The sequence below is a fragment of the Apodemus sylvaticus genome, chromosome 5 (assembly GCF_947179515.1).
Source record: "Apodemus sylvaticus chromosome 5, mApoSyl1.1, whole genome shotgun sequence".
In the NCBI taxonomy this organism is placed as follows: Eukaryota; Metazoa; Chordata; class Mammalia; order Rodentia; family Muridae; genus Apodemus; species Apodemus sylvaticus.
In genome coordinates this window covers 144,412,394-144,484,482 of record NC_067476.1, presented here as the reverse complement: position 1 = coordinate 144,484,482, position 72,089 = coordinate 144,412,394, and positions in this window count along the sequence as shown.

Below are 72,089 nucleotides of genomic sequence, written 5' to 3'. Positions count from 1 at the left end.
CTGCTGAGCCAGTATCAGCAGCATTCTAATAACTCTGAATCCTCTACCAGCCCAGGCAGGAGGTGACAATGTTTGGCCCCTTTCACAGAGATGCAAAGACCCCGTGACCTAATAAATTCACACACTAAGCCCAGCAATAGGCGGGACTGCAGCACCAGAGCACAGAGTAGAGGGGGGCTCTCAGGACAGGGGCTGAAAGACTCCAAAATCCTACACCACTGAGAGCCATCAGCCATTGCTATGAGAAGCCCAGCGTAGGTGGTCGTTGGGAATTCCCTAGGACTCTGTGTGCCTAACACTGGGTGATTCTAAAGTTCTAACAGCTAAAGTCCTGGGAGTTCCCAGGTCAGAGAGCATCTGTGACAACAGAATGCTATGCTAGCCTGGGCACACTTGGCATTCTTCAACATTATAATCTCTGAGAGGCTTATTTGATCATTGATTTGGATTCAGATCTTCTTAGGTGGCTCCTATGTATGGTATATAAGTACTCTATGAGGTTACAATGAAGAAGATCGGCAGATACCACCCAGAAAAGTTCTCCTAGACATGGTCGACTGGAACCTACAGTGAATCCAAGGTGGGAGCTATCTGTCATGGACCCTTGTTTCTGCCTCCAAATAAGGGAAGGAGGAAAACATAGTTGGCAATTTAGGACCACATGTTTGTATGCAATCCTGACCCGAAATGCCTCAAAGATTCCTTTAACATGAAAGAGACTGCTCTTCAGGCCAAAGAGGTTCCCATAGATTCAGGGAAACCTGGAAGTTTGGTGGGATCCCTCCAGATGACTCAGGTACAAGGCCCACTGAAAACTCACCTACCCTCATCAGCAGAAGTGGCTGCTGGCCCCACGGCCTCTGAAAGTCAGCTAGAAAATCACATCAGCCTGAGAATACTGTTGGAGAGAGAGAGTGCTTCCTCCTGAACGAGTAAGATGGTGTAGAAGTGAAGTGCATCAGCTAAGGAGAAGTCACTTCCCCGGGCTGCTGAACCGTGAAAGATGATCAGCATAGAAAGTCAGGCCATCCTGGTCTGAATGATTGTGAAGCCACACACTGCCTGCTCAATTCCCTAAGCCACAGTTTCCCCCACTGTAAAATGGAAGTAATATTAATACCCTCCTTCCAGCACGGTTGTTAGAGAGAGTGAAGTCTGTAATTGATACAAAGTACACAATGGCTCCATCATGCTACCTGTGACTATGATAATTAAGCTTTTAATATGTAAAGACTTTCCTAAAAACAAGAATTTTGACACCTGCATGCCACCTTCCTTCAAGACTAAAGGAAAAAACTCATGATGTCTTCAAGCCTCAGGACCCTGGGTACAGAGGCCCTGTGATGGCTTTCTTAACTCAGAGAGTGGGACTGCAAGGCAGGTGACAATCTATGACACGGTCCCTGGTTTTGCTGCCCCCCTTCCTGCTACTAATGCACTTCAGAATCAAAACCAACCTCTGGTGATCAGCCCCTGGCTTCACCCAGGCCTGCAAAGACTCCAGCAATCAGGACTTCGCCTGCTGGAAGCCCAAGACCCCCCTCCCACCCTGACAGCGCATTTTAAAGATACAGAACCGATCAATAGGAAGCATTGAGAGAGCCGCTACTGGTGGCTGAGAGAGAATAGATACGGGGAAATCATAAGGATGATAAATCCAGGCTCAGCTCCTCTCTGACTAATGTAGGCACTAAAACACGCCATGAATAACCTGCTTTGAAACGTGTCACGCTTCTGAGGGACCAATCAATCTCTGGTTCTCGGTGGACCACATTAAAATAAATTTGTCACCGTGAGGTTATGAAATATTGATGGTGTTTTTGAGTCTGGGTGTTAGGGGGTGGAAAGGTGTATCAGATGAGGGAGGCAGGGAGTGGGAGCTGCTTTAATGAATTATCTCCAGACTGGGAAGAGAAACAGAAACATACGCACAGGCTGGAGGAGGAGGAGACGCGCAGGGGAAAGATGTTGACATGGAGAGAAAAAGCTTCCAAAATGAGGAAGTCTGGTGTGGTGAGGTTGGTTCTGAGTTCCAAAGAACACTGAAGGATGGGTCTGATGGGATGGAACCATGCAAGGACAGAGGTCCTGATGAAACAAATTTGGGAAATTGCATCTTCAATCCATATCTTCAAGACATATGTGCACGGGAATAGGTTAAAGGCTCTGAAAAGTTCTGCAGTAAAACAGTTCATTTGACTTTGTTCTGGTTCATTTTCCCCAATGCTACTTCACATGGAGAAAAGGAAACATGCTACTCAACTCTAGAATTCCATGGGAAACGGTTTTGGAAACAAAAATCCATATCCTTGCAACAGAGTGTAGTGCGTCCACAGACCATCAACGCCACTATCAGCCCAAATCGACAGGCCAGATGCCACACCATCCCAGGGGATTCATGGACAGTCAAGTATGAAAAGTACTAATTTAGGTGATTCTCAACAAACAACAACAAAAAAGGCCTGTATGGGACCAGATGAACTATGCCCGGCAATTAGGGTTTCTGTCTGGAATCCTGCCATGGCCTACACGACAAGCAACTGAGAACTCGCTTTGTCCAGTAGCAAGGCCACTTGCCTGCTGCATATTTACACGCAAAACAGAAAGTCAGGAGATATTTTCTTTTTGCCTTTTTTAAGGTCATATATATTAATGACTAGGAGAAAAATGTTTAAAACTCAGATGCCTAGTGGCTCTCTCCAGGCAAGGAGAATTGGGTTACTCTCTGGTATTTTTGCATCTGAAAAACCAAGATTTAGATAAGCCTCCATCAAGACCAGGAGAGCTGAATTGGTGTCCTAGGTCAGTGGAGGCTCCCTATCAGGCTCAGGTTTGCCATGTGTGTCCTCCAAAGATGGCTCTTCTACAAGTAGAAATCCAGGTGGATACGCAGACAGCTGACTAAGCCAAGCTATTGCTACAAGTCCAGAGAGACGATGCCCAGCTCCATTACTGACTCAGCTGTGTGACCTTGGCACATGACTTCACCTCTCTGAGGTCCCTGGTCCTGGTTGTGTTGTTTGTCCTTTTTACCCAGCACCCAGCACATACCTGGGCCATGCGAAAGCTGGAAACACACTTGAGATCTGAGTGAAGAGAAGAAGCACGGGGCCTGGCTCTCGGAATTGCTGTAAGAATCCATGTGATTAGATGAAGAAGATATAAGGCTCACAGTGGCACTTGTGCGCCTTTTCATGTGGGAATACGAATAAATGTCTGTTCCGTCCAGAAAGGATGCCGATGACACGCAAACATTTCCACGCATGCCTAGTTTGGTGAGCCAGTGTGTTTACTGGGATGTTTTACAGAAGTATGAGCAAGGGGTTGCTCTCAGCTGCCAGGGCTGAACCTTACCAGGAAGACCACCCAAAAATGCATGACAAAGACCACCAAAGCACACATAACAAAGACCACCCAAGAACACATGACAAAGATCGCCCAAGCATACTTGACATCTGATAAAACCTGTGTTCCCTGAGTCACATGACTTTCAGGTAGCTCAGTCAAGTCTGGGACTCCCCTCACCCCAGCAACCACTACTGCTTATATACCCCTGGGAATCTGAAACCCTGGGCTTTCTGAGCTGTAGATGTTTACTTCCTGAGCCTTTTGTTATCTACTTCCCAAATCTCAATTCCAAGGAAATAACTCTGCTACACAGAGTGAGAGCCTGGGTCTTAGAGCATGGATTGTATGTGAGGCTATGAATCTTACTAGTGTATGGGTTATATGTGAGTGTCTGGATCTTAGAGCACAGGTCATATGTGAGGTCCTGGGTCATATTAGTGCTTGGGTTACATGTGAGCTATCTCAACACTGTAACAAATACCTGAAAGAACTATTTATAAAAGCAAAGGTTTCTTTGAGCTTATACAGAATTAGAAATGTTAGTGTATGACCAACCAGCCCCAGTACTGTTGTGTAACAGGGAGGCAAAGCGTGAGGCGGGTCAGCTTGGCAAAGCACAGCTGCTCACCCTATGGTAACCAGAAAGCAAAGAGAAGATGAGGAGCAGGCCAGGGACCACCCAGACGTGCTTCAAAGCATAATCACAGCATTGATTTCTTCCTCTCCAACTTTTCTTCCAATAATTAATCCATCAATGAATTAAGTGATCGATTACATCAGCATCCTCATTATCTAATCACTTCCCTCAAAGCCTTATTTCTTAATATTGCACTAGGACCTCCAATGCCAACCTTTTAGGGAAACCCTTTCAATTCAACCTTAAACTGGGGGAGGAACTGTAATTCACAGAGAGATGATTTCATTTTCTAAAACACTGTTAAGAAACTAACAACCACTGACTGCCTGATAATGACCCTCTTTCTCCTCACGGGCCACACTGCTAGGACAGGACAGGGACTCCATCCCATTGCTGGACTTTACCATTTCCCCCTGGTTTTCTAAATACTCACAGCTTCAGTCCAACCTCTCTCAAATCACTCAGTTCATGGTCTTGGCTTCAGTGTTTGCCTCCACAGAATGGAGAAAATTCAGCCTTCCTAACACAATTGACAAAATTGAATGAAATAATGTGTGTTGTTGACTATTGACTTGGGTCATGGGATGATGTCTCAAAAGAAGCAGGTACTTCAGAGGCAGTCACACAAGTGGGCACCAATACCAAACGGAGTCTTTGTGCCCATTTGTTAAAGGAACAAAGGACCGAACTACAGGATCCAAATGTATATGTCATATTTCAAAGGGGTGAGAAAAGGGACCAGAGCTGGTGACTATCCAACATTTTCAGGTGACTGAAAAAGCTCGGGCTTTTCACATACATCATTTCATGTCATTCCTGTGAGAAACTTTAACAATCCCTAGTTTTATAGCTGAAGGCACAGAGGCACAAAGAGGTATAAATTTGCTACAAGTTCCACAGTTAACAAGTAGAATAGCTGAGATTCAAAGACAGATCTTCAAAACACCAGAATCTAAGCACTGGGTCATGAAGACACACCAATGATTTCTGACATCTGATGTGTGCAGAACTTGAGTCAGAACCAAAAAGACTCCAATAGCACAAAATCACAAGGGCAGCCAAGAGTTCCAAGGATGCTCTAAATTCTACCAGCCACCCTATTCTAGTTTCATTTCTGTCACTTGGACAGAATAGCCTGTCCAAAAGCAACTTAGGAGAGAAAGGTAGTAGTTTATCATAGTGGAGAACTCAAAGGGGCAGGGCCTCAAAGCAGAGAGTCAAGAACAGAGAGAAATAAATGCTTGCAGACTCTCCTCTCTCTTACATTCCCGGGGCCCCTGCATAGGGAAGGTGCTGCCCACAGCGGACTGTGTCTTCCATGCAGATTAGCAATCACGGCAATCCCCCACGGACATGCCCATAGACCAAACTGATCTCACAGTTCCTCATTGGACCACCCTCGCCAGGCGGTTTGTGCCTAATTAACAGTTAAAGCTAACCATCACACACCCTATGGACTGATAGCCAGTTCTCCCAAATGTCAGCAAAATGGGGAGAAGCAGTGGAGAAGGCAGAAGCTTTGGGTCCTCAGCATCTTTGGTCATTGTTGGACTTGAGGTAAGTGAGTAAATCTCCCTATGTCTCCATTTCATTATATGGCTAACTGTCAAATGGAAAGAATTAAACCTTTCATGTCCCTGCTCTGTAACCAATGCTAGTTCCTCAAGATAACAGCAGCACAATCTTGGCCTGCTGAATTCATCATCTAATGGATGAAGAATACTATTATGAAAATATACACAGTGGGAAAATCCAACTCAGTACTGAGGTAAAAAGGAGTCAGAAAAGGTTGCATCTGAAAGGATTCTTGAGGGATGAATAGGAGAGTTCTACAGAGAGGCAAGGCACTTCCTGGGAAGAGGATGTGAAATGCAATGTCCGGGAAGGGCAAAGGGCCTGTGCACACAGTTTACTACTAGGCAGACCCTGCTTATCTTAAAACTCTCTTCACTTCCCAGGGGAAAACTATGTGGTCTGTGACCTTAGGCTCTGTGACCTGCCTGCCTCTCCCTACAACAGGCCTAAACAAGCCAGCCCTCTGAAATCAAGAGCAGTCATGTGACTTATCCTGGCCCGTGAACTATAAGCAGGAAGAGTGAGTGTCACTTCTGAGTAGGGCTTACAAGAGCTAAGGCACCATTTCTCTTGTCTTTTCTTTCCTCTAGGATGGGCCAACATTGTTGGTCCCTTGGTCACATGTTTAGCTCCTTTATCAGTCTAGATCCCAAGATGCACTCCAAGTAGAGAAAGCTGTACTCAGCATGAAATACATATTCAGTATGAAGTAAGGAGCAATGATCTGTTATTTCAAGTCACTGAGATTTGGGGAATGTTTGTTACCACAGTAAAACTCAGACTGAGTGGAGTGATAAATCGGTTTAGTGGCCTGGAATGGGAGGAAGACAATTGTTGGTATCCTGGAATGTAACAAACTAACAAAGAAAGTTCAAAGAATCCAAAAACCATCAAGTGATTTCTTTGTCATTTGAGTAGTCTAAGTGATGCAGGTTAATTTGTAGAGCTATCTGAAGGATGCTGCAAGCATCTCACAATTCATAGAACACATGCACGCCAACCAAGAGTTATCCCTGTCAGTAGTGCTGAGGCTGAGAATCCTGGTGTCTGGGGTAGAGGGAGTGGACTGTCTGTCATACTTAACAACCAGAACCTGCACCATCTACCCGTACTATTATTGTATTTACAAAACGTTTGCTCACACATTCTTACATTTCATCTTTATGGTCCTCCCTGAGGGCTAGCTATTACAGCACCACCTCATCAACAGGGTAATGCAGAGACTCAGGCACAAAGCCCACCTGCGGGCATCTTTAGAAATGGAGGGTCAGGATTCTAGCCCAGCCCTGCTGCCTTCTCCTGCTCTGTGTTTCATTAAGCCAGGGCTTTTAACTGTGCTGCTTCCCCTTGGAGGCCGATCAATACACAGTCACTCATTGGAGGGTAACGTCTAGAAGACGGATTCAGTTTCTTTCTAAATCTTTCTAATCCCCTTGAACATGCGCTCAGCCAAACAGGCACACTCTGGTTGGTGCATTTGTTTTGATAAGCTAGCTTTGTTTTAATTATTAATGATAATACCAAGCACAGACTAGTCAATCGCCCTGCTATGTCTTGTCAACATAGCTGTGCCTGGGAGACGTCTCTCTCAACCACTGGTTCCCTAGCTCTTCAATGGGAAGGAAAACAGCATAGGAGAAGACAGGGTGAGGATTTGTCCATTGCCTGATTGCTGAGCCAGGCCACCAGACCAGAGGCTGCCCTTCCTGTGGCATTCTAGTGATCAAGAGTTTCCTTCTTTGGGACAAACAGCAAAGAACAGCAGAGGGAAGATGAAGGCCATCCAGGGTACCAGGGCAGCCACTCAGTTCTTCAGCAACAGAAACCCGACAGGTCCCTACCCTGTTCCCAGGGTTCACGTACACAAAGCACAAACCAAGAGATCCTCTATGTCAGTCAAGTACGTCCAGCCTAGACTCTGGCCAACTTTCCAAATCCATCCCAAACTTCTAACTACTAATCCTGAGAATTAAGCACAGCCCAAAGGCTCTGCAGAGGTAGTCTGAAGGATAACAGTGATGGGCAGGAGTTGATAAGCACCCTTCCATGGGTGTTTAAATATTCCTTCATCCATACACTATCCGTGCTGTGTCACACTGGGTGTCCCAGTTACTGTCACATTTGGAGGTTTGTCTTGGGCATTTGTGCAACTATCAGAAATTAAAGGAGCAAGAAGTACAGGAATTATGTGTAGCCCCAGGAATGTGTAAATGCACACTTTAGATTTGCGTGTGTGTGTGTGTGTGTGTGTGTGTGTGTGTGTGTGTGTGTGTGTGTGTGGTGTGTGTGTTTGAGTGTGACTACATGCATTGCATGCAGAGGCTAAAAGCTGATGTCCAGTGTCTTCCTTGATGGCGCGTCACCTTACATGTTCTCTCTCTGAACATGAAGAGGGCAAATTCAGCTTGTCTAGCAAGCCAGCCTGCCACAGGGGGAAAAATCAAAACATGCAAATTATGAATTTGTGTATAATCTATTAAATTTTCAGAGATTAAGGAAATCTCAGCCCTTGTGCTGGTCGAAGGAGAGTGGTGCTCTTAGACCACAGGTGGAAGCGTGAAGTAGGACCAATTCCTGAAGTGATCTGTATTAGAGACACTGAAAATTGCTCCTGTCCACTTAGGTATTCCATTCTCAGGAAATAATTGGAACTGTGAACAAATATTTATTTAGAAAAATGTTCATCACACTATTACTTCTGATGGCAAATAAAGGGAGCAACCTGTTTATAAAATAACCAGGAAATGTGACTCACCCATACCATGGCACTACTAGGCAGTTATACAAGGGTATGCTCAAAGACACAGAGGGCAGGAAGTAACAGACAATATGGTCTCGGTGTGTAAAAAAAATACATGAATCTTGTACATGCATAGGAGAAGCACTGACATTTTGTTCCCCAAAATGTTAGCTCTGCCTCTCTTCAGAAAGCAGGACATAAAATTAACAAACATTCCAAATGTGCCACCCTGATCCTGTAGCAGAACAGAAAGACTGATACTTGGATGGGTTTGGCAAATGCCCATGAAGCTTCACAATGCAGTGATTAATAATAATAATAATAATAATAATTAATAATAATACTATCAGTTCTAGTGAGATTGTGACATGTTGATTTTCACACATTTAAGAGTATATATATATATATATATATATATATATATATGAGTCAGCAGTATAGCTCATGGAAATATAGCTTTTTGTGCAAGCAGGAAAACCCTAGTTTGACTCTTAGGGCCACATAAAGATGCAAGGAGAGTTACCCCACAAAGTTGCGATCTGGCCTTGACCTTCACACATACGCTGTGGTACACTGACACCCACTCACATGCATCATACACACAAGGAGGAGGAGGACCGGGGATTACAAAAGGATGAATGAAGGCACCTTTTAGTTAGTACAGAAAATGCTACAGAGCTACATGCAAATGACCTTAAAAGACACTGCAGATAATTTCTAAAAAAAAAAATCAGTTATGACCAAAACTGATTCAATAGACAGAAAATCTGAATGCATTAATCCCAGTAGCTGTTCCCTTCAGTGCAGCAAGAGATTAAAGTAGGTATTATTTATAAATGTTTCCATTATAAATTTGAATAAGTAATACAAGATTTTGAAAAATCAAAAGCATTGCATCTTGTTACAGAAGATATAAAAATCTACTTGTATATAAATCTATGGCTTTCTTAGAGACTATAAATACAATAGCATCTATAAAATTAAATGAAGAATGTCAAGCTCATAATAGAAAAACAATTGAAAATCATATTCAGCACTCAACAGGTCTCCTGAGTAAGTGCTGCCAGTTACAGGCAGTTATATACACAGTACTGGAGTTACACTCTGCTCCCCTAACTATGCCCTCCACTACCTGGCTATTTAGGGACTTTGTCCTCTGGGCATATTGAAGGTTTTGTCTATAGGCTACATTTGGCTAAACCCCAAATGTCTGCGTCTTCTTTGCAGAATCCCATATTAACATCACTTCAACACAGAAAGCCAATCACTGCTCTCCGACGAGATTATGTGTATCCAAGCAACAGCTGTCAAGGACTCAGATGTGAGTCCCCCAGGTTCTCAATTTTTGAAAAACCCAATCATCTATTTTAACAAGAGAATGTTAAGATGATACCAAAACACTGTTGTGCCCACTCTTGCGTGGGTCAAAAATTGTCTTTTGCCATTTTATCGGGCAAGCTAGAAACAAGGGAATATGCGTTTTTACCCAGTACAGTATGTGAATGCTTCTTGACCAAGATGACGGAGATAATACTGATGGTGTCGGCGGCCATGTAGAAATGACTGAGGAGGAGAGATGGGCTTAGGAATGGGAATAGGTAGAGTGAGGGGAGATGAGGAATGGAGACAGTGGGTGTGGACTCGGGGTGAGCGAGGAAATGAAAGATGGGAGACAGGTGGGTGTAGAATAGCGGTAAGGATGGAAGTAGGGGTGGGTGACTGCGGATGTGACCGTGAGAATGAGGTGAAGGGTAAGAACAAGAATGAGAAATACGTGGCACTGAGGGTTAGGGTGGCAGTGAGGGTTAGGGTGGCAGGGAGGGTTAGGGTGGCAGGAGAATGATGGGAAGCTAAGGGGCACACCCCTCCCACTTAGGTCAATGGTATGTGCCCTCAGGAAGCTACGAAGGAAGGAAAGCGGCTGCCAGGCCCTCTGTTCTGGGGTTGGTTGTGGCTAAAGGGTATTTTAAGTCCCAGGCGTTCCGCCCTAATCTATGAGGCACAAATTCTCAAGTCAAGAGACTCCTCTCACCCCTCGTGACCCAAGAGCGCTTGCTATTTGAACTTTCTGATAGAATTTCTGATCCAATTCTAGTTTTTGTAAGTAGGTCAGCCGTGTGACTTGCTTTTCCCGTGGCCTCCGTTACACCCACCAGCAGTGACAAATATGTGAACGAACACCAGGCTAGGTCACTTTCAGAGGCATGGAGCCAGAGAAAAGCCCTCTGCATTTGTAGACACACTGGTCACAGGAGAAAGGCCAGAGAAGGACCTTCACCTGGCATAAAATAGAGGTCAGCCCTAGCCAGGAGGCACACACCTGTGATCCCAGCACCAGGAAACAGAGGCCAGAAGACAGAGTTGGAGGATAACCTGGGCTACATCAAATAACTGTTGAATTTTTCCCCCCAAATCACTGCCCACTGAATATTGTACATATTTTCTAATTAAATTCATTCAACCACCCCTTTTCATGAAAACCACCAATATTTGCATTTTACAGATGGGAAAGTTGATGCTCACACCTCTCATGTTCATCTAGAAACCCAAAAAGGCATGGATAGATTAATTTGTGTGCCCATCTATCCCTAGAATCTAGCCTATGGCAGTCACACAATAGGCACCCAATGATGCTGACAAGGTCAGGTTCACGATCCTGGCTCAAATCTGACACACCCCTATGCTACTTTTCTGGGGCACTGACAATTTTAGATTTCCTTGAACTTTCAAAGGAAAGTTTACCAAATGAAAACTTTTTTTTCCCTTTCTGTTCCCCTGTTGAAGCATCCAGGGCTGCTCTGAGGGGAACGGCACACAGGGAAGATGAAATTGAAATGTACGAGCATCTCTAGACACGACGGAGGTCCCCACAAATATTCCCCGTGGGTCTCATTACACATTTGAGCAAACATTACCTTCACTCACAGCTAAATTTCCTGTTTGCTTGGCTGATCAATTCCTCATCAAATTTTAATGCGGGGTTCAAACCGTCTGTGGTGTTTTAATTAGGCCTACGATTGTGAAGTGTCTGAGGCAGGGCTGAGCATCATCCAAGTCCCCTCTTCCCATCCTGTGTTGCCAGAAAGCGGGGGAAGGCAATCAGCATGGGGCTGGGCCTTTGCCAAGTACACGCAGCCTGTGTTCCTGGGTGGACCGTGCTCTCTAGCGGTGGAAAACCACAGAGGAGTGGGCTGTGCAGCCTGGTAGCTCCCAAATCTTCTCACACCCCCAGACCCCCTTCCTTGCCTGTTTCCTCTCTCTTCCTTTCCCATAAAGCAGAGGATTCTAGTTGAGACAGTCCATGGGCAGGTACAACTGCCAGTCAGTGCTACACTGGTGGGTGAAGGAAAGAACGAACTAAGGAGTGGGGCTGCTCCAGGGTATCTTCCCATGGAGAATGCAGATGTCCACACCATCAGCCATGATGGGTGGTGTGGAGGAAACACATGTGGCCTTAGCTTCAGGGACCATAGGAAAGGACCTGTGTCACAATCCTTAGGCATTCCGGCAACATCCAGAATGCCAGGTACCAATGTGGTTCTTTGCAGAGCCCAAGAGTAAGCCAGGTAATTGAGACACAAGGTTATAGAGGGAGACTGGTCAAAATGGGTTAATTAGTGAATCCTGAAGTCCAGTCCCCTCTCCCACCACTTCCTCATACTGACCCCCCATCTTAGCGCAGAACCCAAGAATGTCTCCCAGGCCCCATTCCTGCCCTTTATAAAACAGAAGGGCATAAACCAGAAACCCTGTCCTGGGGAGACCTCTCCTCATCTGCCAAGGCTCGCCACCAGTGGGGCTCATTTGCATTTGAGAGTATCCAGTACACATTGTCCATCTTCAAGGATCTGAGAAGTCCTACAAAGAAGGAGCCTGGAGCACACACACACAAGCCTCCATTCGCCAAGCTCATATGTACCTAGGACAATAACTAACACCTCCTGTCACTACGATGTCTTCCACATTCACACCCTCCACCAAAAGACCTGTGACTGCTCAGGATGATGCCGACTTTTCAAAGGGCAATACCAGGTAATGCCCATAGCATAGGCAGCAGTGCACAGAGACTGTGCAGTCCTGATAGAGAAGACAAGAGGAGGACTAAGCTGGTTTCTCTGTCTTGTCCAAGCTGCCTTTACTCTGAGCCTTTACACGGGCTCTCTGTACAATCTGCACGCAGCTCTAGGACAATAGTATGCTTGGACTAGGGTTCGCTTACCCAGCCTATCTGAGGCTAGCTCTTCAAGTGAGCCCTACTGGCCTTCCCAAATGGTAAGGATAGAACCAGCATAGGAACCAGGTTCCCTGAGCTGCTCAGCATCTTGGGGTGTCTGCAGGGCCTTTCCTTCTGAACCACTGGGCCTGCAGAGGTCCCCCTGGTGATGAAACATCTGAACCAGGCAGATCCACAGACCACACTGCCACCTTCAAAGGGTTAAGGTTGCAAACAGACTTATTGACTGGGGCCTCTTGTCGGGTCCAGGGAAGCGTGACTGATTGGAAGCCTGTGCAGAGGAGGAGCCCGCTTTGTGGGCCCAGAATAAATAAGGGCCTGTCAATAGCTCCGATCCCTGGCATCGACAAAGTCTGCAGTCTCAATAGGCAATTAACACTTTACAGGGGCCATTACCCAGGGCCTCCCCGCATTTTACCACACATTTTCTGCCATCAGCTCCGGTACAGAAGCTTCTGAATAAAAACATAAAAATGAGCTAAAACAGGCCAGCACTTTGCCTGACTGCAGCCTCAGGGCCCCACGCAGGAAAAAAAAAAAGGCCATATTTCCTCTTTCTTTCTAGAATGCACTTTCTTCTCTGCTTCCTCAGCTCTGCAGATGTGCACCCGCACTTACATCCACACTGCATCGGGCACTAGGGGTGGGGGCACCAGAGCACTGTTAGAGGGGGGCATCTCTTAGCAGAACACACACAGTAGGGTTTTTAGGAAGTACAGTGGTAAGCAATTCTTCCCAGCTTTCTGAGTTCGAGGAAACAGCTTTCTGCTATGGCCCATGAAAGATTTAGGGAAGGCTCCCAGTGCCTCAGTTTACCTATGTCGAGGCCAAGGACTCACCAGGGTCCATTCTTTGGTTCATAATACAATTGCCTAAAGAAGTCTCTCTCTCCACTTAGAAACCCAGAGTGCCTTATTTGGCTCTGAGCACCTCATAGCACTGTCCCCTACTGAGGCCACACAGGTGTAACAAGGCCATAGCCTCACGTTCACATTCCTCTCCCAGCACTAGAACACTCTGTTCTTGCCCTTGTGTCTGTATTTAGATTATTATACCTTTGGGGGGAGCTTATTTAGTCACTGACCCCAAAATTCTGCCCATCTTTCCAAAAGTTAGCTCCTTCAGATGGCGTCCCGTCTTGCACCAGGGTTCAGCGGAAGCTGTATTGACTCAACAATCTTGGTGCTTCTTATTCTGTGGCTATGAAATCGAATCCAGGTGATATCCATGATCCAGGGCTAGCTCTATGAGTATAGAGACAAGGTAACAGTGAGGGAGCATTCCCGCGCAGATGCCTTTGGCAGTTCAGGTACACAGGATGCCTAGGTAAGTCAGAAATCAAATTCTTCCTTGAGTGCAGTAAAGGACTCCTCTCCTGATGTGGACCAGAGCACAACACAGCTCTCTGCCTTGGGTAAGGCTCTTGGTAGAAAGAAATACCAATCAGCCTGGGGCAAGGTGTTACCAAGGACCATCCTTTGAGAGGGAACCCCCCCTCAGGAATGCATAAGTGTCATGATAGGGAGAAGCAGTAGGTTAATTTACCATGGACTCACCTCTTCCTGAGGTATTCCTCTGAGCCCAGCCATCCTGACACAGCTTTCTAGACAGTGTCAGAAAGTGATACAGAAAGTGTCAGAAAGTGTCACAGAACAGCTATCATGTCCTGGGAACATTGTATGGGTATCTGGATTCCCAGAAACCAGCAACTCCCAACTGGTGCGCTCACCTCAAATCAGCATATTGTCATCGAAGTGCTTATGCAAGGCTCTTCCCACTCAGTGCGGAATGTGACTCTGACATCCATGGCTTATGAAGGACTCTCCCTAGTCAACATGTGGAAACGCTAAGGAGCAATCATGAGAAACACAGGCTTGGAAGCCAATCCAACTGTGTTCAGATGCCGATTCTCTGCTTTATTACATGTAACACCCTGGGTCCGATCCCTTCCTTCATTTCAGCCTCGATCTTCTCATCTGCAAACTACAGGCATGATATCTATTCCATAGAATACCCAAAAGTATCAAGTAAAACAGTGCATAAACAGTTACACACTGCTGGCATTTAACAGTCTCTCAATAAACATTATGACTCTTCCCGCCGCTCTTTCAAATATTCTATTGTTTTCACTGTCCTTTTATGTGCCTGTGGAGAAAATAAAATTGTTATAAATTACTGAGGAAGCATAAGAAAGTAAGGATTCTATGCTGTGTGGAAAGGTGTGGTTTCAATCCATATATCAATCTTTTGGGAAGACTTTTGAGACAGGGAGTGGGGTTGAGGGGTAAAACACAAACTGCAGAACAGACTATGGAGAGCAAGCTCACAATCGCGAGGAACTGGACTCTATCCCAGACCTGCCCTTGTATTTACAAACACAGTCTTTTCAGAGTATGGAGCACACCCGTAACAATACCCCAGAACCTGCTGCAGAGACTGCATCTAGTAACTGTGGTGAGGACGTTGGTAGGACAGATGAGGGCAGTGGAGAGACACTCACATTTACCCTGGGTTCTTAGTAAAGAGTATGCCTTCAATATTTACACCAGTCACAAGTTTTATAAATGTAAACATCTATTATTCTTTGTTCTCTATAAAGACAGTACCCCCAACATTGTCGGCCTCTGCAAATTCTTCAGCTCTACCATAGACCTACTGTGCAAGCAGCTTTAGGGCTGAGGCTAGCTCCCTGGAGGGGATGCTCCCTGGGATTCCGATGATGCCCCAAAGTCTCGGAAGCATCATCGATATTGATCTGGGTCTGCTAAGGAGCCTCTCCTTGCTAAGGAGAAAAGTCTGTGCATATGTTAAACATCTTAAATCCTAGCCTGTCTGGCTGTGTCATCAGCTGCTGCTGGACTTTGTTCGCCTTCTATGTCTGGGGAGAACATGAATCCCAAGGAAGCTCGCCCAGAACCATGGTATGGGTGAGTAACAGGGCTGAGGGTCCACAGTCTGCAGAGCTCTGGTCCATGATGATCATCTTGTGCCTTCACTTTAACTTTGATTTTCCTCAACAAAGATGGTCATTTCTATGACCACCGGACTGTGGACTGTGATCATTATGCTCTTGAATGTCGTGCTGCTTCAGAAGGACCACAGCAGGCCAAACAGGTTTATTGAGAGGGGAAAGGGCAAAGGTGGTGGTGGAAAGAGAAGAGGAAGAAGGAGGCAGGGTGGGCCGGTGCTCCCCTTATATATATGGATGATGACATGGTTACAGGTAAAAGTGAGCCCAATGGATTCTAGGAATATGGTGGCCATTGCCTTGGCAACAGGTGTGTAGGTCGCACTGTCACCTTTGTGATATCACAGGTTTCAGAAGTCCTGGTACCAACATTCGGTACCAACAGTAATGAATACCAGAATGGATACCAGCTCCCACCAAAATACAAAGAGAATAATGAGCCTTGTCCTTGCCCTAGACTCACTCATAATGCCATGTGCCTTCAACAGGCCTTGTTTCCCTTGTACACCCTCTTCTCCCCACCTGTCTTAGAGTTTTTATTGCTGTGATAAAACACCAAAAGCAATTTAGGGAGGAAAGGATTTGTTTCATCTTATAGCTTATAGCCAATCATCAGGGGAAGTCAGGGCAGGAATCTGGGAGCAGGAGCTGAGACAGAGGCCACAGAAAGTTGCTTACTGGCTTTCTTCCCCATAGATCACTCAGCCTGCTTTCGTACAGACTCCAGAACCATCAGTCACAGTGAGCTGGATCCTGTCACATCAATCATCAATCAAGAAAATAAGCCACTGATTTCCCACAGGCCAATTTGGCAGGGATACTTTCTCAGCTGAGGTTCCCTCCTTCCAAATGACTCCAGACTGTTACATCAAGTTTTACTCTAGCCAGCATGCCACCCCAGCTCAGCCAACGGTGAGTGCACATGGGCACCCTCTGGTGTAGCGTGAAAGGGGCAGGAAAAGAGGACAGATCAGGGATTCTCACTTCGAACATGCAAAACCAGGAAAAGAAATATTTGTGGATCATTTATCTAGAATCATTTAGCTACAACAACTCTTCCAATAGGAAAATCAAAACCTCAGTCTGAAATTGGCAAAAGCATTTAAGAGACATTTGTTCCACTGAAGATATCAAATGGGCACACGTGCAGGGGAGACAGTTCCATGAGATCCCGCCCATAGGCAAAGAACTACACGCAGCTGATGACTGCTGAGAAAGGGGAAATAGCCTCTCCTGGGATCAGCACCATTATAGGCTGTCCAATGCAAAGTGTTCAACCCTGAAACCATATATGCACCACTGATAAGAACAGACTCAGCAAGCCAGGTTTATATATTTGTATATATAATGGTACCAAGGAAATGGTAATCAAGTGGAGAAAGGCTATCAACTTGAGAGCTGAGTGGCATGGGAAGAGGCTGGAGGAAAGGTACCTGAGAGGGGCTGGAGGAAGAGAAGGAAAAAGGAGAAGGTGATGTAATCCTATTTCAAGTAATAAGATATTATATATGTACATTCACACACACATACACATACATGCATACATTTTCTTCAAAAACAAATGCCCACCAATGACAATGGAAAGTGTTACAGGTCACCAGTCATTGGGAAAAATCTAACAAGGGTTCAAATGGAAGTGCCAAAAAGGTAAAACAAAACAAAACCAAAAAAATATGTCTCCAACTGAGGAGTGAATAAGAAGAATGTGGAACACCTATGCAATGAACTGTTACTCAGCCCTAGAAAGAGCCAGAGCGCTGCCACTGGGTGGGTGAGCATGGAAACCTACACTGCGGGCAAAAAGCCAAACGCAAGGCCACTTAGTTTATGTTTACATTCAGATGGAACATACACGCCTCGAAAGTCCACACAGCCAGAAAGCAGCTTAGGACCTGAAGTCAGTCTCCAAGTAGCGCTATCACAGAGCCCTCAAAGACACATCAGCCAGTGCCATGAGGCGGTTGTGACCACAGTGTAACTTGGACTCTTCTAACATTTCACTTGTTTAGCTTTGAGGAAGCCATTGAACCAGCTTCATGGCCTGCTTTGTGAACTTAGCGCTTGCCTCGTAGGGCTGGTCACAAATAAACCAGGCCCTGGTGTCACACACCTGTGGCCCAGCACTCCAAAAGCTGAGGCAGGGGGAATTGAGAGTTCAAAGCCAGCCTGGGCTCCCCGATGAAACCCAACCTCAAACAAACAAACAAAACAAAACAAAACAATTACAGGGATCATCCACAGAAAATGCAGCATGCAGTAGCAGACACATGCTAACCCCTCAATAAAACACAATCTTCTTTTTCATGAATTGCTGTTTTGTTTATGGCATTAAGAATGGAACCTAAGACCTCACCTATGCTGGACAAAAGCCCTGCCACAGAGCTGCAATGCTAGCTCTGATCATAATAAGCCCTTTATCCACAGTCTCACTGTCTCAGCAAAGGGACAGCAAGGCTCTGGTGTGGTCACCCCTGGTATCCCTGATGCCAAGTGTGCAATGGGGGTGATCGGAAGAGGAGCCTTTTTTATTTTTATTTATTCTTTTCTTATACAATATATCCCAACTGCCACTTCCCCTCCCCCACCTCTCTTCACTATCCTCCCCCATTCCCTTCCCCCCAGATCTACTCTAAGGACTTCCAGCTTCACTGTCTTAACTACAGGTTTGCCAACCAAGAGCCCTTGAGAGCCTGTGCAAAGAATGACATTTAGCCCTTTCCTCCCCCCAAATTACCTGGGACTTCCTGGTAGTGAACAAAGCAGGTGCCAACCATTCTGTCAGTTTCAACTTCATGCTGGGCTCTTCAACCACAAACACTTCTCAGGAGCTGGCCTGCCTGTGCATGCTGTGTCCAGCAGGGGACATCTACTCCAACTGCAGATAACTTGGCCTCTGTCAAACACAAACTATCCTTCCTTGTTCCTCAGTACTCAAAGCATCTTCCTACCAAGAAGTCTTTGTATTTATTTATGGTAGGAAGCCTTCCCCATGTCCACTGTCATCCAGTTGATTTCTAATTATCCACACCTCACAGTAAACAAAATAACCCTTAACCACCAGCCCCCTGCTAAACTAGCCCTTCTGTACCTCACCCTGCCCATTGCGTCTCTTTGGGCACGAACTGCTTTATTTATGAAACCCAGTGTTGCTCTGTCCGTTGAGCCTGCAGAATGAAAGAAGGAGATGATTCTCTTGGCTTGTCATGGTGTACCTAATGCCTGCTTTCAGCCTAGCATATGCTCAGAAGCGGAAGGAAGGAAGGGTAAGCATTCAAAAGCAATCTGATACAGACACCTGAGTTAGAGGGAAAATCCCTTTGCTTGCTTTGCCGATTGAAGTCAGTTCTGAAAACAATGAGTGTTTAACATTATTACTAATATTTAATAATATTGTTGTATCTATATTATTTTAATATGTGTTTAATTTAATGTTAATGTTAACATTTAATACTAGTCAGGGTCTAAAGTGGAAACTTATGGTTTCTTTGGAAAGTCAGTTGGGCCGGATGGTGTTTTGCTGGGTCAGACTCCTGAAGGAGTATTTTTCTGAATGGACACAGATGAAAGGACATCTTGCTAAAGCAGCATATGAAAGGACACGTGATGAAGGATTCTTCTCTAATAACATGCATGTATTGGTTCGCCTTACATTGCATAGCTGAGCTCTGTTTGTAGTGATTCCATGGAGATAAACTCACCAAAGTACTCTTTGTGAGGTTCTGGCAGCTTCTTGGCAGTTCAGTGGACTCTGGCCAATTGGCAGGATGACATCAGCTGATACGGACTCATGTGCTGAGACAAGACAAGCAGTGAGGCAGTCCCACGGAGCACATATGATGTTGGGAGGAATATAAACAGGACCCAACAGACCGTGCTGGGAAGACTGCATTTGCAACACTTCTTGGTCTCATGTCTTCACTGAGAGAGGCACAGCTGAGAACTTCTCCTGGCATCCTTGGTGGTCTTGGTTACTCCTGCTGACTCTTAATGATTCAGTTGAAGCCTAGATTGTTCTGCTAAGTCATGCTACCACTGCTGAATTGTGGTTGCTATCTTGATACTAATAAACTGAACTGCAAGTACATATTTGCTCCAAGGAACTATTTCTAAACAGGTCCACTTCACTCATATCCTAATAACCTATCTTTTCTACTATCTCTGGTGGGTGGTGGGCTAAAAGTGAGGTTAAAGCATTTACAAACCCTTATTAAAAGTAGGTCTTTGAAAAATGTAAGCAACAAGGGTCCTCCAGAGAAGCAGTCTCTTTCCCCACCTCCATATGTGTATATGTGTATATTTGTACGTATGTGTGTATAAGAGACACAGAGACATGGGAAGACACAGAGACATGGGAAGAAGTAACATACAATATTGGCTCACATGATGATAAAGACTTCAAAGTCCCACAAACAACTGACCATAAGCTGGAGACCCAGGAGAGACTACGATGGGATTCAGAGACCATGCTGCAGATCTCAGAACCAGAATGCCATGGACAGAAATGGCAGATGTGCTCCTCCATCTCCTTGCCTTTTGGTTCCTCTCAGATTCTCACTGATCAAATGTGGCTCATCCAAATGAAAGAGGCCCACTTGCTTTGTGTAGTCTACTAGTTCAAATGCTAACCTCTCCTGGAAACTTCCTCCTAGACACTCCTAATAATAATGTTCATGAGATATCTGGGCATCCAGTAGCCTAGACAAGTTGACACATAAATTGAGTGGTGGCAATAATTAAAGTTGATTTCATGTGACCTGATATTCTTTCATGAGACACTCTGGGCTACCAGCAAGGTACATAAAACCCTAGAATCTCAATTAAGCTATGACAAGAGGAGGTACCCTTACTGGATTTCTGTCCTCTCCAGCCTTCCCAAGGAAATATAAAACTGGGAAATCCTTTTCTTGAGACTTTAGAAAGCTTTAATATGAAATTGAAAACACTGGATATGTAAAGTCATCATGGAGCTTTTTATATTGGTTAGATAGTATAGAATTATTTATTGAAAAGGAAAGTTGCTATGATATATTTTAAGTTAACATAGAATTAAAATATTACAGGGAGTATGTTCCTATAAAAGAATAACTAGACAAATTATAGATAGGTAGGTAGGTAGGTAGGTAGATAGATAGATAGATAGACAGACAGACAGATAGATAGATAAACAGAGCTTTCTAGAAGAATCCACAACTGGAATAATAATAAGATTAACCTGGATAGTGGATGGTACTTTATTTTCTCTAATCCTTTCTATATAATTTTATTTTTGAAATGAATATTAGTTGTGTGATTTATTTTTTAATAACTTAAGATGACTGGGAAATCCTTAGAGTCCTTTCAGACCAGTAGTGTCCCTTCAGGTACAACAATAGTCAAATTCCAAATAATAAAAGGATACCAAGGCTACTTCTTTGAATCAAAAGTTGATTAGCTCAAGGTCTCTCTAAATTACCTGGTTTCTGTAAGAGCAAATCCGCCATAACAACATTCCCTGAAGTGTGTACAGTGTGCAGGAGTAATAAGGAGATACTTATTGATGATAAGTATCAATTCGGGTACAAAATACAAAAGTGTACCAACGAGGGGTAAGGGAACCAATAACTAAAATAAATTAACATTACTATTGAACCATTAAAAATGAATCATCAGATAAGGTGGTCCTAGAACTGAGTAGTATTCAGGTAAGAGATTCAAGAAAATCAATGCTTGACAAAACAGAACAGAAAGTTTGAGCATTTTTAGAAAATTTTAGAAAAGTAGGAAGAGGATACCAAAGCCTTCAAGCATCAGAACATGAGTTCAATCTCTAGAAAAAATTATAATAAGCATATACAAACAGTATCACTTCAACAAGCAAAGATAAAGAAAAACAAATTTCAAAAAAGAAAGCAAGCTGGCCAGGCATGGTGATGCATGCATGTAATCCCAGTGCTGGTGAAATGAAAACAGGAATACACGTATGCTCATACACTCACTCACAAACATGTCCTCCATGCATACACATGCACACATAGACACATATGCACACATATACACACATGCACACAAAAATTCTATTCATCTATTTGACAGCAGATAAAGGGGTAACAGAATAATGATATCTTGATATATATTTCCCAATCCTCAAAATGTGTGGCTATATTAGGTAACATGAGTAGATAAACTCAAAGTTTCTGACAGACATAGTCACTTTAAGTTATTTCTAATTCTAACCTTGAATTAAAGTGGTCATCCTCGGTCATCAGGATAAACCCAGTGTCATCACAGGATCCCTGAACAGGCATGAGGATGGCAAAGGACTCAGAAGTAGAGAGATGAAATCATGAGAGACTGGCCAGGCCATCATTGTTGGACCTGAAGACAGGAAGTCATGAGCCAAGAGTCCCTCATATGTAAATGGGTCCCCCACAGAGTATCGAGAAGGAATACAGTCCAGACTACACCTCAGTTTCCCGTAGCCTCATGTGATAACACTTCAGATTCCTGACTCCTAGACCTATAAACAATAAACCCAAGCTACTGAAAACAATGCATAAGTCCATCCATTCCATAAGCAATAGGAAACTAACACAGATCTGGGTGTGTGGATGGTGAGTATGGTTCCAACAAATGTTAGAATGGGTGTCATAGATGACTCCTCTTAGCAGAGTTTGTGGGTTCAGAATGTAGTGGAGAAAGGGAAGCATACATTCTATCCTAAGAGAACTGAAGCCAGGCAGTGGTAGCACGTGCCTGTAATCCTAGCACTTGGGAGACAGAGGTAGGCGGATTTCTGAGTTCCAGGTCAGCCTGGTCTACAGAGTGAGTTCCAGGACAGCCAGAGCTATACAGAGAAACCCTGTTAAAAAAAAAAAAAAAACCAAGAAGGGGGGAAGAAAGAGGAGGAGGAAGAAGAGGAGGAGGGGAGGGAGGGAGGGAAGGAGGGAGGAAGGAAGGGAGGGAAGGAGGGAGGAAGGGAGGGAGGGAGAGGGAGAGGGAGAGGGAGAGGGAGAGGGAGAGGGAGAGGGAGAGGGAGAGGGAGAGGGAGAGGGAGAGGGAAGGAGAACTGAAGAGGGAGAGGGAACTGAAGAGCCTTGTTCTGAGCCGGTTTAGAGTTAGGCCCACGTTTCCATCTGAGCCCCAAAGCCTCAGTGCTTGATGCAGGGGAGCCACATTCTGTGGTTTCAGAGTTTGCCACCTCCATCAAGGCAAGACAGCTGACTCTATTTTTCCATGAACATGCCCATGGAGGTACCATGTGGCCTCCTCGTTGACAGTAAGGAAAGGGCTAGCTTTTTCTCTTTACTAATTCAAGTGTCCTTTTCAGTCCCCTTTCTTTGTTGCAAAGATCAATGGAGGCTGCTTTCATCTATGTAAGAATAAATTTTAATCACCTTTGTAAGGGAGGAGAAGACAAGCAGGGCCATGTTCTAAAAATGGACTCCCCTACTTAACAACTGCTAAGTGCTATACCAAAGATGACATCACATTCAGGCTATAGAGTGGGATGATCAGCTGTTGATTAGGGAGCTATTGGAAGGGGGAAGGTAACTGAATGAAGCCATATAAATAGATCCAATTTGTTATTGCTGGGTGAGCTCCCTGGATGTGCAAGGCAACTGAGAATGAGCTAGCCAGCGATATATTTCTAACATGGAAGGTGTGGGTGTCACATCCCTGCTCTGTCCTCCATCACAACGTCCAAGGCTGGTTGAACACTGCTGACCCAAGAAGCCATGTCAAGCCGATCAAACCCAAGCTCACAAGCTTTCTCTTCTCATTCCCACCCCTGTGCTTTCCTAAACCTTCACACCACAGCTTCCAGCTTCCCTTACTCTACAACTAAAAAATACTGATGGAGAACTCCTGTTGGCTGCCATTTTCTTTGGTAAACTATATCCACATTGGGGTAACTGTTCTTTTGATATCTGAGATATCACGTTCATTCCATTGATTCTGGCTTGTCTGTGTGACATGCTGTGATCAATGGCAAGTGGAAACATGTGGCATGTGCCAGGTTCATGAAGACATTAATCCATATCTCACATTTCCATCATGTGTAATGTTCTTCTGTCTAGAGCAAAACATGGCCTTGGATGGGGTGACATTTTCTGCCTGGGTACAGAGACATATTCAGATAGTTGCAGCCAAACTGTAGTCACTAATACACATGAGAGAGAAACATCATTTTATTCTTGTTAAGAGCATTGACATTTGAGGAGCTGTTTGTCACTACATGATTATGGAGAAAAACCTGACTATGACATAGCCCATTTCAATGGTTTCTCCTCAAGTTTTATCCTGCTCATTCCCTGAAGGAATATTTACCAAATTATGACTCTAGAGAGTCATAAACTTAATATGGATAGTCTAAGATCAGCTGGGAAATTCTGCAGTCATCTCATAACCATTCCTCATACCATCAGCATATTGAAGATTTTGGAAAGTTCTGTAGTATTTGGTAGTGGTTGGGGCATAAACTCTCAAGTTTCCTGGGTTTAGATATTAAATTTACTACTGTTTCTTAATTAAATAACTTTACACAAGTTGTTTGATTGTGGTGTCCTTATTTCAAAAGGGATGGGAATGAGTGCCCTGCAGGGTTTGGTGAGGATTAAGGGAAATAATGCAAAATGGGCACCAATGGGCCAGCTCTCAGACTGCCCTATCTTCCTTTCCATTCTTTTTTTTGTTTTTGTTTTTTGGGTTTTTTTTTTTGAGACATGGTTTTTCTGTGTAGCCCTGGCTATCCTGGAACTCACTCTGCAGACCAGGCTGGCCTCAAACTCATAAATCTGCCTGCCTCTGCCTCCCAAGTGCTGAGATTAAAGGCGTGTGCCACCACTGTCGAGCTTCCTTTCTGTTCTAAGTCATAAATAGCATACAAAATTGTTTTTGAACTAGTGATACTTATGTGTGTGTGTGCATGTATAGATGCCTGTATATACAACATACTTACATACATACATACATACATACATGCACACATACACACACACACACACACACACACACAGGTGTGTTCAAATCTTTGGAGAGGTGGCTGGAGCTGAGTGTTCACTGTGTGGTAGAACTAAAAGTAGCCATTAAGAGGTGCAAGTATCCTGGGAGGATGAAAACAGACCATCCTTTGTACCTGGAAAGAAAATAGACAAAGTGCTTTAAAATGAGGTTTCAAAGTTCTATCATTTACCCAGGAGTAGCAGCCATGCCTGGACTCATAGCAGAAGGAAAAACAGAACATATGACCATGATGGCTGAAACTCACATACTCGAGCTGTTCTGTCCCCAACCAATAGAAGCCTTGAGCGGTTACTACAACCAGTCTCTGAGAAACACACAGCATCCAGCCAAGGTAGCCATGACCCTATTCACACAGCATCCACATGAGGTAGCCATGACCCTACAATCACAATAGACATTCAAATGGGAACTACCAACTAAAGCAATCAACACCGTTGTACAGATCCAGTAGAACAATAGAAGAAACCATACAGAACTAGGAGATTCCAAGCATCCCACCATACTTAAAGATGCATAAACATTAAAGAGGAGCATAAGGAGCCAGGCATGGTGGCACACTACTCCTGTAATGCCAGTTAAAGTTGAAGCAAGAGGATTAAGAGTTTAAACACATGAAGGTGGCTGGCAAGGCAGGCTCTGGGAGGAGTGTATGCATGTGTAAAAGTGTCAAAGGATACATACAAACATTGTAGTTTTTAAATAGTATAAGCTGTGCTACCACTCATAACCAAGAACAGAAATTTGAAGACAGAGCATCAGTCACATATCAATTAAGTCAGAAAAAGAAAAAGACAAAGAATCAGAGAGGAGTGCTGGAAGTACAAATGTGGAACAAGTGACATAATCACACCTGACCCACAAACATCCAATATGCTATTTTAATAATTCTAAAGAAAAATATCTAATTCTATTGACATTTCTATTCCCAAATGTACTTGAAGGAATAAATAAGGCCATTGCACTGAGATCACTAGCTGGTTCATTCCTCACCAGTTCTATTCGGATGGCTCCTGGGTTTCCTCCTTTGAGTCTTATCTCACAGCTTGCCTGACTTGGGCTGGAAATGAAACAGTCAGCATAGAGCCTGGTACAAGGCAGGGGCCCAATCAGCACCAACCATATGTGCTCAATATTAGTCTTTATAAAGAGCATAGGCTAGCATACTGGCTTATATGTAGCAGGAACAGTGGGGCCACCTCGATGTAAATGCCAGGACCGCACAGCCACAAAGCCTAATTGAGGATTGCCTGAGGATTGCTGGTTGCAGACAATGCCAGCCAATTGGGAACTGCTGTTTAGAAGAGATGCTTTCTTGGGACTAATGAGACATGGGTGGAGGGTATTAAAGACCTTGCAGTAGTGCCCAGATAAGCTTGCTGCAGCATTTCAAACCTGCTCCCAGAGTCTGTACCTTTGACTCTGCCCCACCTCACCTTCACCCCCCAAGGGTAGGTGGGGTCAGGTGTTGGCCTGGGCACAGGCAACGCTTACCCATATGTTTTCTTTGCAACTCATTTCTTTCATTTTAAGCACAAAGCGAATGTACCCAGGCTGATTTTTTTTTCTGTTCATGAGATTTGGAGGTTCCTGGGCCATTTCTGCCTGTGAGCTTGCATCTCATTCCATTGGGGCAGAAAGGAAGAGATCTGCTGTTGGTGCCCCAAAGTCAGAGGTCAGGACATTTCAAATATAATATGATGATGGGTGTGGTTCACATTCCTTATCCTGTACCTAAAAGTTCATCCCCATGCTCCCTTTTATCATTAATCTTCCTCACCAAGCTCTGAATATCTTTAGGATAAAATAGGCATCCCAAAAGGTCTCAGGTTTGAACTCCATGTGAGGAAGAAAATCTGACCCTGGATCCTTAATTGACCACCCTCTCTCCCTGGAGCAATCTAAAAACTATCTACACCCACTACTCTTGGTAGTATCCCTCACTTCCCCCTTACCCAATCCATCCTATGAACAGATGTCAGAAACCACAGACCAGGACTGGTTATTTCACCCACATGAGTCTCAACATCTGGTGTAGACACTTTCCCTTGAAATGACCTTCTCTCCCAAATGTTGCCTTGGTCCCTCGTGGCCCCCCTCAGCAACAGAAACCCCAAACAGTCTGAGAGGACCTATGGGCCTGAGCCATCAGCCCTCCATATGGCAGACTGGTTTGGACTCTCAACACAGCATGAAGATAGTTCACACCTAGCCCAGTGCAGCTGCGGAGGGAGTAGCCTCATCCTGCCCCAGCACATAGCAGCTGGGACATCTGCTCTCACCAGGGGACAGAGCAGTTCATATAGGGGGCAGCTGAGGTCTGTGCTCAGATTAATTCATTCAGTCCAAGACTGATTAGTGAACGACTATGAAATGCCAGAGCCCAAATCAGGCAATGGAGGCAAATGCTTTATCCTAAAGATCTTAAGAGCTTGGTGAGGAAGACAAATGACCAAAAGGAGTACGGGGATGAACTATGAACCCGAATAATTAGAGCTAGAAGGCAAGTGAGCACAGAGACCTTTGAAAATGACAGGAAGAAACACCTAAGTCAACCCTGGCTGTCAAAGAGAGAGAAGACTCCCTGGGGTAGGTGATTCACAGGATGAGGGCTGGGAGTGTGAACAGGATGGAGAAAATCCTGAGATGCTGCCTGGGCAGAAGACCCAGCATGAGTGAGAGAACAGAGATTCTCTGAGCTGGTTCTGGAAATGGGAACACATCACTGACAGCACTGTCTGTCTGGTACCCCTCTCTTCCCATCCCAGAGCCTGCCATAGTTGTCCACATGACCACATGAGGAGACTGTCACGCCTCTAGAAGAGACCAAGCACTCACTTGAGTGCCTTGAACCCAGGGAGCCCCACCTAGGGGATTCTAGAGATTGTAACTTGAGAGGAAGTGATGTCTGAAACTAGCAGGGGACCAGGGACACTGACAGTGTCCTGGGTTTTAGTAGCAAATTTAGTAAGTAGCATAGTGAGTTTCAAGCATGCTACTCTCACCATCAAAGAGGTGGATCAGTGGACTGTGCCCTTGAACTGTGGAATAAGGGAATTTTTAACTAACTTGATGGGTGGACCAGGAAAGTAGCCCCTAGGGTCCTATTATAAAGGACCTTTTGTTTGAGACCCCAGCCTTGCCTTAGAATTACTATGCTAGAAAGGCACCATAGAGATGCTCACAGATAGGTAAAGAAGAATGCCCAGGAAAACCCAGCCATTAAATCTATAGTTGGTCTGATATGCTAATAAGGAAAACGGCGTTGGCTGTCTTGGTGTCAGCTGAACTGAAGGTGTATGAAGATCTGAGGATGAACCAGGTATTGCCTGGGTCCTTGGAACAACTAGACAAAGGACCCCCATTCTGAATAACTCATTCAAGGTGCCTTGTGATAAACACATGGAGATCAATCTTTTGTAGAGATAAAGAGGCTGAAAATGGGTGTGAGAGGGAGCTTATCTTTGAGTCCACGGTGAGGTTGTTTCTGGAAACTCTTTCACTAGCTCTCCATGCATCAGTTGTCTTAGATGCCATGAGGCAGGGGCTGTTGCTGATGCCTTTGTCAGCTCAAATGCTACTTGAAATCTAATTAACAATGAGTGATCTGGGATGAACGTGCGATCTTCTTGCGCTTAGATGACATGTTTTGGAGGGCGGAATTAGTAAGAGACTGAGGGAGGGAAGTTAGCCTAGGATAGGTCACTAAAGAACTGTAGGCTCCAGCAAAGGATTTGTTTCAAATTCTACCCTACCTATCTTCACAAATAATTTGAGGGCTGAGAATTGGGGGAGGGGAGATGTCAATAAGGAGAGAAATTTTGCTTCCAGTGTAGCAGGTTCAGATATACCATGTGGAAAGGCCAACTTCCTGATTTGGACATGAATACAAGATGAAGAGGCCAGTAGTTTTTAGGGAAAGAAATGATGCTGAGCCCAGATGAAATACTGTGTGGTGACAGTCATAAAAGTGGAATGGGAAAGTATTGAGAGGAAAAAATGACCAGGACAGGGAATCCTTGTACAGAAGTGGGAAAGACAGAAAGGGTCAAGAAAAAATCCCAAATTTGCGTCTTGAGCACTGGAAGAGGTGATGGGACCTTTTCCAAGAAGAAAATGAGGATCAAGTCAGGAGGTAAAGGGGGCTTATACTCACTACAGTGCGGAGGCACTAGAAGCATTTGAGGGAAATATCACTGACAAATATGTCAGTCTGATACATTCTCTGAGCGCATATTACATTCCAGACTCTGACAAGATGTTGGTGGGCAAAATGGATATGGTCCATGACTTCATAAACTGTACAGCCTGGTGGAAGAGATGGGAGTTAACTCAATGCACAAATATATCATTACAAATTTTGGAAGAAAGCTTTGAAAGAAATAGGGGATTACAGCAGTATGTTACAGGGAAACCTGGTGGGGTCTGGAGATTTGTAATCACATGACAACTTCAAAACAGAGCAGTATCCAATGCCTGTGGTCAGGTATCATCTCAGTTTCTTTCAGTCAGAAATAACAAAGGTTCTCAGTTGACTACTTGCCTCTGCTCTGTAGCATCATCAGAAGACTCCAAGGCCAGGGACCTAAAGTTAAGTTTGGATGCTCTTTCATTCATGTGTGTGATGGGCAATACTAGCTTTTGGCAGGGGCCCTAAATTTCTTTCCAAGTAGTCTCTCTGCAAGACTAATGCTGCTTCCTTCAAAAACGGTAGTGAGTGCATTACACCTCAGGAGAAGGATGCTCCAGATACTGCCATGCTTCCTTTTATGGACTAGCTTAAGAAGTCACATGGCATCACACCTGTTTATTGAGAGAGCAACATGGCTTCACACAAGGTTTAGGTGAAGGAATACATCCCCACCGCTTACTAAAATTATGTCAATAGAACATTACAGAGAGTGTGTGGGATGGAACAAAATGTTGGCCTAACGACCTTTGGAAAACATCTTCCACAGATGTCAGCAAAGCCTGGAGCAAGTGGTCTGAGTGGTGAAGGAAAGAGAAGGATAAAGGGAAGAAGCCTTCCTTGTCTATCCAGTGAGGGCGAAAGCCAATGCTGATTTGTTTCCTCAGCAACAAGTTAGCAGAGAGCACTTATTACAAGCAAACTCACTTGCCAGTGAGACTTGTTCTTTTATCTTTGTTCTCTCTCTCTCTCTCTCTCTCTCTCTCTCTCTCTCTCTCTCTCTCTCACACACACACACACACACACACACACACACACACACACACACACGCGCGCGGCGCGCCTTCCACTGACATCTAGCTCAGCCTTCCACAGTTTGTTTGGAAGGATGGAGAAGGAAGGCCAGGGGCTGAACCAGCAGCAGCAGGAATAGCATCATTGAAGCATGAATAAGCATGATGCGTTCAAGCTGATAGGAGGTTATATTGGAGTAAGCTCAACACATGATTCAGGGACTCAAGGAGAAAGCCACAGGAAACACTGTGGAAGGCTGGGGTAGAGGCCAGTGGAAGGGACATGTGGGGGAGCGAGCAAAGATAAGAGAATGCATCTCACAGACAAAAGGGTTTGCTTGGAAACAGAGCTCTATGACAGTTTGTCACAGCCTCAGGAGTTATTATTATATGACTATGCATTGTCACAAACAGCTACTCAAGGGACCTCAAGGGTCCTTGGCTCAAGGTTTTCAGACTCTTACAGAGTTCCCTCCCACACTGAATCAGTCTGACCTCTATGACCAATACTGCAAAAGTGAGAGTGTGTGACTCCAGAGAGTAAGAGCATAAGTCACACTCTTCAGGTTCTTTCTGAGGCTGTCCCCATCCATAGATAGAAAGGGCAGCCACTACACCATGAGAACTTGAGCAACCCTATAGAACAGGGTTATATCCAGAACCATGAGGCCAACCACCTGCATGAGCCTCCTGGAAAGATTCTCAGTGCAAGCAAACCTTCAGATGATCTCTACTCAGAAGTCTCAAGACTTAGATTAGGTCCTTGGTGTTCCCTGAGTAAATGACCAAGAAATCTAATTAATTAAAATATTCCTGGGCATATACCCAGAGGATTCCCCAGCATGTAAGAAGGACACATGCTCCACTATGTTCATAGCAGCCCTATTTATAATAGCTAGAAGCTGGAAAGAACCCAGATGTCACTCAGTGGAGGAATGGATACAGAAAATGTGGTATATTTGTGCTATGGAATACTACTCAGCTATTAAAAACAATGAATTCATGAAATTCGTAAGCAAGTGGGTGGAACTGGAGAATATTATCCTGAGTGAAGTGACCCAATCACAAAAGAAAACACATGATATGCACTCATGATAAGTGGATATTAGCCCAGAAGCTCGGAATACCCAAGAAACAATTCACATATCTAATGATACCCAAGAAGAAGGAAGGAGAGGCCCCTGGTCCTGGAAAGGCTCAGTGCATCAGTGTAGGGGAATGCCAGGACAGGGAAGCGGGAAGTGGTTGATTAGAGAACAGGGGGAGGGAAGAGGGCTTATGGGACTTTCAGGGTGGGGGGAATCTAGGAAAGGGGAAATCATTTGAAATGTAAATAAAGAATAGATCAAATAAAAATATGTTTAATTTAGTAAATAAATATAAATTAAAATAAATTAATTAAATTAATAATAAAATAATATTTTATTGTATTAATAATAAAATAAATTAATTAAAAATAAAAATAAATTAAGCTGTATACCAACAGCTACTACTTTACCATCCCTAGCCATTTGATTACCCCTACACACACATTGGCATGATTGTAACTGCTTCTAAGAGACTCCCTGAGCTAGAAGAGACTGCTCTTTCAAAGCCTGCTTCCAGTTTGTTTCCAAAAAAACCATTCTTTTGCACATTCTGATGATTTCCCAATTTACTACCTGGAAGACAGTGAGCCTCCACCATTTTGTTGAACTCCAGGCTTCCGGTAACCTAGAATTGCGGGGGTCTTTCTACCCCACACTCTGCACTAACCTGTTCCTTCTGTCCCGGGAGCTGTCCCTGACCCAGTGCTGAAACCAAACCACCTCTTTCCAATCAAAAGATCACATTGCTGTTCTGAAAGGCAGGCTTAACTTGGAAAGCTCAGCAAGAAAGTTCCATTTACCCGTATCTTTAAATGGAAAAAGCCTCCCTGTCAGTTTGGAGCAATTAGCTGTGGGAGATGATGACGGAGCAGCGAGAGTTGCTGCGAGGGGGCAGAGTGGCAGCGGAAGCCCAGGCTCAGACAGACACGCCGCAGATGGTACAACGAGATAACGCCTTTCACGTTTCAGAAATCACATTGTCAACAATGTTTCCAGACTCAGAAATTAGCTGAAGTCATCAGGAGAGCCTGGCAGCAAGCAGCAGGCGCCTTGGTGGGGGCCCCTCATTTGACATCATGCATAGGTGCAAAGAGAAGACCGCAAGACTTGCAGAAAATGACGGTGAGGCTACTGTCGCCTAAGGCTGCGGCCAGGGCAAGTCTGGGACATGCTGAGGCATTCACTGGGGGTTCTACACCTGAAAGCTCAATCCTCTACCTTCTATTATCACAACAGTTTTGGAATGAGACTTCTTTCTTCTACCTTGTCTTAGAGTGTCCTCTTCAGAAACTTACAGAAATCAAAAGTGTGGACTTAACTGGCCAGGCCTTACCTAATAATTAAATTGTGCTTAAGGGGATGGAGAGAAGGCTCAGTAGTTAATATCATTTGCTGTTCTTCCAGAAGACTAAAGTCCAGTTCTCAGCCTACCAGGTGGCTTACAACTACCTGCAACTCCAATTCCAGAGCATTCGACTTCCTCTTCTAACACCTACAGGCACCTTCACAGACATGTCATACACACACACACAGACACACACACACACACACACACAAATAAATAAATAAATAAATAAATAAATAAATAAATAAATCATTTCTGTTAAAGTAAAAAAAATTAAGTATGCTTTCTGCTAAATAAATAGCCTTATTAAGGGCCACCTGCACATCCTCTCTGGTTTTCCCATCACAGGGACTCGCTCTACCATTAGGAAGGTCAAATAAAAGAATGAGGTGGCTCAAATCCAGCTGCTGTGGACACCAAAGCTACAGCCACTACGGTGACTTGAAGGGTTGGGAGAAAGCATTTGTCACCACCCCAGTTGGTGACACATGCAATTGCAGGCTGCAGCAGGGGTCAAGGGTCACACAATGCAAGGAACAGCCTAGAAGACAAATTAGTCTTCTTCTTGCCAAGCACTCTCTGGCATTAGCTCTAGGAGGAACACAGCTCTTTTTCTAATTTCAGGATCCTACCCTAAATGAGTATCCCCCAGAATTCCAAAGGATGGAGGCTAAACCTGAACATGGTTCTTGCATAGCACCAAAAATAAGACTTACAGATGGTGATGGGTAAGGAGTGAGGAGTGGAAGGCTCTGTGGATCATGCATCTCACTGGGGCTCAACTTGAAGCTTCAGCATAAATCAATTCATCTTTAAATAAATTCAAGCCCTGGAGGTATAGGCTTTCCTTGCATCTATCTGTCTGAGACTCTGGAAATTTGGGAGATTTGCCATTGCAAGACAACCAACAGTGAAGTAGACACCTTAATCCAACTGATTAATGAAAGTCCTTTCCTTGGTGGATGAGAGGGAACAGTAAAGTTGAATATCTTACCTACAAAACTTCTGTACTGCATCTAGAGTCTCCATTAAAGACAGCTACCTGGGACCTACCATTTTATGACAGCTCCTGGCATGGATAAAATGTGAAGAGCAAAATTCATAAAACAGTTAGTTCTACTTCTGGTAGCATGAAAGGTTAGGGACCTGGGAGAGAAAGTCCTTTATTCTAGCCAGTAGTGGGCATCAAACAGAGTTATATAGTTCTCTAATGGCTTATTTATTAAAGGTTTAATCCCTAGGGTGGTGCTACTGGAGGGCATGAAATTTAAGAGATTGGACCTAGTCAGTGATCTTTAGAAATTTAAAAGTATGTCCTTGAATGGAGTGGTGGGATCCAGCTCCTTCCTCTTTCTCACTTTGCTTCCTAACTGACCAATCAGCTCCATGTTGCTACCATAGATGCTGCCTTACCACAGGCCCAAAACCAGGTGGGTCAGAGGATTGTGACTTACAAGACTGTGAACCAAAGCAAACATCTGGGCATTGGTTTAGTCACATCTTTATTGTAGTAACAGCTAGCTAATGCTAGAACACTGCCACTGAGTTACTCCCAAGACTCTCCTTCCTGGACAGATTCTTCTGGGCTCAACTGCAGCCAAGACATTTCCTCTAGTAAAGCAGAGGATGTTTACCCTCTGAAAGCCAATTCTTTTTCACCTATCATCTCAGTTTGCACACACATACACACACACACATACACATGCACACACATGGTGGCAGCCAGAGAACAATTAGAACAGGACATACCTGCAAGCATAGCTATCTGAAACTCTCACATAGAAACCCCACCCCAGCTGGCCCTGATTTACACCAAGCCTGCTGAGCCATGATGAAAAGGCTCTTGCCAGGGACTGAACTCTGCCACTAATTTTAAGGACTACCCAGGCAGGAGGCCATCAGAAAATTAATAGGAATTAACAAGCCAAAGGTAACAGTATTACATCTCTGCAAATTCCAGAAGGGACTAAGAAAGGCATTGCCCTTGAACCAGAACCAGGTGGGTTCTGAAGTGTAGTCCCTGGGTCAGAAGCCTGGATACTACCTGGAAACATGTCAGAGGTGTGAATTTTGAGCCTTTGCTCTAAGCCCAGAAAATTGAAAACTCTGGAGACAGAACCCAGAAACCCACATTTGAAGGAACAGTTCTGGCACATGGCCAAGTCAAAAAAACAGTCTAGAAGTTCAGTTAACCCCATTTAGATCTGTGGAGGAGCTGGCCTTTTGAGCAGGGTCAGGGTTAGGTTTTAGAATATAGGCAGGCTTCCTTGTATCTGTCCTTCCATAGGAAGCCACACACTGGGGTCTGGAAAGGCCATACTTAAGAGATGCTGGCCTCTCCTAGTCTCAGCTCTACTGAGAATATGTGAGGGATACTCCATCTCTGAGAAATTACCGGGGCTTAGGGGAGGCTGGAGAGGGATGACTTGTGAAGAATCCTATTCCTATTGAGTACTGACAGTGCATAGAGCAAGGCTATGTTCAAAATGTAGTCTTCTTTCCACCTAGGGACACCTGCCTCTCACCTGCTTTTCTCCAAAGCCTCCTAGGAGTGGACCAGCAAGGTACAGCTTCCAACACCTGCCTTCCCTTAAAAAAAATAAATAAAAAACAAAAACAAAAACAGCAACAGAAAAAAAACCATAATCCTCCAAGAGATAGACAGCAGGATCAGCCTAGGGGCTCTGAGCTGGGGTCCTGTCACACCTGAGGAGGCCCAGAGGTGCCAACTCGGCAGCTGGACAGGATGGCAGTGTGGCTGCTGGCTGATGGATCGCTTTCTGATGAGGGTGCGGTGTAGGCTGCCAGCTGTGCTGGGATAGACTGGATCAGCATGGCTGCACCACTCCCCTCTGCTCCCATGTAGTCCTGAACAGGGAAGTAGAAGAACATCATAACATGGGCAACCAGCAATTAATCTTTGTGGGAGACAAGATCAAGACAGAAGGGGGGGGAGGCTACCAGTGAGATGAGAGTCCCTGCCTTTACCAAAAGATCAGCTGAACTCTCCAGATACACAGTTTGCCCAGGGTCAAGTGCACAGCCTGGTGGGTAAGCCAACATGTGATGACCACTGGACTCAGTCAACAGAGGTTCAAATCCAGGCTCTGGCACTTCAAAGCTGTGAGAACTTGAGCTTTCTTGGACTTTCCTATGAAAAACATACAATAGCAACTATTTGGAGCTATGTAAGGGGTTAATGAAGTGGCCATATTGAAATCCAGAGACACAGCAGATATGTAGTGACAGTGACTTCACTCCCCACACACCCACCCTCAGGTACCAGCCTGCACCCTAAGAATCTACATGCTATTACAAGCAAGCACACAGTATCTATCTCAAGTTGATTGGGTCCTAAAAGCAAACAAAAATGCAAAGGAGCAGATATCTTTCCATGGGCCATTCAGTCTAGGAAAGAGGCTACAAAGAGAAGAAGCAGCTGACCTAGGAACGAAAGAGAGATGCAGATGGCGTCTGGTCCCCAGATTCACTCATGTCCAGTTCGCAAGCCAGAGCACCCCAGGAGGTGACCTTGAGAAGAAATGCCTTATCATGCTGTTCCTTAAGCCCAAAAGACTTCCAAATGCCAGCAGAGCAAAGTGAGAACTTCTCAGCCTGGCATCCAATCTCTTCTCCAGATCTGCTGAGTCTCACCCCTGACCATGGGCACTCATCATTCCCAGAACACACCAGCCTCCCAGCGGCTCCTAAGCAATGGCATCATGCCAATGCCCATATGGCACTCTACTGAGACCCTGTCTGCTCCACCTTCACTATTCAAAATAAAATAAAGTCATCACCTATAACATAACATTAGTAAGTCCAGACTGAGAATATCTAGGGGCAGCTGGGAACTCAACTCATGAATATTGCTCACAGGTTAGGCTCTGTAGTCAACGAACTAACAGCCACTAAAAAGCCATCTGAGGGAATATGGAGATGGCACAACAGAAGTCCCTGCATCACAAACATGAAGAACCCCAACACCCACATAAAAACTGGGCCCCTGTAGTCAAAGAGGTGAGAAGGCAGAGAAAGGTGGATCCCTCGGGCTTTCCAGCCAGCAACTCTAGCTGAATTGCCAAGCTCCACGATCAGTGAGAGACTCGGACCCTCTCCTGCTTCTTCAAGCTCTGAATATTCAATGGAATTTCTAGCCCATGGTTCCAAAGACCTTGCAAATTTTTTCCAACACCATGGCCAGGTCTGTCTTAACAATCCCATGAACCTGGTACCAATTTCTGTTTTGAATAAGATGTCTATAGCTGTGATAAAATATCAGAACCAAAAGTAACTTGGGCAGGTTGTATTTGGCTAATATTTCTTCATCACAGTCCATTACTGAGGGAAGTCATGGAAGAAACTCAAGGCAAGAACCTGGACCTGGGAACTGAGGCAGAAGCCATGGGGGAATTCTGCTTACTGGCTTGCTCCTCATGGCTTGCTCAACCTACTCTCTTATAGCACCTGCCCAGGGGTGGTCTGGTCCTTTCCACATCAACCCATCCATCAAGAAAATGTCAGACACAGGATAATCTATTGGAAGCAAGTCCTTATTCCCAGAGGACTTAGCTGTGTCAAGATGACATAAAACAAACAAACACAGATGGATAATGACCACAATAGACAGACTTGGAGTTAGAGAAGATCTGGGGTTACTGGGCATTATAAGCACTCTGTAGAGTCATACTTAGTGACCCACTAGGAGAAAATCCAGCATTCCAAACAGTCCTCAGTTGAAGAGCAGCATCAGGTACACAAATAGGGGTTCAGAGTCTATGGCCTAAGGCCATCCGTGGGCAGCTGTGGCATGAAAACCTACTGGATGCCAGGAATATGTGCCATTGATTTCCCCAGGGAAACATTAAGTATGAGATGTAAAACCTCAAGGATAGGAGCCCAGCAGTGCAATATTGCAATCTTCTGCCTTGCACTGTTCATCTGTGTGCATTCACCTACCAATCCACCCTGCTGCTCTTTCACACACTGTTCTACACAACACAAGACTGTTGTGGAGTGGGCCACTTTGTGCCTCCCAACACATCTGTTCCCCTGGACAGGATCTCTATAGTTGCAAAAGACATAAGTACAGACCAGTAAAGTATAAGCAAGAAGATCACCTACAGGAGTTATGAAGCAACCTGTGAGACTCCAGGACTACAGTGAAACTACTGCTCAATTGAAACAGAAAACTACCACTCAGTTAAACAGGACATGGACAGCTCCAGGATGTGTCTACCTTTTATTTCTCCCACATGTCATCCTTATTTTTCTATCTCAGAGTAGAGAGGGAAACCATGCCTGTTCCTGTAAAGAAACAGTAGGCTCTTCTGTCTAGAGCCCTGAGTGGCCAGAAATTAAACAGGACCCCACCAGAGCATGTCTTTCTTTTCTTTTTTAATTATTTTGTTTATTTATATCCCAAATGTTGGCCTCCTCAGTACACTCTCCCAGAGTTCTTCACCCCATCTCTCACCCCCTTTGCCTCTGTGAGGGTACTGTCCCTCCCCAGGCATCCCCTTCCCTAGGGCATCAAGTCTCTAAAGGATTAGGTGAATCCTCTTCCCTGAGGCCAGACAAGGCAGTCGTCTGCTACATATGTGCGGGGTCGGGGGACCAGACCAGTATATGCAGAACACATGATTCTAATCATGACCTCTGGTGATCCAAGTGGCTAGGGGAGGGATTATCAATCAAGCCCTGGGAGTCCAAAAGGTCTCCTCCACTGTGAGCAAAAGCTAATGGAAGAGCAACACTGTCCATGGTAGAGCCTCTGTCCTTTGCCAGGCAGCCCTCTGGAGCCACACTGGGCTTCCTCCTGGACCTCCTCAGATCCCTCAGGCTGACATCTCAGTAATAGCTCCATTATTCTTTTGTTCTCTCCCCATATTTAATCCCTCAGCAGCTCCCAAGGTTGTTGCTTCAGGATGGATCTTGTCAATGACCCTGTCCTTACCACCATCTCCTACCACCCAGCCAAGGATGCCACCCTCTCTAACCTGTGTTCACAATGGTCTTTTCTTGGCCCTTTCTATTTTCTCTACAGAAGAATCTTTTTTAAAAAATATAAAATAGAGTATATGCTTCACTCCTTCACATCTACCCATTGGTTTCACTATATATTTGAAATGAAATGTCTTTACTGTGACCTTCAAAGCCCAGTATGATTTGGCCTCAGTCTTCTCCTCCTGAGTTTATTTTCTAGCCTTCTCTCTGACCTCTAACCTCCAGTCACTTTGCCTGAAATGTACACACACTCTCAATGCAGGACCTTTGCACATGCCACTTACTTTACCCAGAAAGTTTTTCTGCAGATATCCATATGATTCGCTGTCTCCCTGTTTCTATGGTTCAAATCTATGATCCAGAGTGAACTCCTTGAGGATTCCTTCCAAGATCTACTACATACACAGCCCTGTCATGAGGGACTTTGTGGACAATGACTGAAATCACTCCTACTTACATATCATCTCACTCCCTTCTCTATCTCCAATATCCCTCCATCTCTTACAGGGAAATGGTTTGGATTTAGGTTCACCCAAGTGACCCTGAATTTTTAACCTCATCTCAAGATTCTTAACCAAATTTGCAAAATTCCGTTATCCAAAAAAGTAATCATACACAAGACCTGGAGACATTCATTGGTTCACCACATCAGCCTTGAGTTAAATTATTCTTTTAGTCTGTCTGGTGATTTATCAGAGGGAATAGACATTTTGTCACGTCTCCTAAAAAAAAAAAAAGTCACTAAATACCATAAGTCTGTGCTGGACTTTTAATAGCTCCAGGAGGTAGAGGTAGTCTTTGTGTTATGTAGTTGTTCCCTCTACATTTAAAAATTCTTTTCTAGAAGGAGCAGTGAAGCTCATAAGACTCAGAGGGCTCAGACAACTTAAGGTGCTCAGGAAGTTCAGGATACTTAGAGAACTCACAAGCTCCTCCCAAGATTAAATGTTGAAAGGAAGAGGCTCTTCAGTGGATCTGTCTATTCTAGCTGAGTCAGGAACTGTAGGAATCCATCACTCATGTTCCTGTAAGCAACTCTAACACATTGCTTGAGTTGAACAATCTTATTGGTCTGTCATTGGTACTCTATCTAGAGGGATTGATATTCATTCCTGTCTCCCCAGAAAAAGTCACACAATAGCATAGGTCTGTGATGGGCTTATAATAGCTACAGAAAGTAGCCTCCAGCATTACAGATGGGCTTCGTGTCTCTCCTGTTCCTAGCAACTTGATGTCATTAACGACAGTTATAGGATGGACTAGTACTCATGTGTACCTTCTCTCCTGTCCCAGGACACTTTCTTTTCCAGAGAAGCTAAAGTTTTTAGTTCATCATTTTTATTCTGGAATAAATGTACCTGGGAGGCTGTAATGCATCCAAGGTAACAGCATGGGTCCAGGAGCTGGGGCTACTGCTTTCCAGATGGTGGGCATGGACAAGTCTCTCTCCATTGGCCTCAAGAAGTGAGTGTTTTAGGATGTGCCAATTTCCCTTTGTGGATTGCCTTCTTAATAGTCCTAACAATACAGTATATTGAGTACAATAAAATTACTTTATCTATTACATTTTTATTTACAGAGCAGAATGCAAGCATACCATAGTGTGTGTGTGTGTGTGTGTGTGTATGTGTGTGTGTGTGTAAAACTTAGAGAACAACTTGTAAGAGTCACCTCCCCTCTCCTTCCACCATGAGTGTTCCAGGGATCACACTTAGATCATCAGTCTTGGTAGCAAGTACCTTTACCTGCTGAGCTGCCTCACTAGCTCCCTAATACCACTACTAAATCACCCATTCATTGGAGCTTTCTTTCAGCAATTATCTATTCTAGGCATTGTGGATCCAGTAATAAAAAAGATAGGCAATATTCTTGCTTTTATGGAATTTAGCCTCCAGTGATATAGGCAGACACTAAGGAAATTAAGATAGGCAATGAGCACTGTGAGATCTATGAAGTCTGGAGCTGAATATCGCAGTGGTGAGAAAGTAATGGGCTCCTTTAAGTAATCTTGCCTGGGAAGAAAGCCTCTCCAAGGATTTGACCTGACTTCGATGATAAGAAGGTGTCCTGCAAAGACATCAGGGAAACTAAGCTATTTCCAGATGAGGGAACCAAGATGTGTGGTACTGCACAGCTGGCCTAAGGTCACTGCGCCAGAGAATAAAGCAGCTGGGACACAAAGAAGATGCTCTGACCCAACATTTTCCACATGTACCACCACAAGAATGGTTTCCGTCATCTCTCTTCCAAGTATTTTGACAATTAAATGAGGATAACAAACTGCCAGGTGATGGCAGTTGTCATCAGTGTTCTTTCCCAAGTGACCTTGGAAGATGGGCCTCTAGGTCAAACCCTGAAGAACAAAGACACAGCGAGGAGTCCAGTGGCCTGCCCTAAACTCTGAGGGAGGCTATCAAGAGATTCCCATCGGGCCCTTTGAGAACTACCACCACCCTGCGGTCCTGCACCAGGGTGAGGCCCTCACTTACATGCTATTCCTGAACTTGCACAAGTTTGAGAATGGAGGTCACCTCAAACCCTATACTCCACATCTGGGCATAGTGGCACATGCCTGTCACCCTAACACTTGGAAAGCAGAGACAGGAAAGTAAGAAGTTCAAGGTTGTATTTGGCTGCATGGTAAGTTTGAAGCCAGCCAGGACTACCTGAGACTGGCTCAAAACACAAAAACAAAGAACTATAAATAAAACACGTGTTCCCAGATACCTCCGTTTCTTGCCATAGTCCCCGAACTGCACCTAAGCCCAAAGTGGGACACTACTCAGAGCTCTTCCAGTTGCAGCACTCTGTCGTTCTATGATCTTCCACTGACTTCCATTATTCCATCTCCCAGATGTATCCGCTAAGTCCAGGTAGCCTGGGGTCCAACCGGGCCTGTCTTCTCTTTTCTAAGCCTAATAGCCATGTATAGCCAGCCAGGACCTCAGCTCATCCCAGTCAGAACCCAGTATGGATTCAGCAACTCCTCCATCCAGGCTCTGCCTGGTCGTGAGCTCACAGGGACTGTGTGTGTGTTCTTCAGGGTGACAGCTCTTGTACCACTGAATGTCATAGCACAAGTCAGGGAGGGAGGCAGGTGCTAAGATGGTAAGTAATGCTTCCAGAAATGCTAGCCAGCCTTCCCAGACACCACACCTGGACCCCAGCCCCTCTGCCAGTGTCCTCAATATTTGGTTTTAATGAGCAACAAGCTTATTAATAACTCTGCCTTCCTTCCTGAGTTCCAGCCACAAGGGGGACCAGCAGGTGCAAGGGGCTCACAATTAGTCCTTCATAATGCACAGCTGGCAGTAAACATACTCTGAAGCTGGGGCAACCAGGATCCAGCTCCATGTGATATCTGCTGCGACTGAAGGAACTAACAGTAGACCTAAGACAGAGTGTGTGTTAACCCCTGTGAAGCCAGTGGCCTGACCTTTGAGAAGCCACTGGGCCCAGAGTCCTCAGAAGACTGTAAAGGCCATAGAGGCTTCATACACACTAAGAAAAGGACAAGTTCAGGTCTTACATCCATTACCATTACCACTTCTATGAAGTCACCACAACCCTTGACCTCTTGTCTTCTCACCCCTATATTTTCACAATGTCTCTGGGTATTCCACCTATAAGCCAATTAACATCAGTCTAAAACTGAACTCATCTGAAAGTAGGCACCAAGACCTTTTCCTCCCACAGCACTCTGGGTGCAAGTAGACATTGCGAATTTAGCTATAGCCACTATAGAGGAAAAGAGGTTTTCAACTGAATGCAGGGGACCAACCAGGGACATTTAACCAACATAGAAGTCATCAATGCACATTGATTCTAACTTCACAGATGAGAAGGGCTGACCAGGACATGTTGAAAAGCCGTAAGAATCATATATGACCTTGACAGCTGGATTAGCCACACAAGGGGGAGATCCAGGAAGAGTTACTTGACTGAAGATAAGATATGAATGAGGTCAGAATGAAGTTTAAAAGGCAAGCCAGTGAGAGTGATGAAGATGAAAAGGAAGGTGAGTAAAACAGGAGCTCTTGGAACCTAAAACTCAAATGCCAAATGTTCCGAAGTGAAGTCACAGTCAGACTGTGACCAAGGACTTGGGGAGCTGTCAGCATTGCCTAACTCTAGAAATGCTACTCATAAGAATTCAGTAGTGAGCAGCATGGCCTCTCTGGGGCTAAGGACCACTGAGTGGCCACAGCTGGAAGCCTAGGGCATTGAGAGAGGCACATGATGCACATGAGCACTGAGGAGCCCAGGGAGGCAGTGGGATTCAGGAGGGAGAGGAAGACTGTGATATGGGAGAAGTATTAACTTGGTACCAAACAAATCTGACCTCAAATCCAGTTCTCTGGGTACTTCCTATGTGTCCTGGTAACAAACCTCCCACCTCTGAAAGATTCCTTGTGCCTCACAGAGATCTGTTCTTTTCTCTCCCCAACTCTGCTATCTAAGATACAGAGAGCTGACCTCTGATACAACTTCAAGGTCAACTGGTATCTAACAAGGGAAGACCAATGGGAGGCTCTGGTGGGAGAATGGAACCAGCAGGAGGGAAAACTCTAAATGAATTTTGTATCATTCCCTTCCTCTCTGCCTGAGCAATATTTCCAGAAATAACTGACCCTCCACCAGGGCGGTACCTCCCATGCACCAGATTAGAAAAGTTCCACCCATGCCCTGAGTCTGTCCAGCCCCAGAGACTACAGTTGCTGTCCAGCCCTGAGGATTGCAGTTTCTTCCCATTGTGACCCAAACCCTAGATTGCTGCAGTTTTTGTAATTAGCATCTTTACTCTTCTATCACCTCTGTAAGTAGCTTCTCTCTGATGTAAATATATAAAATGACCTCCATATTGGCCCTGACACTTACATGGACTTAGTGCCATGCTTGGCTAATGGGGGAAACTTACAGAGTATGTAATTATTATAGTTAGGTTGAGATTTCCAACATCATCTCAAGACTGTTGAAAATGTAGCAATAATTCTCCCCAAAATGGTAACCAAAATGGGCACACAAGGAGGCACAGTAGCTTGCCACATGCTTGTCCAGACAGAGCCAGCTGATGGGTAATTACAGGGTATTTTGTTTGCACCAGCCTCTGAATCTCAGCCCCCAGAACTATGTCTGAGTACTTATTCAAAGCCCTGGTGTCTGACCCACTGCCTGACACAAAGCAATTTCTCAAAATAATGGTCAGTGGAATGACTTGAAATCTTTCTGGTTGTGAGGCCAGAACAGTATTTATTTATAAATGTGCAGACCCTGAGAGCAGGTTGTGGGGTCTCAGCTGTGTGTCCACAGAAATTTTAGAAATCAGAAATACACCAAGAGAGACAAGGAAGGGCACAAAAGAAGCCAGGCATGAATCTCAGTGCTGGAACTTCAAAGTCTGTCAAGAAGACGCAACAATTAGAGCGAATATTACGATGCAATATCTTAACATCGTAATGAATGCAAAAATCCATAGTGGACAAAATATCAAAATTTGCATAAAGAGAATTAGCATTAACGATTTCCCCTTCTTGCCTTACACTCTCATACAGCTTGGCCTATACTGACTTCAACTGGGTCACTGCTTCGAATTCTTATTCACTATTCACGTAGTCTGCTGGAAACTTGTGTGCCCAAGGTGAGGCTCCAAGTCCCCCACAAACACACACGGCAGCCTGAAAACTCTGAAGAGATTGTTAGTCTTGTTCTCTACTGTCACTTCTACACATAGTAGGCTCATTTGCTACATGCATGCATACACGAATGATGAATGAATGAATGAATGAATGAGTGAGTGAACGAACGAATGAATTGCATTCTCTGCATTCCAGAGATACCAACAGGGTCACCAAGAAAATATTTTAACAATATACTTTTTAAAAAATTTGTTTTACAGGTCGACACTCAGAGGAATAAAAAAAATGTACATTGAAACGAGGAAGGGCCGTTTTTCACTGCTAGAATTAACAAAGATTTAGGAGATTGACAATACCCTGCATTGATGTGGAATTCAAGTAGAGGACATTCCTATGCATTACCTCTAGGGCTGCAAATTAATGCAGCGCTTCTGGACTGCAGTTTGGCAATATGCAACAAAGCCCTTTGAAAAATATACTTCTTTTGACGAGCAATCCCACTTCAAAGAATTATTCTGAGGAAATAATTAGGCAAGTGCCAGAAGATGCATCTTTCCCCAGAATTTCTTCACCGCACTGCTTGTGGCAGCAAAAGCTTGCAAACAGCCTAGAGGTCCAGAGACATTGGGCTCATTATTACTAAGAAATATTCATAAATAAATAGAGGCACCATTGGAGGGAACGCTCTTAGGCCATTTAAAACAATGATGTGGCCCGTAATTTAGTTCCAAGGGAAGAACATTTATGCAGTGTAAAGTGGCCCTAAAGATTATGAAAACAGTTCAAGTGTGTGATCATTGCTTTTAAAGAATACAGAGAGAGAATATTTAGAAGCCTGAATACAAATGTTGACTATCCCTGAGCAGCAGAAGAGTCGCTTAATTATTTTCATCTTTCGTCTCTCTGATTTCCTTAAGTTTTTGCCTGGTTTATTTTTAATTAGCATACAAGATAATAGATTCCTATGGCATTTTCATACGTACTTTCTGTTTGATCCTTCACATCTCCTTCCTCCCCACTCCCTACTCCTACAACCCCCACCTGGATCCTCTGTCCCCAAGTATTTCTCTTTCTAACTTCATGAAAATAACCTTTTATGAGAATCTTCCTGGTTGCGGGGGCTGGGGAGTGCTGTATATCTTGTATCTCCCTCACCAACTCTAGGGCTTTGTTATCTCAATGGAGTCAGAAAACAGGCATTCTTCTCCACAAAATAGATTCTACTTGCTCTTCCTCACTGAAGAAGCACTCAAACACACTCAAACACTCTGCCAAAATATCCCTGGGAGTGATCTGTGGTTCTCAAGATCATCCTCATAGCAAAAGTCTCCATGCATAGGCACTGAAAGCCCATTCAGAGAAAGCTGTTACCTCCCAGCTAAAGATCTTGGGGGAGACAAGTCATTGTCTCCCCTCTTAAGAGGTAAACCATCTGGGCAGGTCAATCGCCTAGCCAAGAGACCATCCCTCAGGAAGGCGTGGTTGCCTTAAGCCATGCTACAGAGATAGGAGGAATAATTATTCCTTTAATGAGATTATGTATTTTCCCTTTCCAGAATTTCTACCCCCAACTCAGTAGCTTACACAGCAGCTCCCAGCCATACAGCCTCCTCCTCCTAAGTCAGACAGCTTCTCCAACCTACTCAAAAAGCCTAACTTTTACATTTATTTCTGTTTGTTTTCTAAGCACACTTTTCCTAGCACTTTGATTCTCTCTTTCTCCCCACTAAATGGCTGCTTGTCTGTCATGTGGTCAACCTCCATGTGGTCCTAATGTCTCTGTCTCGCCCTCTCCCTCTCCCCCCTCCCTCCTTCTATTCTGTCTGACTTCTCTTGCCAGCTGCCAAGATTTACAGCCACCTGCTTTTAAGTCTTTTGAAACTCTAACAAAACCACCCTTGGCTTTCCTTTTGAGTCCTTTCTTAAATTATTTTCTTGACTTGACGAGACTAAAAACGTTAAGAGGGGACCCCAATTGTCACAGAAGCAGTCTCAAAGATCACTTTTCTGATCAAAAGGCTGATCACACTTACTATGAATAAGCCCACAAGTCCCCACACTATTTTGTCATTTGGGAAATGAGGGCAGGTCCATCCTTCATAGATGGACAACAAAAAGCAATCAGTGGAATACGTCAGCATTTAGGACCACATCAGCAGGCTAATCAAAGTCATCATACAGTAACAAACTTTACCCTGGGTTAAAAAAAAGTCCTATTTCTAGGTACAATTTAACTAGTACAGATCAGCTGGGGCATTTGCTCCCTCACAAAGGCTCCCAAACTGGGGTAGACCTCGCCCCTACTATGTGATTATATTTTGCTAAAGCCAAAACACACCACATTTTCAAAGGACAAATACACAAATTCAAAGGGCAGGAAGAAATCAAACTTCATGTGTCAGAGTCCAAATACTGTCAAACAGCAAAGTAACTTCTAGAGTTGACATTTATAACTAAGAGGAAATGCCCTACGTTCTCTCCGCAGCAGAGTGGTCTTCGACACGTATTAGGCATTAGTCTAGGTAAATTTACAAAGAGAAAAATAAGTGAGCTTTAGCAAGGCCACACAGATAGGTCTGTAACCATAGGTATATCTTGTCTGTACGCCTGTGCCTGATTAACCATTCCAAGGCTGCTGAGATCCAGCAGCCTACTTCTTCCTGTCTTCCAGAAGTAAATAACACTGCCTGTTGGGTTCCCCGCACACACATTTTAGGCTGTTCTTACAATGGCAGGCACAAGGATTGGGTGAGAATCACTCCAGACCTGATCAAAGGTAGCCCTAGAAGGAGCCTGAAGCAGTTGTCTCCTGAGTTCACAAAGCTAAATGGTAGGATATACAGTGTCATCTGCAGACACATTGGTGCCTTGGCTATAAAGTAAAGATCAGGCCTTCCCTAGTGAGTTCACGCCCCTCTACTCATATAGAAGATGATGCATGGCCACCTTATCAAGTATCGGCAGCTCTGAGTCACTATGCAAGGGTAGTAGACAAGCATGCCCTCAGGTAATCTTCTGCATCATATATATGCCATGCACACACACACAAACACATACACACATGCAGTCACTTGGGGATGAATTGTGCCCACTTGCACACATGTCATAAACACATGTGCAGAGTGTGTGCCAAATGTAGCACTAACTCACCAGTACCCATGGGCACTTAACCATTAAGAGGAACTGGAGCCACATGCATCTTCCTATTCTTATATTCTTATAGCAATATCACTTGGCTCACACTAATGTTCAGACTACATAATTTATCACAGAGTCACACACACACACATGCACACACACAAAAATATACATGTACTTGCTTGCACACACAGACACACACATATTTTCAGACACACACGCACACATACAAACAGCATTCAAGCACGTGGACTAATGCATTCAACCGTTCCTTGTTCCTCACCCAACCCTGACCCAAGCCACAGGCTCCAAGGAAGTGAATTCAATCTCTGTCACAGCCAAGGCTACTATTAAAACTGGGCTCTAACCATCCAAGAAATCGGCCACTAGGGCTTAGCCTCTATGGCCCTAGCTTCACTCAGCAAGCTGTGCTGATCACCTGCCCCCACCCCTGTACCTTTGACTTAACTTCACTCCCTCTCCAACCCGGATCCTTCCGCACACCCCACTGCTCACCAACGAAAAGGTTACTTGGAATCACAGGGTATCATGCCCTGTGCTGAAATCCAGTTCCATCCTAGAACTCCACACGAACTAAAGATCCTTGCAGGGGTCTGGGAGTGTCAGGGAATCATCACTGATAGAGAAGGTCACTGCAACACAAAGTGGCTAGGCTGTCCTTGGAGATATTTCTTGAACAATAACTTTAAGTGTTAGTCTAACTCTCACTGCTGTATTGGAATGCCTGAAACTGGATAATTTATTAGCAAAGGAAAGTCATTTCTCACAGTTCTGGGAGTACCATGGCATGGTGCCAGTGGCCTTGTGCTAGGTCCTAACACAGCAGAGGGCAAACAAGCACATGGAAACTAGAGAGTGAGAATGAATCAGGCTGGCTCGGGAGCTCACCCCGCAGCAACTACCCCCTCCCATGGTAACTTGTCACTAAAGCAAGCAAAGGCCTCAAAGTCTCATCTCTCAAAGCTTACATCTCTTACAACAAAAATATCTGTGTGGATTTCATAGGGAATTCAAACCCTGACACTGTATCAGGCCTTGAACTGGTACTATAGAGATAGCAAGGAACAAACACCTACATAGCATATACATCTCACGTACTATGGGATGAACAAACTTGTTTTAAAAGCAGGCCAGGGTGGTGCATGCCTGTAATCTTGATACAGAGGAGGTTGAGGCAGAAGGATCAAGGCCAGCCTGGGCTACATAGAAAAAGATGCCGGGGCTGAGTATGGTGAGAGGAGGAGAGAAATGGGGGCATGCAGCAGGGAGAAAGAGAGAGCCTATCTATAACCACAACAATTAGAAGGCAATACTATGTTAAAGCTTAGAAATAGGAAGAGTCAGAAAGGCAATTAGAGACCCACAGAAAAGCTAGGAGTGTGGCTTATGCAAAGCACCTCAGCGCACAAGAGACTGAAGAAGGGGTATCGCTGCTAATTCGAGGGCAAGTTAGGCTACAGTGTGAGGCTTTGACTCAGAAAAGCAACATAACAACGCTAATAGACCCAATTCCAGAACTAAGGAACTCTACAGAAGACAGAAACCCGGTGCTGGAAATTATACCTCATATAAAACAGACGAATAGCACCAACCTCACATGACTAAGGAGATGATTTAAAAGAGGCGATGTGGGAGAAGACTCATTGTGAGGATTAGGCTACATGAGTGCTATGTGTTGCTGGCTCTTTTACCATGATCAGTTCCATGGGGGGCGGGGAGGGAACAAATAAGGCCTTCACTGGAAAATGACTGTGGGGTTGAGCCCTGAAGATGAGTAAGGATTAAAAAGAAGGAAAAGAGGCAGTGTGAGCATGTGCAAAAGTCCTGTGGCAGGAGAAAACATCCCAGCAACTGGACAGGCTCAGATGCTTAGGGGACAGACCAGTGGCAGCTTTTTTAGCACCAGACCAGAGGGCATGATGGGTGTCTGCCTATGGAAGGCCCTGAAAGTGGTGGTAAGAAGCTAGCTGACCTCAGTGTATGCAAACGGCCACTGCAGAATTACAGGGACTCTGAAGCCAAGTTTCATCTTATTGCAGAAGTATGACTTACTGACATCCATATCCGTGGAGGACACAGAAGAGAGAAACTGGTGACTCCTGCCTCATGGGTGGCCATCTGTGAATTGTGAGAGCATCCATCTTAATGCTATGGTTGCCAGAGATAGAAACATAATTCAAAGAAACTAAAGCCAAATAGCATGTTGGCTCCTATAACTGGGAGACTTGAGGGGTAGAGTAGGAGAGTCACTGCTGAACTGAGTGACACTGTCGTCAGAGCCTCATCTGTCTCTCTGGTTTTCGACTCGTCTGCCATGTCTCAGTTGTGTCACTGGGCAGGCTGCCTCCCCTTAAAGAGGGCTGTTAGTCAGGTTTTTCTGGAGGAACAGAATAGAATGAAGATGTTTCACTATAGTGGTTTGGATGGAAATGGCCCCCATAGGCTCATAAATAGAATGAAGATATGTGACAAGGTGACCTTATTAGATCGGCTTATACAATTTCAGGCTGGGAAGCCCAATAATGCCTGGCTGCATGCTGGAGAGGTTATGAACATGATACAGGCTTTGTTTCAAGGCTGGATGGCTACACAGTGCCAAACTGACTTTAAAGGCCGTTAGGACGCGTGAAGAGCCATGGGTCTCCAGCCCATGCTGGAAGGCTGAGGAATCTGGATTCCAATATCAGTGACAGAAGCAGCAGTGGGGGCAGCAACAGGGTAGATGCACTTACAGGCAGAAATAGAAATCAGGCAATACCTTTATAAAGCCAGCCAGAAGCATGTCTTCTGCTTCCTTCAGAACAGAACAAGCTTCCCAGGGATATCAACTGAATCCATCTTAACAAGTTACTATAAGACTAGGTAGTGGCTTTTATTTTATTCCAGATCCAATCAAGTTGATAGACAATATTACTCATCATAATGACGTAGGTTGTACATGGTCATCCTACTCTATTTTGTCACTAGAGGTTATATTGCAAAGATACCAGTGTTATCTATCAGGTTATATCTAACAAAAGTCCCAGAAAGCACTCTGACTTCCCAGGCGGGGTTGACCTGCTCACATTTGGGAGTTTGGAGTAATGTCCCTTCTCCAAATCTACATGGACTGAACAAGATACTCATAGACAAGAGGTGGCTGGATTCATGAAAGAAAAGCTGCAGGGAGAGCCTAAACAGGACTCACACCCATCTCTTTGGTTAAGTTTATTCCCAGGTGTTTCTTGGAGTTGTAGAACTGAGATGATAAGAAGTCTGATGACTTCCTGGGAAAAGCAGTGCTCTCCTGGCTAACATAAGACGCTCACTGGTTCCCCCTGGCTGAAGTCAACCTCAATTCTCTCCCTGAAATTCTGTCTATGGTGGCTTCTCTAGCATGATCCATCAGTTCACTCATTTCCTGGATCTCTAGCCCCTCCCACAGTTCCCACTCCTTCTGCTCAACACACACACACACACACACACACACACACACACAAACTGACTTAAGTATGTTCTCAAACAAACAAACAAAATATCCTTCTCTCCCCTTATCTGTGCTCCTTGGGTATCTGAGGTGGGTTTAATTGTAGCACTACCCAAAATGCAGTTCACAGATAGGTGTGGCCACAGGTTCATTATGATCTATGAAAGCTAAGGGCAGAAATTGAAAACAAATCAGTTAGAAGCCTTAATAACATTTTGATGGACTGACAGTAGATCCACTGGCTCTAAAACTAAAAGGCAGGTCTGCATTTTGTATATTAATTAGTAGACATAAAATAGTTATGCATGTGGAGAGGGTATAGTGTGACAATTTGATACATATATACAATTTGTAATGATCTAATCAGGGTAATTAGCATTTCATTGATTTTTACTCTATCAAAGTATCAGTCTACAATAAACTGAAAAATTAACACACAAACTATCCTAGTTTGCTTTCTGCTGCTGTGATAAAAACCAACCTGGGGAAGAAAGGAGTCATCTTAGCTTACACTTCATACTCCATCATCAAGAGAAGCTAGGACAGGGACTCGAGGCAGGAACTGAAACAGAAGCCATAGAGGAACACTGTTTGTCTTGTCACTTCCCCTGGCTTGTTCAGCTACCTTTAGATAACCCAGGCCCTCCTGCCCAGAGATGGCAGCCCACAGTGGTCTGAGACCTTCTACATCAATCATCAATCAAGCAAATGCCTTCCAGAGTCTAATCTGAGGCAATTCCTTAGATGAGGTTCCTTTTTCCTCAGGAATGTCCAGCTTTGTATCAAGTTCACAAAAACTGGCCATGGCACACACACACAAAGAGAAAGGGAGAAGAGGGAAATTGATCCTTTCACATTAATGACTAGAGAAACACTGTCTTGTAGAAACCTAATTTATGACACATTCAATGTAAAAATAAGTTTAAAGTGAGTTACTTAAGGGCACAGAAGTGGATAAATGTGTGGGTGTAGGGCTCCATAACCCCCCAAAATTGGTACACCACTCACTCTCCAAGCTGAAAAATGTGTGTGGTTTATTTAAAGTATTCTCTGAAGTCTTCATTTGGAACCTTAAGGTCTGGGAAGAACCAGGCTATGCCTCAAGATCTAGTCCCTCACGTTCATCTTCTTAGCATTCGGTGGCAGTCACTAAATGTTGGTTGAATAAACATGTTATCTGGTGCATCACTGTGCCCACAACACCTGAAAGAAACCACTCACAGAAGGAAATACTTATTCTGTGTCATGGCTTCAGGGGGTTTCAGATGACCACCAGGAAGAGAACAAAGCAAAGTAGCTTGTGGCACCAAGGGACAGAGTCTAGGACAAAGGCTGCTCACATCATAGTGGAAAAGGAAACAGAACATCAAGAACCACGGGTTGGGTATAATAGTTTCTAAAGGTTCTCCTCTCCCCTCATGACCTCTTGCCTCCAGCTATATCTCAAACCCAGCAGAGCCTATCACCTACCAAAACAGGGCATCCAATATCTCATTTAATCCTAACAACAGTCACTGGAGTGGCTTGCCCAAGATCTCACAGTGAGCATCAGAAATAGAATACAAAGGGATACCCAGAGGGGCCCCACCTACCCAGAGGATAAAGGGAGTAGGATAGAGGAAAGATTGTGGGAGGGGGTGACCAGGAGGGGGACAATGAGCAGGATAGAAAATGAATGACTGATTGATTAATTAATGAATGAAATGGGAAACAAAGCCAAGCCTTCTCCCACTATGGAGCTGTGATGGTTTGTATATGCTTGGCCCAGGGAGTGGACCTATTAGGAGATATGGCCTTTTGGAGTAGGTGTGTCACTGTAGGCGTGGACTTAAGACCCTCACCCTAGGTGTCTAGAAGACAGTCTTCCACTATCAGTCTTTCAGATGAAGATGTAGAACTCTTAGATTCTCCTGCACCACGCCTGCCTGGATGCCTCCATGTCCCCACCTTGATGATCATGGACTGAACTTCTGAACTTATAAGCCAGTCCCAATTAAATGTTGTCCTTCCAAGAGTTGCCTTGGTCATGGTGTCTGTTCACAGCAATAAAACCCTAACTAAGACAGTCTAGTTTCCTTTTGTGAGACCAATTGGCCAATATCTCCTCCACGAATTTTTTTTTCCTTTAAAGTGATGCCCTGCCCAGTTTGTTGGGAATGGTCTGGTAGCTCAGGGATTGCAGGTCATATTTCTGCAGGAGCCCAGGAGGGGCTGCCAGAGTGGCTCTCAAGCTCTGGCCAGGGTGAACAAGTAATTCGATTGAATCCACTATTTGGCTCAGTTTCTTTCCCAAGTAGATTGGGCTCTGAGCAATCCATTCTTCAGCCACTAATACATCAGCTGGGAGCTCTGAGCCATGATGGACGAGCTGGGCCATCAGCAGGGTCCAGGATGGATGGCTGTCATTCATCACTGTGGGGAGGCAAAGGAGCCATGAGTTACTCAGACTGTGGCACCTCCCGCCCCCACTGAGGCCAGAGCCAGAGGCTGGGGAGGCAGGGAGAGCTAAACAGACTTTTCTGGGAGACACGCCAACAACCACGGGAACATTCTGTCTGAGCCACTCCAAAGTAACGAGATGTTTAATAAGGTTTGTTGCTGGGACAAGGAGCTTAGGAGGGAAGGAGGCTGTCGTAGATAAGCTTGTGGCCTTTGGAAAAATCATTCTTGCCCAAGAAGACTTCTGTCTCTTCCTTACTGTCAAAGGTCAAGTGTGGCATTGACCGCTAAGCATCTCCATCCTCATCTCTTCCCATGTATCCCACACTCTCACTTTTCAGACCTTTGCAGATAGGCAGGGTCTTGCAGGAAGGTCCTCTGAATGAAACACATGGGCGTGTACTAAATTTCCCCTCTGCCTATGGCTGGGAAAAGGCTTCCTTGATATGCTTTAGCATCTCTTTTCCTCTGACATACTGCCAAGAGGCCTGATGTTCAGATAGCAGAACGACAGAATTCAAAGAGCCTCGTTGGTTAAGTGCCCGGAAGACAGATGCCATAAGGGTAGCACAGACCCACAGCTGCCATTAATTCAGCAAGAGATGAACCCTTGCTAGGCTGAGCCATGAAGGAGGAAGGTTGTCGTTGTAGCACAACTTAGCCTAACCTGACTAACACTCTATAGGAGACATTACTATTCTAGGCCCTGCAAGCCAGGTGTTCTCATACTCTTCTTTATTTGGTTAACAACCCTTAAAAACAGGACAAAGGGAGCTGGAGAGATGGCTCAGCAGTTAAGAGCACTGACTACTCTTCCAGAGGTCCTGAGTTCAATTCTCAGCAACCACATGGTGGCTCACAACCATTTGTAATGGGATCCGATGCCCTCTTCTAGTGTGTCTGAGGACAGTGACAATGTACTTATATAAATAAAATAAAACTTTTTTTAAAAAAAAATAGGGCAAAGGGTGTCTTGGATTATAGCTCATTGGTAGAGTATGACATGCATAGCATACACAAGGTTTGATCCCCAAAAGAGAAAGAAAAACAGAAAGACAGGGAAATGGGATGAGGAAAAAATAAGCTCACACACTTCACAAGTAATCTGCAGGATTCTCAACACGTCCTCTAAAATCATAAACTTTTGTAAAAATGAATTGAGATGATAAACACAAACATATTTTAAGCATTCACTGCTACTTTTTAAAGGGATGACAGTAATTGTATATAAATATAAAGTATGTACATCAGGCACTCTTGTGGACATTGGCAATTATGCAGGGAACTAAAACCACTGTAAACTGCAGTTGAGAAGGGGAGGAGGTCACAGGGGAGGAGGAGGTGGACATGAAAGCTGAGAAGGATGTAGAGGTGGAGAGGAAGTTGAGGGGGAAGTGGTAATGAAAGCACAGGTTAGGAAGTGGTAGAGGTGAATAGAGGTGGTTGCAGAAGGGAGATGGTGGAGATGGTTGTGGTCATGGTGGACATGGTTATGGTGAACTTGGTTGTGGTAGCAGAGGTGGTGTTTATACCCTCACCCCCATAAAGCTCAGAGATGCCTTGCTCATCTGAGTGTGGATCCATGAAGACTTGTATGCATGTTAAGCTAAGGTCAGGCTTGGAAATCTGTAGCAATTGGCAAGTGATATTTATTGGAGGTTTTTTATGTGCCAGAAGTGATCCTGTACCATCTGATGACTGTATGATCCAAGGGTTGCATCTTCCCAGATGAGGGAACTGAAACTCACAGGGATGAGAAACTTGCATGCAACTATAGTTTAGTGAGAGGCATTGGAACCAGGGAGTCCAGAGTCAGTGCATTTCTGGGCCCCATCACGCCATCTTCTCGCAAGACGAACTCAGCAAGTATGCAGTCAGAAAACCTGCCACAGGAAGGCTTGATGGTCTCACCATTACACATTTTTTTTTAATTCTTGGGGAGTTTGATAAGTATGACATGGAACCTATAGACTGCATTTAAACAGCGATAAAGCTGCCAGTCTGCGGAACGGAACGTGGAAAGTCCTCCTGGACACTTGTGTCTCCTCTCATTTCTTTCTTTGCTGTTTCAGTTTCCTTTTTGGTTAAGTTAATGCCATAGTATTTGATTCTTTGTGATGTATCATCATAAGTGGCATTATATTTTTAATTTTCCTTTTACATAGGTAGTTGTTAGTACATAGAGATGCAATTGATTCTGGGTGTTTGTTTTGTATCCTGACTTGTAATAGGCTTGATAACTAGATTTTATAGGCTTCTGGAGCAACCTTTAGGTTTCCCCCATAGAACGTCGTGTCATCTTTAAATGCATGTCATTTGACTCCTCTCTTTCTGACTCCCATGCTTTCTCTTTGTTTCTTTTGTCCAATGTGTTGGCCACCTACTCTAGGGCCACCCACCCAAGGGCTACCCACTCCAGCAGTATCTGGAGAACTGGGTGGCCCTGTAGGGAGTTGGGAATAACCACTTTGCTCTCATCTCAGACCTGATAGAGGCATGCTTCAGTTCTTTCCCGGCATGACTGATGTGAATTATGATTTTGTCTTATATGGCCTTTATAATTTGAGCATACATAAGGAAAACAACAGAAAAATAAATAGAAAAACATCAAAACTAAGAATCATTTTTAAAGGTAATTAAAATTGAGGGCATAACTAGAGCAATAAAAAAAGAAAAAATGCAACTAAGACTCAAATAAAATTGTTAGTAAAAGAAGTGTTGCCATCCAACGGCACACTCAGAGAAGTATATAAAGAATACTCTGGGTAGCTGATTGCCAGCAAATGAGATAATGCAAAAGAAGCTGACATGTTGTACACTGCACCATGCCTGAATCACAGAAAAGCAGAAGCCAGAATAGATGGCTGATATGTAAGCACTTGGAATTGAAGCCAGATATGGTGGTGCACACCTTTAGTCCCAGCACTTGGGAGGCAGAGGCAGGTGGATCTCTGTGAGTTCAAGGCCAGCCTGGTCTACAGGGTGAGTTCCAGGACAGCCAGAGTGAGATCCTGTCTTTAAAAGAAAATTAGACTTCAAATCAGTAATTTAAAAAAAATCTCAAAAAGTTGGGCATGGTGGAGTATGTCTTAGTAGCACTTGGTAGGTAGAGGCAGGAGGGTTACAACAAGTGTAAGGCTAGCCTGGGATAGGAGAGGGAGACAAAGAAAGAAGGAGGGAGGGAAGAGGAGGAAGAGAGGGAGGGATGGAGAAAGAGAGAGAGGGGGGGTGTAAACTGGAAATCACCTTGGAACTTCTGTTGGTGCCTGCAATGACCTTCCTTGTTCTCCATGACTGTCTCCTTAAAGTGGATAGCATGGGGTGTATGGTAAGCAAAGCTTCTCACAGCACAGTACCAGCAGCAGGGTATGGGGATCTGCACCCAAGTCCTCCCAGGACATCCCCATAGCAACTACTCTTCACAGGTAGTCCACCTCTCTAAACAGCCCATTAAGGTACAAACTTACCTTTGGATTAACCTACTATTGATGTCAGAGCCCTCACAAGGCAATCACCTCTCGGGGCTCCATCTCTGGATATGGTTGTATTGAAGACTAAGCCTTAGATCCATGGGTTTAAGGGAACATTTCATAATCATGAAGATATCACTTGTGTCCAACAAGCCCAGCCCAGCACCTCCCACATAACAGAAGCTCAGTAAATATGTGTTGGCTTCCTAAGTCATAGCAATGAAACCTTCCAACAAGGTCTGCAAGCTCTCCATAACTACCCCACCTAGCCCGGCCTGGCCTGAACCCCACGGTCCCATCCCACACAGCCTTACCAGGCCACTTAAGCTTTATGATCACACCCCTCACACCTAACTCCTGAACTCCAAAGCAAAGAAAGTGTCCATCGTGCCCCATGTCCTTGGGCATAGGACAGTGCTCTGCACCTGGCAGGTGCACAGAAAAGGCTGATGACCATGCAAAACTCCACTTGGAAGTTTTTATTGCAAGCAAGGTAGGCGGGACCCAGCTGAATTCATCTCAAAGTCACGGGAAAGATCTTTGATAAATCAAGGAGAATGTTAGGGAGTACAGAAGATAAATAATGTATTGATTTCCTAAGAAAGGGAAAGGCTCAAATTCAATCCCAAGAAAAATTCCAGATCTTATTAACTGGTCAGTTGACAACTAACTGTAAAAGAATGAGGCCCGTAGCAAGATCTAGTGTGCATCCCCAGAAAATGTCAGGTGAATTTATTCTAAGCTCCTTTTTTGGTGAGGTCCCTATGCTCAGAACTGATATTGTCTATATTTTAGACAAGTGTTCATTCTATAGATATTTCTTGATGAGTCACTTTGTGCAGGCTCTGTGCTTGCACAGTAGATGTGACATGGGCAATTAACACATTCCTGGGGTTACTGGGTAATGTGTATATCACAGATGGCCCACAGCTAAGTGGCATGTCTGGTATGACCCATGGTGGTGACTGCACTGAGGAAAAAGAGAGAGTGGTAGAAGAAAACAAACTGACAAAATCTGAACACTAAGCAGCTAGCTGGAGAAGGCATCCAGAAGGGGCAGTCTTGAAAAGGGCTGCGGAGATTTAAGGAGACAACCACCAGATCCCACCAGATCGCTAGAGTAGAGACTACCAGGCTAAGGAAGTGATGTGTATTCAGAGCCAAGGTGTGTACCTGCCTGGTGGCTGTGGAAGGGACAGCAGGCCCTTGTGGCTGATGCAGAGGGTGTGAGGGGGAAGAAGATGCAGTGTCAGGCAAGGAAGCAGGAGACAGTGCAAGGAGGGCCTTAATCAAATAGTGCTGCTCACAACTTCCAAGGAGTCCACCCCACAGAAGGGTGGTTAAATAAATGGTAATGTTCTCACAGCATGAAATACTAGGCAGCAAAGAAGATGAATGATACTTGCCCGTATACATGGCCCTCACAAGTAAAGAATGAAAAGAAGCCAGAAACAAGAATTTTATGGTGTATGGTCGCATTTATATAAAGTTTTAAAATGGACGGGATTAATCTATGCTGTTAAATGCCAAGGCGGTGAGATATTTCATATGGAGTGAACTTCAGACCATCTTGGAAATTCTGCCCCAAATACAGTTCCATTGGTTTGGGACAAGTCAAGACACGTGTCTGAAGTAAACATGGCTGCACGTATACTCCGTAGTGCAAGTGACTGAAGAACAATGACAGAGCATAACTCACATTTCCATTTTGTAGGAAAGAATCTGTATTTTTCCAGAGAGCCAACAAGACTCTGAAGTCCTTCCTAAGCAGGGGCATATTGTCATACCATGCATCCCTGAACCCTTAAGTGTGTCATTACCATCACCAGGAAGTCAACTTCATTGAGGTTAATTTGACTGTGTCATATGTGTCACTGCTTAACGTCTGATAAAAAGAGACCCCCCCCCCGCCACAAATATATATTTATGAGAAGATGGCATGGCAAGAGCTGAACCTATGGCCACCCAAAGAATCTTGTCCATTCTCCATCACTTCCTCGTCAAAGTTCCATCAGCAACAACCACTCTAAGTATAATGAGAATCCTTTTATGATAGACTCCTGTACTTCTGATCCTCACCACAACAGGGATTATTCCCATGAGAACTAGGTTTGGCCAAATATCTGTAAGGTGTGGCTACATTGTTGATAGTTGCAGAAACTTGTGGTCTAAGGAGACATAGTCCATCATGATAGGGAATACATGGTAGTGGGCTCACAGTTTCAGATGGTCCATCACGGTAGTAATCCATTATGATGGGAAGACATGGCTGTTGGATGTCTAGTCCATTCTAGATGTGAGATGCCTAGCCCACCATCTGGAACAAGAGAGAGAAAAACCTGAGCACTCGGCTTAATTTTCTTTCTTCACTTTGGGACCCCAGCCCATGGGATGACGCCATCCACAATTTAAGTTGAGTTCCCCACCTCAATTAACTCAATTTAGAAACTCCCTCAGGATGTGCCTAGAGGTTTGCCTCCTAAATGATTTCAGAGCCTGTCAAGTTGACAGTCAAGATTAAACTGCATGTACCTGAGAAGCCAGTCACTTGAGAGGAGAGACACACTACATGTGTTTACCATTGGGAGGACTCCTACGATACATGCTATTCCAATCACAACCTACAGAGCCACCCTATCTCCACCCCCTTCCGGCCACTCTGGCCCCTCCGCACATGGTCTGAGTAGCTCAAAGGAGGCTGCCCTCCACCCACCTGATTAATCTTTAAAATCTACTCCTATTTTTCCATCTCAACTCTAGGGCATTTCTAAAGCTCAGGGAGACTTTCCATGCTCGTTGCTTTTGACCATGCTTTCACAACTGTGCATTCCAAAAGGAAGCCCCAAGACCCCTCAGGGCATACCCTGGACACCGGGATTTAGGTTTAAGGCTACTTTCTGTGACAGTGGGCTGCTGTTGTGCCATTTTCTGCATGTGAAGTTTTTTTTTAAATCCTAACAAAGGCTCACTTCTGCAGTAGTGCATGCTGAGGCCTCACAATGCTTGCTGTCGGAGAGGGCTGATTACCCAACTCCATTTATCAAAGTGTCACTTCTCTGACAGGCCCTAATAAATATCCTGCCAGAGACCCCGCACCTGGCAGCCGCGCCACTCGGCAACACGCCGCTAACCTAATTTGCTAATTGCTGCTTTCCCCATTAATTTTAGTCCTGTCTTGTTTGGTGTTGACATGGAGGGAAAAGGAATAGGGTGGAAAAAACAGACAAGAAAGAAAATATCTCGGGGTCCCCCAACATCCGCCCCACCCTCTTACCCTTACTCCCCCACGCTCACACCTGAGTACCAACTTTCTCTCTCTTTCTACACTGTGGCCCAGGGGAGATGAAGCATCCAAAGGTGCAAAGGTCACATGTCTCAAACCAAAAACCAGGACAGGTGTGTGTTAATGGACTATAATGCTTGAAAATGGGCTTGGTCATGGTTAATGTAGATAAAGAACTTCATCAGCTTAGTCAATACTGTTGATGTAAGGTTAGGGAAGACAGCAAGGACATGAAGGGGTTAACAAGGACAGTGCACCAATCCTCATTAATGGCCATATCCCTGTGCTCTCAGGTCTCTCCTTCCAATCCTCCCAGAATCTTCTCTCCTTTGGTCTCATACTAACCAATGATATCTAACATAGACCAGAGTCTGCCTGAGAAAAGACTTTGCATGCACGACTGCCCTTCCCTGCTCTTTAGCTCCTCCCCCAAGGACTCAAATGATGGACAGTTTCACTAAATATTGTTTGCTTATACATCCTTAAGTTGAGTTCATTAAATTCAAAGATTTGTTATAAAGTCAGGAGTAAAAAAGACTATCCAATGCAAAGAAAGATAAAGATGCAATTGCTTTCTATTGCTTTCTCTGAGATGCAAAAGCTTCAATCTTGAAATGGTGAATGGCTATCTCAGTCTCAAGGGATCCACCAATGACCTCTGTCAATACCTTGGTAGATGGAAACCTTGGGAACTTAGCAGGTGGTTCCACAGTGGACCGAGTGAAAGACTCCAGAACGCACTTGCCTTGAGTCCTTCCTTACTCTAGATTGCAGGCTGAGCAAACCACACAAGCAGGCTGCTATTAGGTTAGGCAGTCTTTACTCTTTAGTACGACCAAGATGAAGCATGCTTATTATAGAAACAAAAAGGCCTCGATGTCATATCAGGCCAAGACAGCTACCCAACAGCATCAGGACATTCTGTGGTCCCCACTGTACCACACGACTGTGCTGAGCAGAGATGGCATTGCCACAGCATGACCTGTTTCTCACATCATCTGAAGCACTCGTTCTGAGACACCAGTGTATCACAGAGACAAGGGCATTTTGTTTTTCCCCACACCGCTGTGGTAAATAGCCCTGTACCTGTATCTATATACATTTGTCTAGTTAGGACCTAGGACGGATGCTAGAGATAAAGCATCAATTTATGCTTGAGAAAGGCAAGGAAGCCAGGAGGCACCAATTTAACTGACATGTGAATTTCAAACATAAATAAGCTCTCTCACACTGTGAAAAGGCTCACAAATGTCCACATAGCTCTCGTGTTGTGAGAGTTTACGTCCCTCTTACCTCAAATTAAACAGGTTTTTTTTCTATTTTTAATCACTATCAACCCTAACAAATGATTTATTTTATTTGCATTTCTTAGATTATTTGTGAAATTCATTTTTGTTTGTAAGGCATTCAGATTGGTTTTTTTAATCTTTCCTCAGTCTTTAGACATTTTTATATTAGAGTGTTTGTCCTTTTCTTATTAATTTAAAGGAGATTTATATAGGTTAGGGATAACACTTATTCACTATGGAGAGATTTTTCATGCATTCTCCCTACGATGACCATGATATTGCTTCTTTCTCTACAATACATAACAAAGAGATGCATGGGGAACATCCCATAGTGGATCTAGGTTCCTGCAGAGATTCATAGCTGATCAAGTTTCTGATAATAAGTATTATTGAATACTCATCCCTAAATAGGATATTACTATCATTCCCTCCAAGGTTCAGAAAGATGGGTGGAGCATTGCAGAGCACTGTTTCCTACGCATGGCTACTGTGGCTTTGCATTCCTCCCCACAGATGGGGTGTGTGAATGGCCACTTGGGCAGGCAGAACACCTAGAAGTTAGGCTACATTTAACCTGTACCACTTTTGGATGCTGGGCTGGAGGGACTCACTGATACACCATGCAGGGAATGGGAAAATGTAGCCTCAATGATTAACTGAGACCTGGAGCACAGTAGAGGTGACACTGGTGGTAGGGGCCTGGGTGAGCTGGCCTTGAAGGCATGAGCACGGGAGAGTTCACCTCACCACTTTTCTGCCCTGTGGTGACATGCTTAAGGGAGAGATGCTCCCACTTTACCACCTATCAAGGCAGGAAAGCTGGTCTTGCCCTCACCAACTGCAGCACTCCCAAGGATGGGGCCCTGTACCTCACCTGGGCATCACAGTAGAGCTGATTCTGGGGGCACAGGCACAGGAGAGCATGAGTGTGGGATTGCTGGTCCTGCCCCTTTTCTACATGGTCTCCATGAGACAGGGCAACAACAGGATATCCAAGAGGAGTTCCAGTGAGGACTCAGTATTGATAGTATCAGAGGCCTCATACCAGACCAAGTCTTTGCATAGAACATTTACAAAGCAAAGAAGTATGGACAAAAAGGTATACTATGGGACACACTATGACACCCTACAACTTCTACAACAAGATTTTTTTTCTCTGTTGTGTGGGAGGTTGCAAGGGGAGAGGTTTGGAATGCAAGTGGGTTTGGAATGCATGATGTGAAATTCACAAAGATCCAATAAAACATTTCAAAAAATGGAGAAAGAATTCATAAGCATAGTACTTTTAAAAATAAAAGTAAACCTTAAAACACAAATACATATATACATACACACATACATACATATATACGTATGTATATACACATATACACAGAGAGGGGGAGGAGGGAGAGAGAGAGAGAGAGAGAGAGAGAGAGAGAGAGAGAGAGAGAGAGAGAGAGAGAGAGCGGATCTATCAACAGATAAAGGAGGCATTCACAAAACCTCACCCCTTCCTAAAGATTTAAGGCAAGGCAACTGACGGTTACAGATGAAGACAGACGTTTTCTTCAGTGGTGTAGCCACTGGTTAGTCACCTGTGCTCTTGCCAACAATCCCTCAAACATGTTTTATAAGAAACCTAAATTTAACTGATTGATCCACCAAAAAACAAAGGAAGCAACAAAGAGGGTTAGTGCCAATGGGGAAATAGCATCAAAATCTATTACATACTTGTATGAAAATGTCTCAGCGTCTATCTACATGGTAAGCTCTTGGTGGCAATGATACCATAGCCTCCCTCAGACTTTCTACAGCTAGGCAGGAGCAAGAGGGTCATGGAGACCACAGGTATGTTCAACCAGGGTCATCCTCTTGAAATGTAGAGCAGGCTAGAGACAGCCCAATAAGGATCTGAAGGGTTTGCCAAGAGATGTCCACATTCATTTGTAGGTACTTACTTAATGTTTCCCAAAATTACTGAGATCCAATTGATTACTGAGAAGAATGATGTTGAAAGTTCATGGACAAGTTCAGCCCCAGTTCATTCTATTAACATCTCCCTAATGCAGAGTTGTGACCTCTCTTCCTTCTGGATGCCTTCTGCTAGTACTGACCCTTTAAAATGTGGAGTTTAGATAAGGAATGACTGCACAGATCAGCAGCATTCTCCATTCAACCTCTCTTAGTACAGCCTAAAACTCCAAACCACATATTGGGATCATACCACATGCTCTCTCCTTCCTATGAGATGAAACTTCTACATATGAGCACATGGGCTACTGTATATGTAACATAAAACAAGTTCTAGAAGATAGGTATGCTTTGTATTTGGTCTCACCACTGAGAGCAGTTTCTGAACTAAACTAGATCAAGACTGGTGAACACCAAGCATGTACAGTTCCACAACAGACATTATTAATCGATATGATTGCTCATTCCTACTACAACTCTAAATCCTTCTTAACAGTGCTTTAGGCCCTCACTGCCTGTCAGTTGGCGATGTCTGATGAAACAATTCTGTGCTAGGTATACCTTAGATGTGGGAAGTGATTAATAGAAGCGGAAAACCAAGTGCCTGATGGAGAAAAAAACGTGTCTCTATGGTGTGAATAGCCACTAGATATCTAAGGCTCTTTATGAAGTGTCCTAGTTAGCTTTAGCTATCAATTTGACACAGCCTAGTATCATCTGAGTAGGGAGTCTCAGATGAGGAACTGCTCAGACCAGATTTGCCTGTGGAAGAGTGTCTTGATTGTTTACTGATGTGGAGAGCCTGGCCCACTGTGGGTACCACTATTCCCTAAGCAAATGGGCTTGAGCTGTTTTAAAAAGCAAGCTACAAATGGGTCAGAAACAAAGCCAGAGGGAAACACAGCAAGAAGCATTCTTCTCATGGTTTCTGCTTCAAGTTCCTGCTCAGGTTCCTGCCTTGACTTCCCCCAGTGATGACCTGTGGCCTGAAGTATAAGCCAAATAAACCCTTTCCTCCCCTAAGTTGCCTTTGGTCATAAAATTTGTCATAGCAATAGAATGAAACAAGAGCATGAAGGTTAAATAAGAAAGTAAATGAATGACAAAGCATGGTGCCAGGTTTATGGTAAGTCCTCAGCCTACTGCTGGCTGCAAAGTTAGCTATCTAGTCAATAAGCAAAGGACGGGGAAGGTAAGCCACACCCATAGGGCCTAGCTGGACAGAGTTGGAAAAGTCCCCCATTAAAATAACCCTAAAACTCATAGGCTAGGACAAATTCAGGATTTGTCTATTAAGGATAGATTAAGAAGGTAGAAAGAATCTGAGGCAAAGCCTTCAGCTGATACCTATTACAAGCTGTGCTACAGGACACTCATTGTCCCTGCATGAACGTCATGCAACAACAGCCTGTTCCCTTTACCATGGTCCCAGATAGAAGTGTCGTACAAACTGGCTGAGGTACTCTGCCTCAGTTTCTCTGCCTGGAACCCTGCATATCTGTCAAGGACCAAACAGTTGGCTTTCTCGTGGTTGCATGGATTTAATCACCAGATCTTCACTAGTGCAAATATGAGTCATTCAGTTACTCTAGAATATTCTAGTAGTTGTGTTTTAAAAGGTTTTTTAAGGGTAAAATTAACTTGAATAATATATTTTATTTAGGCCAACGTGTTCAATCTTACTTTAACCTTTTTTTCCTTTAAAAAAAATTGTGAGTGGTATGTGTGTAGGTGTGTGTCAGTGAGATTACTGGTAGGCAACTCAGGCGAGGGTCTGATGGACTTAGGTTGAGACCCTACTGGAAATATCCCAAACTCCATGCACCTCAATGGCCCCAGATCTGGCCTCAGATGGCCCTATATTCCCCAGAAGGGGCACGCGGCCCATACCCCAGCCATTAAACTGTGCTGAGATTCTTTTAGATGGCTACAGTTGAACAAAATATTGCCCTGTTCCCAACTCGGTTAAAAGGGCCCAGTAAAGAATGATGGCAGGGAAGCTAGCAGCCAGAAGCTGCTCCTCATGGCCCTTTAAGCGAGATTTACAGCCAGCATTTAGCAGTGGCCCTGGAACACTTGCTGGCACCGATCGGTGGGAAGCATGTGTGAGGCATCTCCCTCGGCCCAAAAGCAGGCCATCTTTCATCCCAGGCAGTAATGGCTGTCTCTAGCTCTGTGCTCTCAGAGTCCCAGTCTCTATAGACAGGGTATTTAATCCCTATGTCTAGATGACCTAGGGATCGTCACAGATAAGTGTTCAAGTGGATTGAGGAAAACATTGTTTGGGAATAGAGTGCTAATTATCCAGATTACTCCTAGGAATAACCTCTGATCCTGCAACCTATGCTTAAGAGGGAAGTGGATCAGCACCACGGACAGAGGCAACGGCTGGTCATCACATCCCGGCCACTGAGCCTTTGGGAACATGCACCTTGGTTGGGTTCAGAAGGTGCTAGAAATCTAGTGATTGACTGATGGTGGGTGCAAAAGATGGAAAATTGGAAATTTGAGGCTGGAAGAAGTAAAACTTCAGTGTGAAGAAGTGGGAACATGGAAAGAGGGTGTGAGAGAGTACGCTCTGTCCCCAGCAAGGTTAGCTGACAAAGAGGAGGAAAAACCAGGAGCCTTAAAACTCAGAAGTGAATCATCTCGGTGCTTACATTTTCTAAGCATCTTAAATCCATTTGCTCATGTGATCGTGAGGACTCTACAGGAGGAAATTAGAATTATTACTGTGCTCTATAAAATTTAACCAAGACTCAGAAAGGAGAGTCATCCAGCCGCCATACGTCAGGACACAGTGGTACCCAGAGAACAGGCACTTGCTGCCGTGCACATGATCAAGGCTCATCACTCCCTGGGTTCTAGTGATACTTCCCACCAAAAACTTAGAGAGTCTGACATCATCACTCCCAAAAAGGAGACAAAGATATTCATCAACAAAATACCTCTAAGGAGAAAAGGGGCCAGTGAATGGTGAGATAGACAAAGCTAATAGAATTATAACCAGAGAAAAGGCAGAATTTGAGCATTTAACGTATATCAGACTCTTCCTAAACTGGGAACACAAGGGTGGTGTTTTAAGTGACAGTTTTCTATTTCATCAAATTAATCGAATCTGTTTTATTTACCACTCCTGAACTCTTGACAGACATCACTAATCAACCCCAGCATCCTTTCTACTGATCCCAAGTTTGGTCTTTTCAAGAGGCTTACTCCAAACAAGTAAGAATAGCATGTAGAGTAGAAACTAGGCCATCCCAAATCTGAATTTTAAGGGTTTATGGGTAACTACGCAGTGTCCCTCTGTCAGAAGAGAAGTGACTCAAGCCACAAGAACACCACGCTAATGAGACTCTGCAAAGACCAAGTCTGCTGTTTCAAGTCCTTCATCTGTGCTTGGAACAAAAGAACAGAAGGGAAGGGGGGAAGAAGCAGGGCTTAGAGAAAATCAGAGATAATTGCTACTCTAGGAACTTAGCAGGATCCAGAGGCCTACTGCCCTGAGTCATACTTTGCTTCAACCCCTGTTTGTCAGGCTGTCTCCCCAGCGCCTGACTGGGGTCCTGCTTTTATGACCCAGCATTCCTTGAGTAGCATCAGAAGCCCCAAGAAGGGTCAAAGCCTGCAGGATTCCTTGTACAGATACTACTTCAAGAAGATAAGGGCTTTGAGAACCCCTGAGCCTCAGGTTTGGTCCATGTTCATGTCTGGGTCCCTCTCCAGGCTTTTTCTCAAGCCCGGATGCCTTCCACTGAGCTTTCCCTCCCTAGACTGATGGTTAGAAACTGCCCATAGAGACACGTGGGGAGTTATGACGGCCGCCTGGCCTCAGACCAATTAGTCAGCTTTGGCCTGAGGACGTCAGAACTGCCAAAAACACTGCTCTGGGTCCAGCCAGCCACCGTGAGGTGATGTCCAAAGCTGAGACAGGCAGCCAGCCTGCCAGCTGCTCGCCCCAAAAATCCCATCCCCCCCACCAGGCATGCTCCCTAAGGCAGAGGGTCCACCAAATAAAAGCAGGCGGCCAGAGTTCAGGGCCCACTGGCGTTGTCCCAGTGAGCACCTTTTGTTCCCGGCTCAGAGCTGTTAATTAAAGAGCTGTGATTAATGAGGAAGAACTCCTGGTCCCCATCTAGGAGAAGAGGTCCTGGGGATGCTGACTTTGCTGGAGAAATCTGCAGTCAGTTTCCAACTGGAACTATTTATAGTCCAGGCTCTAGGAGGGTTGGGAGGAAGATGCCCTCCCTCTCTCCTTCTTTGCCTTCCTCTTCCCCTCCCCCACCACATCCTGATAGAACATGGAGGTAGGGATATTTGTTGAGCAAAAATTTTTTAAAGGAGTAACTCTCAGCACATACACATTGAACTAAATTCGCAGTGCCTTCATTACCTACACTCACTGAATGCCGGCTGAGCTCTGGCTCCAGGCTGGTTACCTGATACCTACAGATACCCCAGCTAATAGCTGCACAGCCCTATTTTAGTGGAGTTCATTCTCAAGGGTGCCCTTCCCAAAAGACATGACCTGAAGGTGGACAACTGTCGGTAGAGGCCAGAGCCCTGATGAAGAAAGAATCAGACATCCTCCTCACAAGGTATTAGTCAGGGTAACTATTGGTGTGACAAAATAACATGACTAAAAGCAATTTGGGGAGGAAAGAGTTTATTTGGCTTAAATATAACTGAATCATAGCCCATTGAACGCAAACCCGTTGGAAACCTAGAGGCAGGAGCTGATGCACAGGCTGCGGAGGGATGCTGGTTACTGGCTTGCTCCTCATGTCCTGCTCAGCCTGCTTTCTTATAGAACCCAGGACCCAGCCTTCCCCCACCTATCACTAATTATAATCTTATGGAGGCATTTTCTCAATTGAAGTTCCCTCCTCTCACATGTCTTTGCCCTCTGTCAAGTTGACATAAAACTATCCAGGACAGCTAATTACTGACCTAGAGATTGTCAGCTGCCTCATCTCTAACTAGGAGATGGAGGACCAGACATAGCAAGGAACTTTTTTTTTATAAATTGTGTGGCAGATTCCAGACCCAAAAATCAAGTATGGAAGAAACCATTGTGCCTTTAAAATCCCATTTCTCCTTTCTGCCCAGTTCCTACTCCCCTTTGAGGCTATACTTAGCCATGCAGCTAGGCGTGCTCCCCTTACTGGAGAAGAGAGGGAGGTAGACCACACCCACAGGAGTTCCCCGCTAGCCTTTCCAAGCCGTGCCCTTAAAGCTCTGGCTTATGAAATCCAGGTGATCTTGAGAGGCACAGAGGATCTGTCAGCCTGGATCCTTGAATGGTCACGTGAAGAAGAACCTTCCCTGACTCAGCCACTAACTGAGCTTGTGTGAATAGAAAATAAACCAGCATGCTGAGTTACTGAGACAATGGGGTTTACCTGTTACATCAGCAACATTAGATGGGATGGAAAATCTCAGTTGCCAACTTCATGAGATCTCGAATCACCTGAGTAATGGTTCCTGGGCAAGCCTGGGATGGGGGAGGGGGTATCTTAATTAGGTTCATTGAGGTAGAAAGACAAACACATTGTGCTGACTTCTGGGCTGGGAGCCTGGACTGGATAAAAAGGAGGAAATGGACTGAGCATGAGACTCTCTCTCTCTCTCTCTCTTTCTCTCTCTCTCTCTCTCTCTCTCTCTCTCTGTGTGTGTGTGTGTGTGTGTGTGTGTGTGTGTGTGTGTGTTTCCCGATTGTGGCTATACTATGACCAGTTGCTTCAGGCGCCTGCCTCCTTGACTTCACCATGATAGACAGTGTCCTTGATTGGTGAGTGAGAATAAACCTCTCCTCCCTTATTTTTGTCTGTAAATTGCATCACAGTAGCAGAAAGACAAATTAAAACATTACATATAGGTCTGCTCCAAGCCCATGTTTTATCTGTTACCCACTTAGAAAGCCTTGGTGACTCCCAGTAAACCAAAACTCTTGAGGCCAAGAGTTGAAATAAACTTATTGAGTTGTTGTGGGAATTAGAATAGGAAAAAGAAAGGGCCAGGACTTGGGTCTTGGTTTCCCTGTCCCACCAGGGAAGCTGGAAAGCAACTGGGACTCTGCCCACTGAGCAGGGCTCTTGGCACTCAAGAGATGGCTGGGCAGGATAGCTGAGAAGGTTTCTTCATACACTGATTGCACGGGGACTTGGCGTCCAAGAAACTGAGGTCAGAGTCAGGCTTTCAACACATTCCTTCCTGCCACCATCCAACCACCCCTCCTACCTCCAACCTCCACCTCTTATCAATTTAGTTCAGGAAATCTCAGAATCTTTCTCTTGTACTCCCCAAAACATTTCTGCAGTGGGTACAATTATGGATGAATGGCAAAGATGCCCAGTGTCCTACCCAGACACCTTTTCAATCAAGCCACAAGGTCACTGGGAATCAGTCCTAAAGTGTCCCAAAAACCAAGATGGGCCCTCCCTGGACTAGGGGAGAGGATGGTGTATTACTTCAGGCTTCTCTAGATAAACAAAAACAATAGAAAAACACAGAGAGGATTATAAAGTTAGGGTTTTTTTCCTTAGATTACACCGTTGGAAGCTTAGCTACTCAAACAGTGGCTGTCCGTGCACTGGAGAGGCAGTGAATTCTCAACCCAAGAAGATGGAATCTCAGAATAAGGAAGGCCAACAACACAGTCCATGTAGAGACTGGAGATCTGAAAACTGACTGGCATGCACCTTTACTCCCAGCACTGTAGAGGCAGAGGCAAACAGGAATTGATGAGTTCAAGGCCAGCCTACTCTACTTAGTGAGTTCCAGGACATCTACAGCAGCATAGAGGCTGTCTCAGAAAATCAAAACCAGATAAACCAAAATAGAGTCCTGGAATTCCCCACCCCACCCCACCCCCACCCCCATCCCCCCACCCCCGACCTCGAGACATCAATATAAATTCATACAGCTGGTGACAGCCATGACAGCCACTTAGAGGGGCACTCGCATGTGTCCTGGCACTTTCTCTTCTTTTTGTTCCATCGAGTGCCCCAGTCTCCTGGCTAGCGCTGTCCATACGCAAGGCAGGACTTACTTTCTCAGTGGTTCTTCCACATGTCAGTCTTCTCCAGCGCCACAAGCACAGCCAGAAGTGTGCTTTTCCAATGCAGGCATCTGTCAGTCCAGTTGAGTTGACAGCCAAGATTAAACATCACAGATGGGAGCCAGCATAAGACAAAGATGTCTTCCTGGAATCAGCTGGAATTGAAGCTGCTGCTTTCCCCCAGAGGCAGCTAAAGCCTCCACTGTGGTCAGCAGGCATTGAGGAGGGGGTGGAGCCCTTACCCTGAGCTGGACTGAGAAGACCTGGCCCATTCCCTGGATCTCAACCACTGTCCATGAGGATGCAAAAGCACATGGCAGTGTCTGCCACACAGGTGACAAAGACCCTCACAAGTACAGCTTCTAGAAGTGGGAAGAACTCAAAGACGACAGCGCAGCCTTGATTCACTGATGGATGTTGTGCAGGAGATAGAATGGCCTTGAATCAACTAGACCCAGAACCACCTACATGTCCAGACATCTCAGTATCCACGCTAATTACCTCATTGATTAAGACCATTTTAATGAGATCTTCCATTATCTGCAGCAAAGGCATTCTAACTCATCTGGAAGGCAGACATGCAACAGCTGCGTGGTCCTATTTTTCAGCTGTGAAATGGGAATATTGGTTTTCAGAGAAGATGTAGCTAATAGGACAATCAAAATAGGCAAATTTCCATGAGGACAGAATGAGCCTGCATGTGAGGGAGCTGTCCACACAGCTCAAAACAAGCAATTTCTCTAGATGCTTCTGAGATGAGTGGTGTTGTTGTTTTGTTTTGTTTTGTTTTGTTTTTCCAATGTTTCTCATACCATTTGGAGATACCAAACCCTCTGTGCTTATTCAAAGTCCAGTGCCCCATGTGGACCATGAAATAGTCTCTTAGCCCAGCAGGTTTCTAGGAAAGGTAACTGTGATGGTTTGTATATTCTTGGTCCAGGGAGAGTCACTATTAGGAGTAGTCTTGTGTGTTCTTGTGAGATGTGTCACTGTGGGTGTGGGCTTTAAGACCCTCATCCTAGCTGCCTGGAAGCCAGTCTTCTCCTAGAAGCCTGCGGATGAAGATGTAGAACTCTCAGCTGCTCCTGCACTATGCCTGCCTGGATGCTGCCATACTCCCACCTTGATGATAATGGACTGAACCTGTAAGCCCTGCCAATTAAATATTGTTCTTATAAGACCTTCCTTAGTCCTGGTCTGTGTTCACAGCAGTAAAACTCTAAGACAGTAAGTCACAGGCAGCCCTGTGTGGCTTCACAAACCCAAGATCAGTGATGGGAATGATGGTGTGAGGGATGAACAGCTCATCCTACACAATGATGAGCATCTTCCTGGATCCAGCTGGAATTGAAGCTGGTGCTTTCCCCAGAGGCAGCTAAAGTCTCTACTGTGCTCTAGTATATCCAGACCTGATAGAGGGAAAGAAAAGGCTAGTTCATGCTCCAAGGATGAGAGGTGTGACCCCCTTCACAGCACCTAAAGCTTCAGTAACATGAGCTTATCTCACCCATCACAGAGGTCACATGTAAGTTCAGACTCGGATCGCAAAGAGACCAGAGTCTCGGAGACTGAGGAGGTTCAGAGAAGAGCAGTGACTTCTCCCAAAATCACACAAAATTGGGACAGAGCTAGAATTCAGACACAGGTGTTCCTGACCCTGGTACTCTGTTTAACATGCACTCTACCTGCTGTGTTCTTAGTCACATGACACTCCTACCATTCACCTGGCTTCCAGACTTATACCTGGGGAGCCACCTATTTCTGTGTCTGGGAAGGAAATATGGAGCCTGCACACAGCTCAGTGCCCAGAAACTGTCTAGGTTATATGCATGGTGTGTGTATAAGTGTATCTGTATCTATGTGTGTTTGTATGTATGTATATGTATATTTATGTGATTGTTCTATATACATTGTATATATGTATATGTCTGATCATGTGCATGTGTGTGTACTGTGTAATATTATCTGTCTCTGTGTGTAGTGTGTGTGCATGCATATGCCTGTGTGTGTATATGTCTGCATATGGTGTGTATTTGTCTCTATGAGTGTATGTGTATACATGGTGTGTGTGTACACATGGTGTGCATATGATGGGTATGTGTGCATGATGTGTGTGGTAAATATATGTGTGCATATGCATATGTGATCCTGTCTGTATGTGATATGTATCTCTCTATATGTGTAATGTGTA